The 70,108-nt window shown below is 39.8% G+C and overlaps 5 protein-coding genes across 10 annotated transcripts; all 5 read left to right on the forward strand.

The window, feature by feature from the left end:
* The first annotated feature begins 5,513 nt into the window (after positions 1–5,513).
* vps11 (VPS11, CORVET/HOPS core subunit) lies at positions 5,514–13,710 on the forward strand. Of its 2 annotated transcripts, none has more exons than XM_023342737.1 (16): positions 5,514–5,722; positions 6,576–6,724; positions 6,925–7,060; positions 7,143–7,306; positions 7,409–7,656; positions 8,284–8,485; positions 8,574–8,725; positions 8,846–9,032; positions 9,164–9,307; positions 9,594–9,797; positions 9,902–10,063; positions 10,458–10,591; positions 11,939–12,141; positions 12,394–12,565; positions 12,649–12,871; positions 13,037–13,710. In XM_023342737.1, the coding sequence occupies exons 1-16, from the start codon at positions 5,581–5,583 to the stop codon at positions 13,199–13,201; spliced, it is 2,787 nt and encodes a 928-aa protein (XP_023198505.1). In that variant the 5' UTR covers positions 5,514–5,580; the 3' UTR covers positions 13,202–13,710. The 2 variants fall into 2 exon arrangements, with proteins under 2 accessions (XP_023198505.1, XP_023198506.1); XM_023342738.1 differs by having other exon boundaries at positions 9,594–9,791.
* A 1,267-nt stretch (positions 13,711–14,977) lies between these two features.
* On the forward strand, positions 14,978–27,573 carry hyou1 (hypoxia up-regulated 1). 3 transcript variants are annotated; one of them, XM_014474423.2, is made up of 25 exons: positions 14,978–15,199; positions 15,729–15,784; positions 16,510–16,585; positions 16,752–16,845; positions 16,972–17,050; positions 17,138–17,292; positions 18,504–18,580; positions 18,669–18,850; positions 18,932–19,047; positions 19,130–19,316; positions 19,410–19,544; positions 19,724–19,806; positions 19,895–20,027; positions 20,128–20,315; positions 20,468–20,606; positions 20,814–20,871; positions 21,773–21,849; positions 21,941–22,096; positions 22,202–22,356; positions 22,435–22,522; positions 22,609–22,865; positions 23,398–23,482; positions 23,755–24,010; positions 24,091–24,201; positions 25,787–27,573. In XM_014474423.2, the coding sequence occupies exons 3-25, from the start codon at positions 16,516–16,518 to the stop codon at positions 25,834–25,836; spliced, it is 2,931 nt and encodes a 976-aa protein (XP_014329909.1). In that variant the 5' UTR covers positions 14,978–15,199; positions 15,729–15,784; positions 16,510–16,515; the 3' UTR covers positions 25,837–27,573. The 3 variants fall into 3 exon arrangements, with proteins under 3 accessions (XP_014329909.1, XP_023197863.1, XP_023197862.1); XM_023342095.1 differs by having other exon boundaries at positions 24,094–24,201; XM_023342094.1 differs by lacking the exon at positions 15,729–15,784.
* Positions 27,574–28,868: 1,295 nt separating this feature from the next.
* LOC102234569 (histone H2A-like) lies at positions 28,869–29,642 on the forward strand. The gene has a single exon (XM_005813758.2). The coding sequence runs from the start codon at positions 29,017–29,019 to the stop codon at positions 29,401–29,403; it is 387 nt and encodes a 128-aa protein (XP_005813815.1). The 5' UTR covers positions 28,869–29,016; the 3' UTR covers positions 29,404–29,642.
* Positions 29,643–34,912: 5,270 nt separating this feature from the next.
* LOC102235358 (cytotoxic and regulatory T-cell molecule-like) lies at positions 34,913–41,883 on the forward strand. 3 transcript variants are annotated; one of them, XM_014474421.2, is made up of 11 exons: positions 34,913–34,971; positions 36,728–36,880; positions 36,971–37,123; positions 37,255–37,374; positions 37,677–37,832; positions 38,232–38,501; positions 39,719–39,802; positions 40,100–40,153; positions 40,243–40,380; positions 40,535–40,621; positions 41,060–41,883. In XM_014474421.2, exons 1-11 carry the CDS (start codon positions 34,932–34,934, stop codon positions 41,227–41,229), a joined length of 1,425 nt encoding a protein of 474 aa, XP_014329907.1. In that variant the 5' UTR covers positions 34,913–34,931; the 3' UTR covers positions 41,230–41,883. The 3 variants fall into 3 exon arrangements, with proteins under 3 accessions (XP_014329907.1, XP_023197864.1, XP_023197865.1); XM_023342096.1 differs by having other exon boundaries at positions 36,728–36,871; positions 40,520–40,621; XM_023342097.1 differs by having other exon boundaries at positions 36,728–36,871.
* A 557-nt stretch (positions 41,884–42,440) lies between these two features.
* LOC102234316 (heat shock cognate 70 kDa protein) lies at positions 42,441–45,867 on the forward strand. The gene is made up of 9 exons (XM_005813757.2): positions 42,441–42,545; positions 43,005–43,214; positions 43,414–43,619; positions 43,701–43,853; positions 43,942–44,497; positions 44,582–44,784; positions 44,885–45,083; positions 45,155–45,387; positions 45,463–45,867. Exons 2-9 carry the CDS (start codon positions 43,010–43,012, stop codon positions 45,646–45,648), a joined length of 1,941 nt encoding a protein of 646 aa, XP_005813814.1. The 5' UTR covers positions 42,441–42,545; positions 43,005–43,009; the 3' UTR covers positions 45,649–45,867.
* Positions 45,868–70,108: the final 24,241 nt, after the last annotated feature.

A 70,108-nucleotide genomic window follows, 5' to 3' on the forward strand; every position in this document is an offset into this window, starting at 1 on the left:
GCACTAAGATCCTCCTCCTGGTTCTGATTGGTTGTTTTTGGTCAGAACGTAGCATTACTTTAGCTAGCAATAGTAGTTCAGGGAGGAGGTGGAGGAGATTGATTTTTTTCACAGATTATCTGTCTCCTAACAAACTTATGACTTGGTGACAGCTTTAACAAATATGGAGAAAACATATTTTTTATTAAAGTTCTATACTGCAGCTCAAATAAAATGCAACTACTTAACATTTTTTGAGAAGTCTGGATTGTTTTATGTATATTTTGCATATTGTTTATGTGACTGGTGGATTTCTGCGTTGTGTGTGTTATGTGGTGATCGGACAAACCACAATACAAGTAAAATATGTTCTGATTCAAGTTCATCATTATAGTCATAAAAAAATAATAATTCTATTAGTAGACCAGACCTTTTATTAGAGATTCAGTTATTAATTTATAGAATTCAGGCAATGGGTTTATTAGTTATTTTTACATGGATACCATCACCTGTAGGAATAAAAGGAAATTAGTTGGCAGATAAAAATGCAAAACAAGCTACAAAAAATAGTGATATATTGATATATAGTGATATATAGTAGATATACAGTATATAGTGATATATTTAAATGGATTAAAGACTTTTTCACAAATGGGAAAATACAAGTTAGAATTGGTGAAGTGATCTCAGGAAAATATATAGTAGAAAATTGAACTTCACAAGGGAGTATTATAAGTCTGTTACTGTTCTCAATTATGATAGGTGATGTATTTAAAGATACAGTATTGTATAAGAAATGGGATGTTCACTTTTTGCAGATGATGGAGCTGTTTGGAAAAGAGGGAAAAATGTAGATTTCATTGTAAAGAAATTACAAAAGGTTATTATTGAAATAGAGAAATAGGCATTGCAATGGGGATTTCAGTTTTCAGTTGAAAAAACAAAAGTAATGATATTTAATCAGAAAAAAATAAACAAGGAAATAAAATTAAAATTATATAATCAAGAATTAGGGCAAGTAAAGTGTCTAAAATTTTTAGGGCTATGGTTTGATGAAAAATTAAAATGGAATATACATATGCAAAAAGTTGTTGATAAATGTAATAAAATCTTAAATATTTTGAGATGCTTGGCTGGCAGTGACTGGGGAGCAGGTAGGAAATCACTAAAACAGATTTACACAGGAATGATAAAATCTAACAGACGTTGGTTGTATAGTTTATGGTTCAGCAGCTAAAACACATCTGGTTAACTTAGATATTATCCAACATCAGGTATTAAGATTATGGAGCATTTAAAACCACATCAACAGCAGCAATAGAAGTAGAAATAGGAGAAATGCCATTAGATTTAAGAAGAACAAAACTAGAAATAAATTATTGGTTGAATTTACAGGGCAATAACTTTGATTATTAAGTTCAAAATACAATCAATCAGATAGTAGGATAGACACTTTATTAGAATTATTTCACACATTATTCAAAATACGAAATATGGGTTTGATAGTTATATTTGTGTGGGTTCCAGCACATATTGGGGTAGAAGGAAACGAGAGGGCAGATAAAATGGCAAAGAGGGCAATTCAGAATAATATTAGTTTTACAGTTAAAACAAGTAAATCTGAGAGAAAGAGTATTGTTGAAGAAAAACTGATGGAAAAATGGTTAAAAAAAAAAGGTGGGATGAAGAAAAAACAGGAAGATGCCATCCATCCATCCATCTTCTTCCGCTTATCCGAGGTCGGGTCGCGGGGGTAGCAGCTTCAGAAGGGAGGCCCAGACTTCCCTCTCCCCAGCCACTTCTTCTAGCTCTTCCGGGGGAATCCCGAGGCGTTCCCAGGCCAGCCGAGAGACATAGTCCCTCCAGCGTGTCCTGGGTCTTCCCCGGGGCCTCCTCCCGGTGGGACGTGCCCGGAACACCTCACCAGGGAGGCGTCCAGGAGGCATCCTGACCAGATGCCCGAGCCACCTCAACTGGCTCCTCTCGATGTGAAGGAGCAGCGGCTCTACTCTGAGTCCCTCCCGGATGACTGAGCTTCTCACCCTATCTCTAAGGGAGAGCCCAGCCACCCTACGGAGAAAACCCATTTCGGCCGCTTGTATCCGCGATCTCGTTCTTTCGGTCATGACCCAAAGCTCATGACCATAGATGAGGGTAGGAACGTAGATCGACCGGTAAATCGAGAGCTTCGCTTTTTGGCTCAGCTCTCTCTTCACCACGACGGACCGGTACAGCGCCCGCTTGACAGCAGACTCTGCGCCAATCCGCCTGTCGATCTCCCGCTCCCTTCTTCCCTCATTCGTGAACAAGATCCCGAGATACTTGAACTCCTCCACCTGGGGCAGGACACCCCCCTTGACCCGGAAAAGGCACTCTACCCTTTTCCGGCTCAAGACCATGGCCTCGGATTTGGAGGCACTGATCCCCATCCCGGCCGCTTCACACTCGGCTGCGAACCACTCCAGCGAGAGCTGCAGATCATGACCTGATGAGGCCAGTAGGACCACATCGTCTGCAAAAAGCAGAGACGAGATCTTAAGGCCACCAAATCGGATCCCCTCAACACCTTGGCTGCACCTAGAAATTCTGTCCATGAAAGTAATGAACAGAATCGGTGACAAAGGGCAGCCCTGGCGGAGTCCAACTCTCACCGGAAACGAGCCCGACTTACTGCCGGCAATGCGGACCAGACTCTGACACCGGTCATACAGGGACCTGACAGCCCGTATCAAAGGACCCGGTACCCCATACTCCCGGAGAACCCCCCACAGGGCTCCCCGAGGGACACGGTCGAACGCCATCTCCAAGTCCACAAAACACATGTAGACTGGTTGGGCGAACTCCCATGCACCCTCCAGGACCCTGCCGAGGGTGTAGAGTTGGTCCAGTGTTCCACGACTGGGACGAAAACCACACTGCTCTTCCTGGATCTGAGGTTCGACTATCCGACGGACCCTCCTCTCCAGGACCCCTGAATAGACCTTGCCAGGGAGGCTTAAGAGTGTGACCCCTCTATAATTGGAGCACACCCTCTGGTCCCCCTTTTTGAACAGGGGGACCACCACCCCGGTCTGCCAGTCCAGGGGAACTGCCCCCGATGTCAATGCGATATTGCAGAGTCGCGTCAGCCAACACAACCCTACAACATCCAGAGCCTTAAGGAACTCCGGGCGGATCTCATCCACCCCCGGAGCCTTGCCACCGAGGAGCTTCTCAACCACCTCGGCGACCTCGTCCCCAGAGATTGGAGAGCCCAACCCAGAGTCCCCAGGCTCAGCTTCTTCAATAGAAGGCATGTTGGTGGGATTGAGGAGGTCTTCGAAGTACTCTGCCCACCGGCCCACAACGTCCCGAGTAGAGATCAGCAGCACACTATCCCCACTATAAACAGTGTTGGTGCCGTACTGCTTCCCCCCCCTGAGACGCCGGATGGTGGACCAGAATCGCTTCGAAGCCGTATGGAAGTCTTTCTCCATGGCCTCTCCAAACTCCTCCCACGCCCGAGTTTTTGCCTCAGCAACCACCCGAGCCGCATGCCGCTTCGCCTGCCGGTACCCATCAGCTGCTTCCGGAGTCCCACAGGCCAAAAAGGCCCGGTAGGACTCTTTCTTCAGCCTGACGGCATCCCTCACCGAAGGTGTCCACCAACGGGTACGAGGGTTGCCGCCGCGACAGGCACCGACAACCTTGCGGCCACAGCTCCGACCAGCCGCCTCGACAATGGAGGCACGGAACACAGTCCACTCAGACTCCATGTCCCCCACCTCCCCCGGGACGTGTTCAAAGTTTTGCCGGAGATGGGAGTTAAAGCTCCGTCTCACAGGGGATTCCGCCAGACGTTCCCAGCAGACCCTCACAACACGTTTGGGCCTGCCAGGTCTGACCGGCTTCCTCCCCCACCACCAGAGCCAACTCACCACCACATCCGATGAAACGACGACAAAGTCGATCATCGAACTGCGGCCTAGGGTGTCCTGGTGCCAAGTGCACATATGAACACCCTTATGCCTGAACATGGTGTTCGATATGGACAATCCATGACGAGCACAGAAGTCCAACAACAGAACACCATTCGAGTTCAGATCGGGGGGGCTGTTCTTCCCAACCACGCCCCTCCAGGTCTCACTGTCATTGCCCACAAAGGCGTTGAAGTCCCCCAGTAGCACAAGGGAGTCCCCAGGAGGAGCACTCTCCAGTACCCCTTCTAAGGGCTCCAAAAAGGGTGGGTAATCTGAACTGTCGTTCGGCCTGTCAGCACAAACTACAGTCAGGACACGTCCCCCCACCCGTAGGCAGAGGGAGGCTACCCTCTCGTTCACCGGAGTAAACCCCAACGTACAGGGGCCGAGATGGGGAGCAACAAGTATGCCCACTCCTGCCCGACGCCTCTCACCTTGGGCAACTCCAGAGTGGAAGTATGTCCAGCCCCTCTCAAGGAGGCTGGTTCCAGAACCAGAGCCATGCGTCGAGGTGAGACCGACTATTTCTAGCCGGAACCTCTCGACCTCAAACACTAGCTCCGGCTCCTTCCCCACCAGAGAGGTGACATTCCACGTCCCAAGAGCCAGCTTCTGCAACCGAGGATCAGATCGCCAGGGTCCCCTCCCTCTGCCGCCACCCATCCCACAATGCACCCGACCCCTTTGGCCCCTCTCACAGGTGGTGGGCCCATGGGAGGGGGGACCCATGTTTCCTCTTCGGGCTGAGCCCGGCCGGGCTCCATGGGTTAAAGCCCGGCCACCAGACGCTCGCCATCGTGCCCCCCTTCCAGGCCTGGCTCCAGAGTGGGGCCCCGGTGACCCGCGTCCGGGCGAGGGAACGCCAAGTCCAATGTTTTTATCCATCATTGGGGTCTTCGGAAGAAGACCCCAATGACGGATCTTCCCCAAAACAGGAAGATGGTTTTATAAAATTCAGAAGATTGAAGGAGAAAGAAGAAATGGAAGATGAAATAGAAAGGAGGAAAGAGTGATAACAAGGTTAAGATTTGGGCATACAGAACTTAATTATACACTTTTTAAAATTCGAAAGCATACTACTGGCAAATGTGATTACTGTGAAAAATAGAACATGTTATATTAGAATGTCATAAATATGAAAGAGAGAGAAGATATATGAGGAGAGAGTTTGAATATATTAAGAAAAAGGTTAATTTATTATATATTATGAGGAAGAATTCGGGGAGTAAACATACAAATAGTTATTCTATTTTTAAGAAAACTTCATAAAATTTCATAGAATTTGATGTTAGTAGGTGTGTTTGTGAATGTGTGTTTGATATAGATGGATTGAATACAAAGTTATGTATAAATATGTAGGGGTGTGTGTTGGTGTGTGTGCGTAGATAGTGTTAAAAAAGAGGTAATTTAACGTAATCATATTTCCTTAACAATAGATAGATGGATAGATAGACAGACAGACAGACAGACAGACAGACAGATCACGAACCATACTCCTTACCAGTAAGTGGCGGTAATGCTACTTACAGTTTGTTGCCAACCGCCAGTAAAACCAAGAAGAAGAAGAAGAAGAAAAGTCATGTCACGTGACTGCCATCACATGATGAAGTTCTGCGGTCACTAGCTGGCTAACCTTCCGATAATGGCAGCATTTCTACAATGGAGAAAATTTGTCTTCTTTGATAAGGACACGGTGAAGGATCCTGCAGATAGCGGAAAAACCTTTATTCTTCCTAAAGGAATCTCGGCGAGTGACTCCGGCCGGGGACATGTTGTTCTGGGAGATATCCTTGCTTAGCCAGACGATGTTACTCCAGTGTTAAGTTTGTTGGTTAAAGGCAGACCTTAGAAATACATTAACATCAGTCACAGAAATCGGTTGTAGTTAATTTAACAGGAAGTCGGGGCTATAATTCTCTGTCTGAATGGTGCAGGCTAACAACGGATCAGTCCGGCCGGCCAATAGGAGCCAGTCTGCTGATGTGTATTGTTGCTACAGGGAGAATGAGTGAATTGGTTTGTGAGGCAGTCTTTCTTTCCACACGATGCTCCCCAGCGAGCTGTAAAATTCTTCTTTCGGGTAAAAAATATACTTGGCGTGGTGATGAGTGAACAAAACTTACTTTACTTGGGTTAAATCCCAGAACTGAGTGTCAATTTCAATGAAGGTTTATAATACTTGGCATTGGACAACAATTCTTTAGTTTTTTGAGGTCACAAAAATAGGAAAATACTGCTGGAGACTGGCTACCTTGAATGGAGGGTCCGCACTTTCTCCAGACTTGAATCTTATACAATTGCTCAGGGATCAGCAGTCACAGTGTTAGGGCTCATAACTCTGAACCCCACAGTTTCAATGACCTGAGGGCAGAGGGATGCTACACACCAGCAGACTTTAAGTCGACTTGTGAACAGCATGAGGCATTATTATCTAGTTCAACTGAAAGCTAAATATGCCTAACGTTTTGTGAGTAGTGTAGGAATACGCCAGGAGGATGTAGGTCACCTCTTACTAAAAGGTTTAGAAAGAGTTCTGAAAGACTGGAATGTTAGCCACTATTAAAGATGTCTAAATAAATTAGATCAGCTCTCTCCTAACATATCTTGGCATAAAAATTCTTAACTCTATAATATCACATATGGAAGGACAGATCTGGCTGATGACACGTTCCCTGCAGTTGACGTCGTTCCAGGCATACAAGCTGCGGGTGACTCACTTGTTCCAGCTGAAACAGCACAGTATCCTGGTATCAGTGGGACAGGATGAACATGGCATTAATCCTCTGGTAGGTGTGACCTTTTACAATCATAACAATAACTTGGATGGTTTCTCAGTTACAATATACAGTAATTGACAAACTATATTGTAACTGTTCTACACTTCTTTACCAGTATACAAAAATGAGCTAGTATATAGTGGACCCACAGACGTGTAGTGTAGGTACAGAATGAGAGCCCACCAGACTAATAATGTCTTATTTTTCAGGTGAAGGTCTGGAACCTTGACAAGAGAGACAGTGGGAATCCACTCTGCACCAGAATCTTTCCTGCAGTTCCCGGCAATAAACCAGCTGAAGTGTCTTGTCTCAGTGTACACGAGAACCTGAACTTCATGGCTATAGGTGAGACAGCTCTCCCTCTGCCTTTAACTTGTGGAAGTCACATGTTCCACTCTCTCTGCTGAGTAACAGCGTTTCTTGGCAGGCTTCACAGATGGCAGCGTGGTTTTAACCAAAGGGGACATCACCAGAGACCGTCACAGTAAAACTCTGACTCTGCATGAGGGGAGCTGCCCCGTCACAGGCCTGGCCTTCCGCCAAATGGCAAAAGTTACACATTTGTTTGTTGCCACTCTGGAAAAAGTATTTGTAAGTCGGCATTTCCCTAAAGCATTGCAGACACTATGTATCTGCCAGTTGATCCAACAAGTTCTGAACAAGTCGGTTGTGTTCCTGTTTTCTGTTGCTTAGTGCTACACTCTGTCTAACAAGGAGTATCCGAAAGTAGAGCTGGATACCCATGGCTGCGCCCTGTGCTGCTCGTCCCTGGCAGATCCATCCCAGGATTCCCAGTTTATTGTGGCTGGGGATGAATGTGTTTACCTGTACCAGCCTGATGAACGAGGGCCCTGCTTTGCTTTCGATGGCCACAAGCTGTTGACCCATTGGCACCGGGGATACTTGTTCCTGCTGATCAAAGATATGAAGTCTCCCAACAAGTAAGAACCAAAATCTGACTGATTTGTCCAATGTAATGGTACGCTTGATGCATTCAAAGATTTTTATGATAGAATTTATTCATTTTTAGGTTTCTAAAAGCTCAGAGGGGGTAGTAGGGCGCTCTGGAGCCTAGCTCCAGCAGTCATTTTGAGAGAGGCAGGGCAGGGTCTACCCTGCACAGGTTGCATTCATTTATCAATTTATCAGCAAAGACGTTTGCCAGAAACATATGACAAGCAACCAGACACACACACACTCATATCAGAGGGTTAGAGTTAGATTAGGGTGTGAAGTTTGGATGCAAAAACTCAGTAAGAAATTGCCCAAGTTGGGATTTGAACCCAGGAGATTCTATAAAACAACTGTGCTGTCAAGTTTTTACCAGCTACAAGATTGTTAGGCGGATGTTTCAACTAGTAACACACTCCAAAAGAGATGGTTCAATGTGCTTTGCCAGGATTTATTTTATTGATTTATTTTTACTCAAATGTAAGACTGCATAAATGTCTACAATATTTGGTGTAAGATATTTAAAAGTGTTAGGAGAGATGGTTTAACGTCAGACTTCCATGATTAATAAGCAGTGCACACGAAGGAAGCTGCTGACTGTCTGTTTTTATCCCCAGATCAGGGTTTGGCAGCGGCGAGAACTCGCTGTCAGAAAAGCAAGTTTTAACAATCTATGACCTGGACAACAAATTCATCGCCTACAGCGCCTCATTCGATGATGTCATTGATGTGTTGGCAGAATGGGGATCCTTCTACATTCTGACCCGAAACGGGAAAATGTTTGTTCTGCAAGAGAAGGACACACAGACAAAACTGGAGGTCATTAATTGCTGATCATTAACTTCCTTCGAGAAGTTCAATAAGCTCCTCAAACTTTTTTAACACTAATCATGTCTCGTCTGTCAAGATGCTGTTCAAGAAGAACTTGTTTGTCATGGCCATAAACTTGGCTAAAAGCCAGCATCTGGACAGTGACGGTCTGTCAGAGATCTTTCGACAGTATGGCGATCATCTGTACCTGAAGGGAGATCATGATGGTGCCATCCAGCAGTATATTCGGTAGTTTATCATTGATCTATTTCCAGAGCAAAATCATATATTGCTTTTTGTTGGTGTTTGATGTTTCTTTCAGTCAAGACCTAACTGTCTATCTTCTTGGTTTGCCATGTTTCCAATCAGCACCACTGGGAAGCTGGAGCCTTCGTATGTCATTAGGAAATTCCTGGATGCCCAAAGGATCCACAACCTGACGGCATACCTGCAGGCCCTTCACCGCCAGTCTCTGGCCAATGCGGACCACACTACACTGCTCCTCAACTGCTATACTAAACTCAAAGACAGCTCCAAGCTGGAAGAGTTCATCAAGGTGAGAATGTAATGTCAATAGTGAAAAACAAAGGAAAGAGAGCTCTGACTTGTGTTATTGTTGCTTTATTGTGACTTTTGTGGTAAACAGATTAGTCTTTGAGTAATGTTTGTGTGTCTGCATTTTCACAGAGCAGCGAGAATGAGGTCCACTTTGATGTTGAGATTGCCATCAAGGTTCTTCGCCAAGCTGGATACCACAGTCATGCTGTGTTCCTGGCTGAACGCCACCAGCATCATGAGTGGTACCTGAAGATCCAGCTGGAGGACCTGAAGGTGACGTGTGTGTTTCAGGTTGACCTAATCTTCTGGGGAACATACAGTATGTGTGGTTATGAATTGATTCAAAAGAATCTGCAAAAGTAGCTTCCTAATGTGGGAAAGTTTTTTTCCTCTGATTTTTTATCAGTTGCTGTTTCTTTAGGAGCATGTTAAACATGTATGTCACGGTTGCTTTTATAGCAGCTCAATCTATGCCTATGATTTTCCACTGTTAAAATATAGTCAGTTTCTTGCTCGCTCATAACACTAACTCAATCATCTCTTTCTGTTCCCATTGCAGAACTATCAGGAAGGCTTGCGGTACATTGGCCGTCTGCCTTTTGAACAAACTGAAAGCAACATGAAGCGCTATGGCAAGACGCTCATGCACCATGTTCCTGAAGGCACCACATTGCTCCTGAAGCGCTTATGCACCAACTATCATCCGAATGAAAACTCAATGGAAAAAGTCAGCCTAGACAGTAGTCTGCTTAACAAGGTCTGGGTGTGTTATTTTATTTTTTTTGTTTCCACTGTGAACCAGTCTGGCTAGTCGGCAACATTTATCAGTAATACTCTGATGTGTGACTTTTGTCATTTTAATTCAAGGCAAATTCTGAAGAATTCATCCCAATTTTTGCCAATAACCCTCGTGAGCTGAAAGCCTTCCTGGAGCATATGATTGAGGTGGACCCTCGTTCATCCCAGGGTGTGTACGACACACTGCTGGAGCTCCGACTGCAAGACTGGGCACACGAACAAGATCCTGAGGTTAGTGCCAAACCAACACATGTTCAGGTTTATTTTTTAAAAATAGGACAATATGTATTAATGGACATTTACAATACCTGAGATTATAGCCAAGTTGCTAATTACCATCTCTAGTCCCATTGGCAGGTTGATGTTAAAGCACAATAATATATACAGGGATAAAAATAAAAAAAACCCTGCAGAAACACTTTGGAATAAGAAAAGTATAAAACCACCTTAAAATCTATATATCTTTACTCAATGTTGACATTTTTGACTTTCCTAGAGCCAGTTTTTAAGATGTTCTTAAATGAAAACACATGAGCTGTTCCTTAACATCGATATTTGTATTTTTAAACATTTTGTTAGCTTTGCTATTGCTAATTAGGTTTTCTAATCCACGCATATTTGACAGAAAAAAAAGGTTTGCCAGGGAGAAGCCCTTTCGCTGCTCAGAAGTGACAACACTGTGTTTGATAAGGCCTTGGTCCTTTGCCAGATGCACAACTTTAAAGAAGGTGTCCTCTACCTGTATGAGAAAGGCAAACTGTAAGTAGTTTACTGCAAGTCTTTCTAGAGAGCAGGGCTCATCAATCAGCCATGTGTGCTCAAACCAAAACAGACAGGCAGAATTTTTATTTAAATATTACAAATAACTCAACTTTTTGTTTTAGGAATACATGTGTACAGTATATCTGGTATACAATAAAAATGATAATAATTTGGCCTGCAGTAGAGATCTGCAGTCTACCCACCAACCACGGTAATGCTTGTTGATGACATAATCAGACAGCATCAAAACAGAGAAAGTGCGAAGCAGCATGACTGAAAGTGCAAGGGAAAGAGCCTGTTTAAAAGGAAAATGCAAAAACGGAAATAATCTGGACCTGGTTCGGGTTTTACCTCTTGCGTTCTTAGTGTGACGCTCAAGAGGAGCACGGCAGATGTAACGGCCAGACAGTAGGGAAGGGGTAAAAGTGCTCATTTGGATGAACGTGTGATTTTTAGAATTTTTTATTGTAAAAGTTTGAAGGCCAGATGAAGTATTTTTCACATTTTTGTAAATAAGCCTCCCACACGTCAACCAACCATGACGATATTAAGGTTATGAGGTAAGGCCTATGTAGTGCACAGCTTGGCGAAAATCTGATCAGCAGTTTTTGGGTAACAAATTTTGCAATTTTACAGTGCCACCTACATTGCAGTTATGAAAAAAAAAAAAAATCAAAAATCTGGTTTTATTGGCTCAGAGTTGATTGTTTTGGCTAATGCAATTTTCATGGCTCTCTGGGAAATAATATGCTAGTCCAACAACTTTTGCACAGTGGCTAGCACGATAATATGTTGGAGAATCTTTCTAAGAAACTTTGCCCACATCATTTTTTGCTAATGTGACTTGTAGTTGTGGAGTTATAAGCTGAAGCCATATTTTCTAACATAGCACCACCTAGAGGTGAATGTATCAGAGTAGATGTCCATTGGAACACAATGGACTTCTGCAGCATTACCACTTGGCTGTGGGGTGTGAAAGCAGTAATGCCTGTGTGAAGCCAACATTCCCTAATACTACACACATTAGCTATAGCCTTCCTTTGCTGGGTGGCACCATTTCCTAAATATTTTGTACTTGCCCTGCCTTATCAAATTTTCAAAGGTCTTTCACACCCTGAATATGGCTGCTGATTAGTGTAATGAGTGAAAGTGACCCTTCACTTGTTACTTGCTCTTCATTGTACAGTGGCTGAGGAAGAGAAATGTAATCTTGTCATTTATAAAATCCATTACTGTCTAATAACCTATGGAATGAACAGTGGTCTGAGTGAGCAGGTGTTTATTACAAAGAACATCTTGATTGTGTTTTCATTTCATAACTTAATGATATATGTGTATGTGCAGTTACCAGCAAATCATGCATTACCACATGCAGAATGAGGAGTATGGTAAAGTTGTAGATGCCTGCAAACGATATGGAGACCAGGAGGGCTGCCTTTGGGAGCAAGCTCTCGGATACTTTGCCAGAAAAGAGGAGGACTGTAAGGCCTATATCAGTGAGGTCCTACATCACATTGACCAGAAGAACCTCATGCCTCCATTACTTGGTGAGCTGCTTAAAGTATTGTTTCATAACACAATGTGCTCTGAAATTGTAATGCGTAACTTGTTGTTGGTTTGGTTTGGTTTAATGATACGTTGTGTTTAAGATAGGCTAAAAGATTTTGGACTTTGTTTGTGCTTCAGAACCTTACTGTCTCTGTCTGATTTTGTTGCCATGGTAAATTTATGCGGGACGTGGCTTTATTTTCTCTGAGGGTCGATGCTCAGCAGCGAATAACTAGTTATTGTCTAATCAGTCGTGCAGACACTGGCACACAACTCAACGGCCACTCTGTCGGTTATCAAAGACTACCTCATCAATAAGCTGCAGCGAGAGAGCCAGCAGATAGAAGATGACGAGCGTAAAATTTGCCAGTACCGTGAGGAAACGTCTCATCTCCGCTCTGAAATCCAGGAGCTGAAGGCAAGGTGAGTCAAGTAAAAGTAAAAAACTCATCCCTGCAGCTCTCGTGGGGCCTTTAACAAAAAACTCCTGACACGTTTCCACACAGTGCCAAGATATTCCAGAAGACTAAGTGCAACATGTGTAACAGCCCCTTGGAGCTTCCATCTGTACACTTCCTGTGTAGCCACTCCTTTCACCAACACTGCTTTGAAAGTTATGCAGAGAGCGATGCAGAGTGTCCAACATGCACTCCAGAAAACCGCAAAGTCATGGATCTGCTGCGCGCTCAAGACCAGAAACGGGATCTCCATGACCATTTCAATCGACAGGTAACAAGAAGGAAAACATATTCTAATCACTTATTTCTCTGATGACGTGTTTGACCTTTTTTTTTGCCTTTAACTTTTTTATAAAGGTACCTTCCTCAGACTTTGAATATTTAATATTCTACGTTGTCTTCTGCACATGTTCTAAAAACTTTTTTTTTTTTAAAGCTCCGAAGCTCCAATGATGGTTTCTCGGTGGTGGCTGATTATTTTGGTCGAGGAGTGTTTAATAAACTGACGCTGGTCACTGACCCTCCAGGGAGCAAAACTGTTGGAAGTCTAGAAGTCAACCTGCAGCGAGACCTGCTGATCCACACCAAGAGAAACTGCTAGACATCTCAGTCTTTAATTGTGTTCTCAATGCTCAGACCAACCACTCAGCCTTACGGCCGCATAGGATGGTCACTCATTTATCAGCAAAGACGCATGCCTGCTTATGAAAACTGCTCTATGAATGCATTATCCTTCAATAAATACATTTCCTGAATCACATTTGGAAAATGCTTCATATGTAGTTTGTGCTTGCTTGTAATTCTTTCAAAAGTGATTTAACACTTTCATCAATATGATGCTCTTCATAAACTGTATAGTTAATATTGTGAAAGTCATTAGGTTTTGTGTGTGTGTGTGTTTTTGTCTTTGTCATTTCATACAAATTTGTCTAGTAAAATTATCCATGATACTATGAATCACTAATACGGAATTAGTTGTAAAGGTAATTGATGTGTCTGTTGTAGTTTTATTTATGTCACAATGCTTTATCGCATAGGTTGATCAGAGATTTGTATTTCAATTGGACACGGTTTCTGTTACTTCACAAATAAACCTAACTTGTTTATTTATTTCTTTACATAGCCAATATGGTTTTTCCTTGTTTTTTTTCTTTGGTTTTGGAGGGATTGGAGAGACTTTTTATGAAAACATTGTGTTGCTTTTAAGAATGATGGCAATAGGGCGACACACAGTGTAGAGGAGGCATCACATGTACATGTTCCATGTGTTTAGTTTGCACTGCAGATGGTTTTCTTTCTTGAACTGAGTAATGGGGCAGTTGCTGTGGTTGCTAGATGTTTTCTCCTTCCCCCTCTGCCCATATCATTCTGAAACACTGTAAATGCACTACAAACTGCTAGACCTAAAAATTGACTATTGAACCATAGTTGGTCTACACTACAGGTAAGCCCAACGTTGTTCCTAACCCTGGTTGATTTGATATATACAGTGTATATACAGTATAATTGAATTCCCTTCTCACCCACCACGGGTGGTTCTTACCCTCTGAGCTCGGGTCCTCAACCAGAGGCCTGGGAGCTTGAGGGTCCGGCGCAGTATCTTGGCTGTGCCAAGGACTGCACATTTCTGGACTGAGATGTCATGTATATATATATATATATATATATAGATATATAAAAATATAAAATTTTAAACATGTTTACACTGACAGAAAGTGATATTTGCATTTTGGAGTGGGCCATCTTGAATCCAGACTCCAAACTGACAGAAATTAGGGTGATGGCATATGGACATACTTTTCAACGTTACATGTTTTTGTAATATTTTTTATTAGATGTGATTTTTTTTCAAAAGTGATTTTTCTTTTACATTTTAATTCTTCAAGGGGAGTAATATTAGATTCATCTGTCTCTACTGTATGACATTAATTCATGAGGGAACATTCTGTTTGTCAAATTGTTACCTGGAAATCTCGTCACTTGAACGTGGACCAATAGGGTTTAGCTATATTCTTTTTTTTAATTTTTTATTTAGCTTCGCTCACGTTTCGTGGACCAATCATTCAACAGTGCGTGGAACAAAGTGGGCGGGACTAGACCTGTAGAAACAATGCCGGTTACGGCAAAACTTCAGAATTTACGAACCGGAAATATAGACTTCTCCTTACACAATAAGGGTACAGTATTTATTTTTGTCATTAGAATAAAGCACTGTGGTATTCATTTACAAAGTCACCACGCTTCTCAACAGAGATTACAGTTGCTACCATCTTAAAAACGACTCCAGGTAAATATACCACAGAGTCATCCTACTCTCTCTTGAGTACTTTAGGGCGAGCCGGAAACGGCGCGTCTGAATCTTATTGGCATGACAGCAGTTGTTCACCGGCTACATCTTCGGTGGATCCAATGAGGTAACGCCGCGTTCTGGGCCCGACTGCAACCAGTAAACCGGTGATAAGGGAAACTAAAACTCCCAAGTGGGACAGCAGAGAGACTGCAAATCAAGGCAATACGTAGTGAACTAGTGTTAGAATCTCCCGCTGAAAGTGCACTGTGTGGAAGCTCCTGTACAGCTTCATCTGATCACCCGAAGAACGTAAGTTCCTGCTCAGCTTCGAGTAGCTAGCTGCTCGTGCGCCTTTACTTTGCTCCTTGTTTCCGCTTCATACCGTTACTGTTTTACTTGTGGAGAATGAGTTTATGTTTATACATTTAGTAGGAACCTAAAGGTTACTTGTTCTCTGCTTCAAAGCTAAACCTGACCGGTACGGTTAAACTTAACTCCACCATTAACTTGCCTTTATTTCAGCAGCACATGCCTCTTTGGCTTTTCGAAAGCCAAACAGCCTGCATGATAAAGTCAAGTGACCATTTCTAAGAGGATGGCTTAAAAGCGTCACTCTTTTCCTCATCTGTAACGTCGTCGTCGTGTTTGATCAGAAGTTATGTGTAGGCTGTTAATTCGGATATGAAACTGAATCTCTGTGGTAAAGGGGGCACTGACATTCTCCTACCTCCCTCTCCTGACATTTGACCTCATACTCTTAGTGCGTTTATTGCTGAAATCCGAGGTTCAGCCAGAACACATCCTGGTGGTGTTTGTAATGCCACGTGTTTTTTTGCAGCTGTGCACAGCTGGGTGGATGCAAGTGGACTGAGACAAGTGCCTGATGTGATAAAGGTGATGCCATCTTACTAACGCCATATTAGTAATATTCAAATAACTGGACTAAAGGTGATTCGAGATCTAAAACCAGAACAGCAGTGTCTGTTTCTCTGAAATAAACCCGTGCATCTGTAACGCTGGGTGATAACAGTTTTAATTGAAAAGCTGATCTGAGACTCAGTTGTTGCCATGGTGTTCTTATTTTTTATGTAACAAGAGCTGAGCGTCTCCTCATGTTTACAGAAGCATGGATGCATGCAGTCGGAAAATGAATGTTTTATCATGTTCAGTAGGAGGCCCATTTGTTAGTTGTGGGTCTCTTCCTCATTCTATAATTTATCAAGGAAGTAAAATACTACAGTTTCCATGCCATCAGCATTTTCCATCATACTCTCCCTTCAGTTTGCAGACTTTAAATTGACACATCTGTTTCTGCACACTGCCAGTCAGCTGGATGAAACAAGGCTCCCGTAGTTGCTCTCCCTTACAAATAATTTATTCTGGACTATCAGCAGTCAAACTCTAATTATATATATTTCTCTTAACTTGCTGCCTTAAAGTTAAAATAAAACTAAACATTACATGATTATATGTTATGCTATATTATAATTATAATATATGCAATGTAATTCCAACTAATTCATATATTTTAGCAGAAAAAAATGAGTTTTATGTTCCAAATGCAAACTAATGAAATTGTGTTATGCATTTTTAGCTGGAATCTTTTTGTGTCTCCACAGCTCATCATGGGAGTAAGGATCCAGATGTTGGTTGCTCTCACCTCTCTTCTTCTTGCCCTGTTCCCTTCTCTCACAGGTAAGAATCCCTCAGCATGAAAAGAAAAAGAAAATCACTTCCTGGTAGATTTGATGAGGAGTAATCACAAAATGTTTGATTTGTCATAGACGGAATAATTTGACTAAACTGTTTGACTGATTAAAGCCCTCCCAGCTGAATGTAAGGCTACTCTTTGTGTTTCCAGTGACTGTTGCTGTGATGTCAGTTGACCTTGGGAGTGAGTGGGTGAAGATGGCAATAGTAAAACCTGGTGTGCCAATGGAGATTGTTCTCAACAGGTAAGTAGGAACTAATTGATTGATTTGATTTGATTTCATTATGATCAGATGACCCTGGTGAAACATTTAGAAATGTTTTGCAGTCTTTAAACATGTACTTAGCAATATGAAATCCTTCTCCCTCAGGGAGTCGAGAAGGAAAACGCCCACAGTGGTCTGCCTAAAGGAAAACGAGAGATTGTTTGGAGACAGTGCATTAGCAGTGGTATGATGTTCCTTCGGGTTTCAGACAGATTCAGGCCATCATCTTAATTACATCACTATTGTATGCTGTCCTTTGTTTGTTTTTCAGTCTGTGAAAAATCCCAAAACAGTTTATAGACATCTGCAAAGCCTTCTGGGTAAAAAGCATGACAACCTACAGGTGAAGGTCTATCAGAGATGTTTCCCTGAGCATCAGCTGCAGGGTGACCCAGTGAGAGGAACAGTTTACTTCAACAACTCCCTGTGAGTTTTCACTTCTCTGTTTTTTCAGTATCCACATTTATCTATTCCTGCTTCTATTTAATCTTGAAAATAGCAGCTTTATCAGAAGAGTTGATGGAGACCAGCAAGAGAAATAAATGTTGAGTTCCCATTCCAAGGTTTGCATGCATGCTTCAAACCTTGAAATAAAGTGTTGTAAAAGACTTAAAAGTGGTTTAATTTTGAATAAAACTAAACATTACATGATTATATGTTATGTATAATCATTTCAAGAAGTTTTGTTTCATCTGGACCTGCTTATATGTACTTACTTTAATAAGCAGACTCATAGTTTGACATTGGTACATTAGGTTCTCTGAAGTACAAAGATTGACATGGAATGTTCTGAGTCGGTGCAATTTGAACTTTGTAACTTACGTTTTATTTGGGGCACATTTCTGTGTTAAGTCTTTTTATTGTTGGTGTGATGTAATATTCTAATCTTAAATGTTGTATTTTGGTCAGCTTTAAGGAGAAAATGATCATAAGTAATCAAAATGCTGTATAGTTATAAAATTGCCACAGAGCTCGTTTCCTTAAACTACTGAAATATATTCACTTTTTAAAACATTAATATAAAACAGTCTTGGTTCATTTGATAAACATGACTGAGGCATCATGTCAGGACATTATCAACAACTTTACTCTCTTACTATATTTGAAGCACTGGCCTGATTGATTTTTTTTTTTTTCATAAATGTTTGGCCTGTCTCCATACTCATTCTAAACTTGAACCTGAATTAATTTATAGTAAAATAATTATCTCATAACCTTTGTCTTATTACACTTACACTTATAACTATGAGACTGTTGATGAGGAGAAAAATGTAGCCATGGCAAATTTCTGTCATTGTTCAAATGTTCTTTTTGTGGGTCAGAAGGACTCCCTCTGGTGGTTCTGTTGAAGAACTGAAAATGATAGTTTGTGATTGATTAAATTGTCTTTTTTCACTAAGATAAATTAAAAACACATTATTTGCATGTCTAAAAAATATGTCCTTATGTGTTAAGATGCAGCAGGGTGTATGTTTCACAGGGCCCGCCTGAGTTATTACTTTGATTCTCTTGTCAGCTTAATGTCATAAAAACAGACTCAGGATGCTGTTGTAGTTGCCAAGGAGATATCAGATATGATTTTTGTTTTTTAGTAGGGTGTTACTAATTTCTGTCTGTCCTGTCTCTTTCACTGGCAGAGAAACTCATTACTCACCTGAGGAGCTGCTGGGGATGATGTTGAATTATTCACGTGGGTTGGCTCAGGACTTTGCAGGTCAGTTTGCTTGAGAAAGTTGATTGGTTGTTGTCTAACACATGAGAGTAGGTCAAGGACACTCTTCCTCTTTCTGTGAAATTCACAGAACAGCCAATCAAAGATGCAGTCATCACCGTACCAGCTTTTTTTAACCAGGCAGAGCGAAGGGCAGTCTTGCATGCTGCACAGATGGCAGGTTTAAAGGTTCTTCAACTCATCAATGACAATACAGCCGTGGCCTTGAATTATGGTGTTTTCAGAAGGAAAGACATAGACGGCACAGCCCAGGTGACCCCAGCAGTATCTGTTGGTTTATGCCATCTGTATGGCTCAGAGTGGAGTAGTAATGCTTTACCTGTTTCATTACAGAACGTCATGTTTTATGATATGGGCTCAGGCAGCACGACGGCCACCATAGTCTCATACCAGACGGTGAAAACCAAAGAGTCTGGTACCCAGCCACAGCTACAGATCCAGGGAGTTGGGTGAGTGCAGTGATCCCCGATGAATGTGGCTGCTGATGGCTTCACTACTAGACCAAGCTATGCTTCATGTCATTGACTGTAGGTTTGATCGAAGTCTGGGGGGCTTTGAGATGGACCTGCGGCTGCAGGACCACCTGGCCAAGCTGTTCAATGACCAGAAGAAGAGTCTGAAGGACGTGAGACAGAACCACCGAGCCATGGCCAAGCTCCTTAAAGAGGCACAGAGGCTGAAGACGGTGCTGAGTGCAAATGTTGACTTCATGGCCCAGGTGAGTCCTGATGGCTGGGTGAACCCGTATTGCAAATGTTGTAACTCTGCTGACCCAAGTTTAACTGGTTGCCATGGTCCCCTCATCCTACAGGTAGAAGGCTTGATGGATGATATCGATTTCAAAGCAAAGGTGACCAGAGTGGAGTTTGAAGAACTGTGTTCTGATCTGTTTGAAAGGGTCCCTGGGCCGGTGCAGGAGGCCCTCACAGCAGCAGACATGAAGCTGGTCAGTATGTCCTTTGCTGCTTTCTTTATTTACATCACACTCAACTGCTGCTACAGGCACCTTGTTCTGTCCTGTCAGCACCAGTAGACAGGACAGTTGTTTTCTAAATTGTAAATGGTAGATACACAGTGGTTACCTTTTGTTACAGCTGTGACTGTAAGGTGTCTTTCTGTCAACAGGAAGATATTGAGCAAGTGATTTTAGTAGGGGGTGCCACTCGTGTCCCCAAGGTTCAGGAAGTGCTGCTCAAAGCTGTGGGGAAGTAAGTATAACAAAGTCTCCATGATTTCCTGAAGTTCACTGCTTCCGTGGAGGTTTCATTAGAAGGACTGAGTATGTCTGTGTTACAGAATGGAGCTGGGGAAAAACATCAATGCAGACGAGGCGGCGGCAATGGGAGCTGTATACCAGGCAGCTGCTCTCAGTAAAGCCTTCAAGGTCAAACCCTTCTTGGTCCGAGACGCAGCCATCTTCCCCATTCAGGTCAGAGCTGCTCTGGCAGGGGTTTGACCTCCGCTTAGAGACTGGATATTCAGACAGCAGACTTTATCAAAATAGTTCCTGTATACTTTTACTGCTTCAGGTGGAGTTCAACCGGGAGGTGGAGGAAGAGGAGGGAATCAAAACCCTGAAACACAACAAGCGCATCCTGTTCCAGAGGATGGCGCCCTACCCCCAGCGGAAAGTCATCACCTTCAATCGCTACACTGATGACTTCGCCTTCAATATCAACTATGGAGACCTCAGCTTTCTAAGTCAGGAGGACCTCAGGTTTGTTTCAACACCTTCTGCGCTTGGAACCTCCAAAACTTCCAAATATTTTTGTTTTTCTCATCATGAACATGTTTGACATATGTTGACTCTTCTGCTTTATTCCTTTGGGGGTAATATTAGCTATTTCCCGTCATGGTTGTGTTTGGCAGTGTGTTCGGCTCTCTGAACCTGACAACGGTCAAGCTGTCTGGAGTGGGTCACAGCTTCCAGAAGCACGCTGATGCTGAGTCCAAGGGGATCAAAGCTCATTTCAACATGGATGAAAGTGGAGTTCTGCTGCTGGACCGGGTGAGGTCCTCCACAGTCACCAGTCTAAGTTCCAATTGGAAGCATCCTTTAAGTCAACTTTGTGTTTTTACAGGCAAAAATTCTGTAGGGCTTTTCAACTTCCTGGTTGGAAGCAGTGTGTTTTCTTCTCATTGATCTTCATTTGTGAAAGGTGAAGAAAAGGTCTCATTCAATTCATTAAAATAAATTTTAATATTCCTTCTGCAGGTGGAGTCGGTCTTTGAGACAATTGTGGAAGAAAAGGAAGAGGAATCTACTTTAACTAGTAAGCAGTGCAGCTGCAGCAGTAATAGACATGAAGCACTGGAACGGCATCAGAAACACACAACGCTGTAAAGTCACAAACATGCAAATGTTGGACGTTTACTGATTGACGTTATCTGTTCCTCTCAACAGAAACGCATGATGATTATAAAAGTTACTTTAACCAATAATCTGTCGGTTTAGCCAATAATCTGTCCTCCACCCACGTTTTTTTGACAGAGAAAACATCAAGACAATCCAGCCTTGCACTAGATGTCAGTCTTTGAACTAGGGCTGAACGATATGACTGAAAAATGTATCATGATATAAGCGTTTCATATCAGTGTACATCAGTAATTGTCGATATCAATAACTATCGATGTTTTCTTCTTTAAATATCTGAAATACTGCCAAACTGGTGGCGTGACCTGCCTGTTTTATCCACAGTTTCCTCTTGTGCTGGTTTTTTAAAAAATTATTATTTAAGCTGTTATGAGGCACGGTGGCAAAACCTGAAACTGCTGCTGCTGCTCGAGTTACTAGTAGGTTGTTGTTAGGATAACCAAAAGTGAGTGAGCTAGTTGATGCCACCTGCCTTAGCTGGGGCCGTGAGAGCAGCTAAAGCCTTTCCTCTGTCTACATTCCCCAGAATCCTGTATTATTCTGGATTGGAGTTCAGTGAATAATCTATTTATTGAATATTCTACCAGATGTATTAAGATTGATCCCATGTCTATCACGATATATATGATCAATAACAATATCCAGCCCTACTGTGAACGTTATAAGAATTGTTCCAGTGAGCTAAAGGCCTACTGTTAGGTTCATTTATCAACTAAATCACATGTACAAACTGAACTGCGTTTAAACTATCGTGATGACAAATGACTTCTAATTAAAACTAAAGTTTTCCTTTTTGTCAGAACTGGGCAATACCATTTCCACGCTGTTTGGAGGAGGGTCCTCTGAGCCAACTCCAAATGTAACCGAACCCGTCCAGGTAAGTGTCCCTCAGTGATTTGGTCCACCCAAGGCGACAAACGTCATAATGTGAGGCCTGGGGGTGAACATGAGTATCTGTCTCTAACCAGGAGGAAGAGGAAGTTCCTCCTGAGTCTGGGAAGGAAAGCAACGAGGCCCAGAAAAATGAGAAGGACAATGAGACTAAAAACGATTCAGGGAAAAGTTCAACAGAAGAGAAAAACAAGGAGAAACCAGAGGACACAGCCAGTAAAACAGAGACTCCGGTAAAATGAGTCACTCTCCACAGTTTTAACCAATTATCTGTAACTCTCATATTGTTGTTTGGATGTCTGCAGCAGCTGTTATAAAAACTTTCTGTCGTCATTCAGCAGGAAAAAGGTGACCAGAAATCAGAAAATGCTGAGATGGAAAAAAAGACAAAAACTCAGAAAAGAACCAAGATATCCGAAGATGTCCCCATGGAACTTCTCATCAATGACATTATGAACCCCACCGCTGAGGACCTCATTTCCTCAAAAAAGAAGTAAATGTTAAACTTCTTATTCCTACATTGCAATATTGTTGGTGCAATCAGAAAAAGCAACGTTTTGGCTCTCTCCAGGCTGCAGGACTTGACAGACAGAGATCTAGCAAAGCAGGAAAGGGAGAAGATCCTGAACAGTCTGGAAGCATTTATCTTTGAGACTCAGGTTAGTGACTGCAGCTCGATGCCGGCCGTTGCTGAAGCTTTTCTCCTGTTTGAATCAGAGCTGCATGTGCCGCCTGATGTTTGCAGGACAAGCTGTACCAGGAGGACCACCAGCAGGTGGCAACGGAGGAAGAGCAGGAGCAGATCTTGAGCAAGCTGAAGGAGGCTTCTGACTGGTTGGACGAGGAGGGCTATGGTGCCACCACCAGGCAGCTGAAGGAGAAGCTGTCTCAGCTCAAAGGGTTGTGTAAGGACGTGTTCTTCAGGGTGGCGGAGCGAAGGAAGTGGCCGGAGCTGCTGACTGACCTCGACAACACACTCAACACATCCAACTTCTTCCTCAGGTCAGTCCAACACCACTAACCTTGCCAGTCACTGTGGGTGCAATGTAACCCATAGCAACTGTAGAAGATAGAAAAGCTATTTGAAGCCGGTTTAGCAGAGACCCAAAACGCTTGAGTTCAGTTCAATGTGACTATCCACTTTATGATGTTGATGTCACAGACAAACATAAACCTCATGGAGTGGAATCCCCAGACCTCAAACTAGTAGAGAACTTATCTCTGAAGGCAAAGCCCAGAAGTGTTGAGAAATTGTAGAAAGTACTTTGATCATCCTTTGCTGGAATACTTGTTAGTGGTGGCGGTGCTTATACACTTGAACAATCACAGGAAACTAAATATTCAAGCATTTTTCACTTCTCTCAGTAAAGACTAGAGCTTGTCAATTTTGACATGACTGTTTTCCTCACATGTGCCTTGTTCTCAATGCATCCGTCTCCACAGAAATAAGAGCTGTACTTAAAGCACTATTTTGAACTCAGCTGTGTGAAAACATTTCTGTGCGGTTTTTGATTGAGCTCTCTTTGTTTCACAGGGGTGCCAAACTGATTCCAGGCGATGACCAAATATTTACAGAAGTTGAGCTAAATATGTTGGAAAAAGTTATCAATGAAACTATGGTAGGTGGTTTATGTCAATCTGTGTTGTTATTGTGACAGATTGAAGGCGTTGTGCTTCAGATCATCAGGAATTCTCATTCCTGCAATTTTCTCTGCTGGTTTATTTCTGGAAAAGGCTGCATCAATTTGAACTGTCTTGCCCCACTGTGGGTTTTGTCTCTTTTTTTGTTCAATGTATTCTATTATCGTCTTAGTTGCAAAGCTAAAACATGTGTATTCCTCTATTTAGTTCTGGTAAACTGGCCTTCATGTTTGGTATTTTTGTGCTGCAGGTTTGGAAAAACGAAACGGTGGCAGAGCAGGAGAAGCGATCTCCGCATGAGCGGCCAGTCCTGCTGTCCAGAGACATCGAGTCTAAGCTGCTCCTGCTGCAGCGGGAAATGAATTACCTGCTGAACAAAGCCAAGTTTGCAAAGCCTAAACCTAAAGCCAAGAATGAGACGAGCACCGATGCAGGCAACAAAGTCAATGCCACAACAGAAGAAAAGGTTATTCCTCCCACAGAGGAAAGCAAGAACCTAAAGACTGGTGGGTTATTAGCAGAGCAGGTCCCACTATTAGTTGTACTTGTTGTGTGTTAGACTTTATAGAATGATTTTGTCTCACAGCAGAAAGCTTAGAAGAACAGGGGCCAGGTGAATCCCCGCCCACTGAAGAGAGCACTCCACATACAGCTACTGACAGCCAATCACAACCCACAGAAGAGACCCTGAGCAAAGGTTAGTCTGTCACAATACTGGAGAGAAATCCACAATAACCGAGGTAACATGGAAAGCAAAGTAAAATTCACAGGATGACAAAATAACAGAAACTTTTTGTGTATTGAATGTTTTTCTGAGCATGTGGCTGTATGTACTGTTTAGGTGTTACTCAACGTCTAAGGAAACGCATAAAGAATTCTGAAACATGACATTTCCAACACTAGGACATGGGTCTGCAACTTTTAGAAAGAGACACTTTTGTCCAGTTTAAAACAGTTTAGAGGCACAAATGCTATGACTTTTTGAAAAACAGACGACTTAATTTCCAAAAATATCAGAATATAGAAAATGTATTTTTGAACAGCTACAAATGTTTTATTATTGTTGTCATTATTTTGAGGTTTTAAAATAAAGATTAGGGATTAGGGAAAAAAGATTTTTAAAAATTGCAAAAAGAGAATGGAAACATTTTTCCTATGGGATGCTGATATTTGAGGAAAATTATATAATCAAAGCACATAGTTTCCAAACTGGCAAGAAAAATATTACTTTAACACCATTCTTTTGTGAAAACCCATTGTTGTAATTCTGTGGAAAGAAACTGCTAACACCTGCATTTGATATTATCTATATATTTAATAACATTTGTTGATTCTTGATTATTTTTAGCTGAAGCTATTAGGAGCCATTGTGGAAGGTCCAAAGAGTCACTTAAGGCTCCGGAGCTACAGGTTGCAGACCCTTGTACTAGGACATCGATGAAGGGTAGAATGTAGATGTTGTAGTAAAATGTTGCATATTATCAAATGGATTAGTTCCAAAAACAGAAAAAATTGCAAACAAAAGTAAATTGATAAGAGTCTATTAAAAGACTTATGAAGCAAAGAGTTCAAACTTTATAGCAAATGAACCACTAACTATAACAGGGGTGGGCAATCCTGGTTCTGGAGGGCTGGTGTCCTGCAGCTCTTAGACGTCTCCCTGGTCCAACACACTTGAATCCAACAGCTGAATCTCCTCCTAAGTGCAGTCAAGTTCTCCAGAGCTCATTATTTGACTCGGGTGTGTTGAAGTAGAGACACATCTAAAGGTTGCAGGAGACCGGCCCTCCAGGCCTGGAGTTGCCCCCCCTGAACTATAATAAATTTTACAAAATCAGATCTGAGAAATTGTAAAACCAGATTTTTATGTCACAGTGATCACTGAAACAGAAAGGAGGCATCTGCAATGTAGAATACATTTAACAACATAGCTAAACCTTTAGGATTGCATGAAAAAAACCACTCATCCCCCTGGACTTAATATTTTGTAGAAAACTAAAACAGTTGTGATACAACTTGTGACAGCAGTGGGCACATTTGAGTAGGTTCTTGATTAAAGCCAAGCATTTGCCACTGGATTGTGTGCAGCAGTACTTTCTCCAGTCAGCAACAGCAGTAAGTAGTTGGTCTTGAGGGGCCTCTAAAACCAGAATTGGCATCTGACCAGCTGAGATAACTGACTGCTCTGAGTGAAAATAAGTAAATAAATATACAACAGCAGAGTTCCTCTAAAGCTTAGTAAATCCAGGCCTAACTCTCTCCTCCTGTTTGTTCCTGTTTAGAGTCTGCAGAGAGTGCTGCACATGGAAACCATGTAGAAGATGAATTATAACAACTGGACCTGAGGCGGGAAACGAAAATCACTATTTATTATCACATTTTCAACTTTGTTAGCCTTTTTTTAATTTTTCTTTTTTTATTGCCCTGTTCAGTTCCTGGGCTGATTCTGGTTAAAGACTGGAGGATATTCCTTCCACCTCTTCTCTCCCTACCACTTTGTCCCTTCATATCTTCTGATCTCTTTGGACTTTGTGAGCATTGGACATTTTGAAGAAGCAGGTTATGAATAACTACAGCCTGAGAGACCATTGGTGCCCTGAAATACAATACAAAATATGTCAAGTTTAAAATCTAAGTCTCTGTTTTTCAAAACGGTTAGATATGTAAATCATTTTGAAATGTTTGAATGATTTAACCTTGGCTGACCAGTTGGTCTGGAATGGTTTGAAATTCCTCTGGCATCACCCACAGCAGCTACGGTTCCAATGGAGACACTGGCACTTAATAAAATAACCTTTTAATTTTGTTTTATTTGGCACAAAATTGAAAATTTTAAATCTCTAGAGTAATATTTGCAAAACAAAAAACAATGAACAGAGATGAAGCAAACTTTATATTTTAGTATATCAGCAGTAATTACCATGTTTGTTCTAAATCTGACATTTGCCGAGACCAGCTTGAATGAACAGGCCAAGTTTAAATGCATCAACAAACTGGAATAGTTGAAGCAGCGTCTCCAGACGTCTGGCAGCATTTTCACTGAATCATATGAATATTGGAGACATCAATGCCTAGTGGACTCCACATTAGCGGAGCTCAATCGGTATGCTAGCATCCGTTTTTTTGGTTCAAATTACCAGCGTAGATACGATTGAGCTTTATTAAAAGAAAAAATACTTGACCAGGTGTGGTCTGTCATGTAGCTATGAAGCTGTAAGTATTGCAAATGATTGGTCCAGTCATTTAGGTCTGCTCATCAGTCAGTGTTTCTCTTACTTAAATGTGTGAATGGTAAATATATCTGTGAAGAAGTGTCATTGGTTTTCACTGTTAAACACCCAGAGTGGATTTTTGGTTGTTTTTATTTCTCTTTAAACTGGTTCTTGTGCTAAATCTGAGCTGTTACCAGTTGTTGTCTCATGAAATGAAAAGGCCAATCTCGGCACTGTAAAACTGGTTCTGTCTCAGTCTGGTCAGAGACAGGAGAGATGCTCATATAAAACCCACTAGAAAATAAAATTTGAGTTCTACGTTTAAAACTCCGGAGTTAGTTTCAGTTATAGACTAATCAAAACACTGACGTAACATCAGGCCCCTCCTGTAATGTTGGGAATTTAGACCGATGTGTCACATTGAGCTTCTACAGTCCCATTTTTCACTTCATGTCTGTAGTGTGTGGGTGTGTGGGTGTTCACATGGACTCACTGTTGGTGCATAATAGAAATAATGGGATCTGTTAAGATAAAGTGTCTCTCTATGAGAAGTGAAAAATGATGATCTAAAGTAGGTTGAAACAGATGTTAGAAATGATGATGTGGCAAACTAAGTAATTCAACTTAGTGGTTTTATAGAACCAGTTCAGAACCTGGTTGGTGTCGGTCCTTCTTTACCACTTTAGTTCAAGAAACGCATATGTGATGCACATTACCACATTGGCTTCACCAGAACAGCCTTGCAGGAGAGGGGCCTTTAGGTTTAATTTGTGGTTCTTTGAAGGGAATAAATAAAGGCAGTAAAAAGAGATGAAATGTTTGTTTCTAAACCATAAATAAAGTTTTTTCTTTTTAAATTATTATATTTTTTTGAGTATGAACCCATGTTTGATTTTACTTTGGAGTGACTGAAAAAGTTGACAATGTCCCTGAGTCCATAGCAACATCTGATTGGATTCAATTCTAAGATATTTTTAAAAGCCTAGCAACTTTCTAATGCCATCTGTGGTGCAGGTGGTCAACACAGCTGTATCTGTGCTAGATTTTGGGTGGAAACATATCAGACTTATTGCATATTGAATTACTTCCTTAGACCAACTCATAACTTGGTTGGGAATCCCTTTGGATATTTTTTAAGTGTACCTTTTAAACATCAGAACATTTTTGATCAGGGCAACCATATGGAAGAGTGTTCTGTTTATTGGCACATACACACCCACCTCCATCACTGTTGTTTTTTTTCCCAACTGGAATAAATCTGTCATTTATTCATGAAAAAATAAATGACAGATTTAAAGGGAAAGTGGTATGAATTGCTTGAAAGTTTTCCTGAAGCTAAATGTTTTTAAACATGTAGTTCTGCTAATGGTATTTTATAGAAGAGTAGGTTAACATCCAAATCACTCAGCAAAAGGCTTGAGATCAGGAGCAGAACTCAGCACAGCCACGTGGGAACCTACCCGCCATCATGATCTCATGAGACATTTCAACTTTTAAGCAAGTGGTCTACCTAGTTCCAAAATAAGTGACATAAATTCCATTCACAAGCAAATAAATGGAATTCAGACATTCTGATGGTAAAATAGTATTTTGCAGGTTGAAAGGTTTTTTGGATATTTCTAATTCTTGGATGATCAGCAAAGACTGTGGAGCTGGGAGTTTAGTAATAGTGCTGAAAATCCAGATAAAGTTATTCATGTAATGAACAACAGATGGGACCTTCCAGTTCACATCTGTCTGCAAGTCACTAAAAAATATTTACACTTCATGGTTGCCATGGCACAGTAAGACCAGATTCAGTGCAGTCTGCTATTAGCACAGATGGAGCTGTCTGAGAATCCAGCTAAAATCGTTTGATCATTCAATTCTAGGTTCCTGGAGCTGGGCTCCAGCAGAGGACACTTTTAAATATTTTAATTCAAATGTAGAACTGAAGAAAAAAGCTGTTTTAGTCTTGGTAGCTACTGTGATCTACTGGTTATAACTGTAGAGTGAATCGATACTGTAGACTCGATCAGATTTATCTTTAAAACATCTTGGTAAGACTCACTTCATTTTTAGGGTTAGTTTAGAAGAAGTAAACCATGTGAAAACTGCAGCTCCTCGCTCACAAGACCGCCCTGTGTTCCTCTCCCAATATGGCGGAGGGGTTAACGTATTGCTGCAACGAATTTACAGTCGTGCGTCGCACTGATACGTAAGGACACCGGGACAGGAGCCATCATCAGTCACCAAGCTACGCCACATAAAGGTTGAGGCGTTGCCCCGCACCGCTCTGGGATAAACCGCCATCTGTAGCCATGTCTGGCAGAGGGAAGACCGGAGGCAAAGCCAGGGCCAAGGCCAAGTCTCGGTCCTCTCGAGCCGGGCTCCAGTTCCCGGTTGGTCGAGTCCACAGGCTGCTCCGCAAAGGGAACTACGCGGAGCGCGTCGGCGCCGGTGCCCCGGTGTATCTGGCGGCGGTGCTGGAGTATTTGACCGCCGAGATCCTGGAGCTGGCAGGCAACGCGGCGAGGGACAACAAGAAGACCCGGATCATCCCCCGCCATCTGCAACTTGCCGTGCGCAACGACGAGGAGCTTAACAAGCTGCTGGGAGGCGTGACCATCGCTCAAGGGGGGGTCCTGCCCAACATCCAGGCTGTCCTCCTCCCGAAGAAAACCGAGAAACCGGCCAAGAGCAAGTGAAGAAAGCCGCTGTAGTGGAGCTACCGCTTTTATATCACTGTCTTTCTAACTCGAGGCGGCGCTTCGGTTTCTGCTGTTTTCTATAATAAACTGCTTCATGCTTGAGATGCTGGAAACAAACCTTTCTTTCTTTAGAAGCAGTCCTGAACGGTGATTTTTGAACAGCTCTGATGTAAGCTCATTTTTTGTGCATTGTTTTTTTTGTGGTGCTTTCATTAAAGGGTGTTTGAACTGCTTTATTTTTTGGCTGTTTTTATCTTACGGGTATTTACAGAATGAGGCAGCGGGCTCCCATAAATCCATAGCCGGTGCTCTCTTCCTTTTTTCCACCTTGACACATTTCCAGAAGCCTTGTCAGTTCTGCCATTTCATCTGTATGCCTCTCAGGTTGTGTTTCAATATAAAAAACATAAGTGTCAACTGTATCATACTGACCAGTTATGTTTATATACATTTCAATTGTTCTTTCAAAACAATTATAAGGTATCTGATTGTTCTAAAGTAGCAGACCAATATAAATGCACAGAGCTTGGAGTATGGCACTCTGCAAATATACTTGTCTAAACTTTTCATATTTAGCATAGCTGTTTTATGAAGATCACACATCACCATAATTTACAATAATAAACAGTAAAATCTGACTACTTCATGGTGTGTAGTGCCATTAAACACATTTACATTTACATGAAGGTTTTACCCTTTTGTCTCCAAATCCATCCAGCCAGGATATTTATCACTGCAGAGGCTGCTGGTACATCTCCATCAGAAACTGAGACAACCAGCTGACATCCCAGCAAGGGACAATGTTGAATTTTGATGTTTCTGATTTAGCATTATTATAGTAACTGTATATTACTGTAAATTGAATTACAGTAAATTAATGGTAAAATAACAGTAACTGTTAGACAAGACATTTTATTGTTATTTTACAGTTCATGTTATTAACCTGATGTTATGATTCTGCTCTGCGCTGTTTCCCTCCTCAGCTCTCACCGCTGCAATCAGGTTCATACCATCCACCTGCTCACCAGCAGTTACATTCAGCCTCAGACAGGCAGACAGTGTCAGATACACTGCCTGGCCAAAAAAAAGTCGCCACCTGGATTTAACTAAGCAAATAGGTACAAGCCTCCTATTGGATAAGTACTGCATAGGCGATTATCTTGCAGCTGGCAACAAATTATTTAACCCCAGCTGATGCAATGAGTAACTCCTCATTTCTTAAACAACCATGGCAAAAGACACATCCTGTGGTCGTGGAAAAGACATTAGTCTGTTTAAGAAAGGACAAATCATTGGCATGCATCAAGCAGAGAAACATCTAAGGAGATTGCAGAAACTACTAGAATTGGGTTAAGAACTGTCCAACGCATCATTAAAAACTGGAAGGATGGTGGGGAACCATCGTCTTCCAGGAAGAAATGTGGTCGGAAAAAAATCCTGAATGATCGTGATCGGTGATTACTTAAACGTTTGGTCAAATCAAATCGAAGAAAAACAACAGCAGAACTCAGGAGTATGTTTAATTGTGAACGCTAAAGCATTTAGCAAAGCTGTTAATAAATCATCACTGAATCAAAAATCCTCTGGCTTTATGTGTGAACCTACATGTGGGTAAAGAAACTCAAATCCAACATGACAAAGTCTTTTGCAAATGCAATGACAAGGAAAAGGAAATAGAGAAAGTGAGAGATAACACACAAATTGCTTGACTGCAGTATTTGATTGGCATCCTCTACACAAATGTAAAGCAAAAAAAAGAGAAGCTGCACAACATCACTAGCAAAGAATAAAAATGGAGCTGAATCAGCAATTGAGTTATTTGAATTTGTAGGTACAGCACAAGAATTAGTACTTTCAGTACTGTAACCACCTTTTGCGCTTAACCCTTTGGAGTCTTGGGTCTAAATGGCCGTTTTGGTCTAATTTTGAATTTACCCTTATATTGTCACCATAAAAACTATTTACCTTAATTTGTTTGGTATCATTATTTTCAGAACATCCTAAACTTTGTGATTTTACAGTGTTTGTTTCATTTTGACAAAATTTATTATCACATTGGAGCAAAAAACACACACAGAAACATGACGTCATGCCCGCCACAGGGCGGGCGTCGACCTCAATTGTACCAATAGTACAGCCTACTTTTAACCAAAAGTAAAATGATTCTGTGTCTTCTTTCTAGTGTTTGCTCACATGCACACGGTTGCATGCTTACATAACTATAACATATAAAACTGGTAAGTCACACAAACAAAACTGATTAAGACAGGTCAACTCCCATTAGAGAAGGACTGTGCAGAATGAGAAGCTAAAAGCAGAGATCATGCTATTATCTTTGCTTCACTTGGTGAAGCAAAGATAATTGCCACTGGACCCCATCCAGCACTGGGGTCCAGTGGACCCCAGTGCTGGATGGAGAATGTCACTCTGTATCTGTTCCATTTGTATGACTCTTCTGACTTCCAACATTTGATCACTTTCAGCATTAAACCCTGTTTTATACTTAAAATCTCATTATTTCTCAAGGTAATGACACGGAGGGGTTTTGGTCGGGTCCTGAAATTGGTAAACGGACCTGGGTGGTGCACAGAGGGGGAAATGGGTGAACTACAACACCAATGAACTGAAAAAAGTAAGACCGTAATACCATAATAGTCATATAAATATAAAAGCAGCAGTGTTTTCCATTTTTTGGTTGCTCCTTTGAAGGGTCAACGCTGCAGATCATCTGCTTCCATCTCAACCTGTCCCATCATTAAACTACATTGTTACACCAACCAGTTGGTTGATGTAGTGAAGAAAAACATGTCGTTACATGTCTTTCTTCACTACATCAATGCATCTTCTCCAAGGTCTTTCTCTTTTACCTGTCAGCTCTATCTTCAATATTCTTTGTCCACTATCACTCTTGTCCAAACCATCTCAACCTGGCCTCTCTGTAGCTTAATCTCTAAACTGCCCCACCTTCACAGTTCCTATTTATTTTTTTATTCCAATTTCTAACCTTGTCCATCTTATCGCTTCCCACAAAAATAATTATTTTTGACAGTCTATTTAGACTTTCCTTTGTGTTTGTAAAAGAAAACTGATTTAGACTCTAAAGAACATCATCTATATGGTATCAATAATAAATAGCTGTCTATTAAAAGCAGACATGTTTACAACTTGCAAAATTTGAGGTGAAAAAGCAACATGGTTTCCACGTAACTTTAAGATAATCTGTTTCATATTTACTGTCCTCTGTATCTCAGAAAAACTCAGCAGAGGGCAGACATTTCATTTCTTTTACTTCACACACTGATATTGTTGTTCATGGTGTTGCTACCTTGTTGCATGTTGCATAAGGACCATGCAGCATAGGCCCCTTGAAACAGAAGCTAATTAATCCAGGTAGTGGAATTAGCCACATTACTGACATTACTCCAAGCTGACAGTGATGTGCCATTCTGAATGCAAGTGTGTGTGAATGGAATCATTTGGCCTGTTGTGCCGTATGTGATAAATAATACTAAACAAATTAAACTTAAAGGTAATTCATCAAACTGGAAGACGGTTGTCCCTGGAGATGGGGGAAAATCAGTCCACTTCAGTTTGATTATTTAGCATCAATTAACAATAGATGTCGTCTCAAGACAAGTTACAGGAAAACTCTCTTTTAATGTCCAATGTTGTCTTACTGACCAAGAAATCATTTACAGCCAGATTCCAGAGATTTTATTTTTAATAGAATAAACTCTATTTATAAAGAATTCTATGAAGTCATTACTGATGAGAGCTGCGGAATTGGATGGCTCAACCATGACTCTGTTTAAGTTTGGTAGCTGTACTGAAGAGTAACCTAGGATTGTTCTTATTTTCCTCTTTCAATGATGATAAATTTGCTGTTCTAGCTCAGCAAAGGGTCTTTTTTTATAGCAGCAGACTTTATTTCCAGGTCAAGGAGAACTCTTCTAGATGTGTAAAGCTCTTTTTCCTTCCGATTTTCTAGTATTGTGCTTTGATATACATAGTTTTTAATTAAAGCAGGGAGTCCAATGCCTAGTTACTTTCTTTTTCAAGGGGGCTACATTGTCTAATGCAACATGCAATGAGGAAGTAGCATTATGTAGTTTGTGAAAGACCAGAAATGAGATAGCTGCCCTCTACTGTGGTTTTCTATGATATAGAGGAAAGTAAAAATGGAAAAGATTCATTTAAAGTTGTAACAGCATTGTCGGAAAATGTCATTTTGCCTCAGAACCAGAGTAGATTAAACTCAAAGGTCATTTTAAAAATAGTCAAACAGGAAAAGGTTCCATTATTCACACTTTATATGATATGTCAGCACAAAGTCCAGACTATGAAAAGAGGAGTGAATGGGTCTGTGGACATTTTGAGCAAAGCCAAATAAACCTTAGCTAGCATTAAAGACTAGGTACATTTAGGTTATCTCTTTAAGTGTTAATGTGGATGACAAAATCCCCCATTACAATAATTTTATCAGTATTTAACACTAAGTCAGCAAAGAAATCTGATAATTGGTCTACAATTTAAAAGTAAGGGCCTGGTGTATGACTACAAACAGAAATGGTTTTAGTGGTCATGTAGCTATTAAATGGCCCAATAAATATGACTGAAAGATGGTGGTTGCTCTTCATCCTCATCCAGTATTTCGAGGAATGTGAACATTAAAATAATAAGGTCCCAGCAAGTCAATCTGACTATCACTAATTAGGTCATTCACTTGAAAAGAGAGATTGTCTATTAAAGAAATCACACATAATTGTTTTTTTTGTTTGTTCATTTGGAGTGGTATTTAATTGTATAAGATTTACATGATTTGCTGTTTTTAGATTATTTTTGTATCTATTTGAGGTAAAATCTCTGCCTTGCAGGGATAATAATAGAAAATGTAACTACATTAACTTAATGTCCAGGGTATACCCTGCCTCTCTCCCCATGGAGACCCCATGGAGACAGGCACCAGTCTCCCTGCAGTCCTGCAAGGATAAGCGAGTATAAGCAATGGATGGATGTCCATTGGATGAATGTCTATAATCTTTACTTAGCAAAGTGTTCGGCACACATTCCCACCTAATGAAGTTTTTTTTTTTTTTTTATTGCTACCAAACTGAAGGCAGTTATTGTCTGAATCGATCTTCTACCATCTTATTATTACAGTGCAAATTGGGTTCTCCCTCAATAGGTTTACCCCAGATTTAAGAATAATAAGTTAAATAAGGTAATAGTTTGCTAGTTGACTGACAAAAGACAAGGTTGTCAAAGTAAGTAAAATAAACGACAATGTATTTCTGTCACGGATCTATACAACAAAATCTAGATATTATCTAGCTACAAAATAAAAACTATGTATGATTCCTGAACTATTGACCTGGACTTTTCATCTTAGAATCACATGAAAATGTCTTGAAATAAAAAGTCAGGGGAAACCACAGTTGTGTGATGTCATGGAAGGTCCCTGTGTGAAGTACATATAGAGCGAGTGCAGAGGAAGCGCAGTAAAGTGGAAGAACGAAAGAGTGAAGATGAAGCTCCAGCTTATTGTCTTCTTGGTGCTTGTACAAGGTGAGTTTACTTTCAATACTTTTTCACCGCTAAGGTTAGTCCTGAAAATTATTTGTTCAATCTATTTCTTTTTGGTACTTGTGAGAAAAATCTTCAGTAAACTTATATATCTGGATTTGTGACTAAATGGTTTTTGGTTTCACTTTTGCTTATTTTAAGGCAATCAGTATGGTCACTTATGTGACACTATTTTCTTATAAAATGTCCTTATTAGAGAACATACAGAAGCTGCTTTGACTATACAGAACCGACCTGTGCTTGCAGAACAGGAACACATCTGTACTTCTCCAAAACAAATACTCTCCTGTAGAGAAACTGAGTGCACAAACAGTTTAGGTACAGCTTAAAAAATATTAGGACAAGTTTAAACTATACAATTGTGCATATACAAATATTGTGTTGGCATTAACAAATTGTTTTAATTAGTTACATTGTATTTAAGTTTATTAAAAAAGTTGTCAGTTGATTCACAGGCAAGATGAAGCACAAAACGATCATTAAGACGTAATCAAACATTAGATGTTTATCAAATTTAAACTCCGTATAAGAACTCAGTTCAAGTTTCCTGGAAAAAGGTCAGTAGATATCTGAAGTCGTGACATACTAATTTAAAGAATTAGACTCTAAAAATAAAATGAATCATTCCTTGATGCTGTTTAGGTTGAAGAAATTTTCTATGAAGATTTGTTAATGTTTCAAATGATTCAGTAGATCAGTAGAGTTGTGACTGCTGGCTTGAGTAGGGAGATAAATCGCAAGATTGCTAACAAAGCAACAATCTGTCTAAAAAATGAACCACAAGGCAAGCCTACAAAGCAAGAATACAATTAGCCCAAATACAGTGCCTTGAGGTATCTCACTAGTAAGATATGTTTTGGAAAATGGAAAGAAAATAATACATTTGTCATGTATGACTGGATTCATTCAAGAGCTGTACCTTTAGTTGACTCCAATCAAATTAACACTCCTTAGCAACAAATAAAACTGAAAATTAACCACAGGTAATAAATTAAAAACTGCTTATGTCAACAATCTAAAGATCTTGTCTTAAAGCTCAAATGTTTCAAACACATTAACAAGTTGATTTATTGTTAGATTGTGTCTTTCTTTTATTAGCAGTTGTATAATTGTATGATCTATGTATTTCTATTCGACTAAAAACATGAACTGCTTTTTTTTTTTGACTTGCATGAGAATTGATAATGAACCTGAAATATTACAAAGAGAAACAAGGTCTTGATAGCCTTTGAAGCCCACTGTCCTGAGTAACGGTGTCAGTATGCCCCCACAAACTTATTTTCCAGATGTGTGTTTCAGCCTGTAAGAAAGAAAAAAACACTCAAGGCCCCCTTCAGCAGCCTACATCTAATCTATATTTTCTCTCACACCCGCCCCACTTTCTCTCTCAGCTAAGAGAATTGACCACATTACTTCCTGTCACAGCAGAAAAGCAACAGGGGGGCTGCTTGTTTGTAATGTTTCTTTTAAGGTCACACCACCTCCACACACACATAAGCAGAGGCAGAGCAATGACAAACAGGGGAACAGATGAGTCAAGGTGTGAGAAGTAGATTTAGCTATGGACAGCTGTGAGAAGGAAAGATTATTTTGTTGTTCCACACTTTTATTGAAATTGTTCCAGTGGATAGGTGTATGTTGTTTCTGCTGGTTCAAACTTCTCTGTCAGAAGTGCTGTAGCCACAGTTACAAGTTTAGACTTTCAAGGAACTCATACTTCTCCTTTATTTTGTCACAGTTTCACTTGCAGAAAAGATGCAAAATGTGACTGCACTTAAGGGCTCCACTGTGGATCTACGCTGTCCTATTAGCAAATCTGATAAAGGCATCGTTGAATGGAGGGACCCAGACAACAATATTATGTTCTTCAACGATATTTCAGGTGAATATTGTACGTAGTATGTGTTAGTGAAACATTTTAGAAAATGACAATATGTCACAATGATGACTAAGAGGCATGGAACTGTTGTTTTCTTTCTAGCAATAAAGGACAAACGATACAGCATCACCAAGCTGACCAACTCACAGTTCTCCATCAGTATCACCAATGTCACCTTTACAGATGGGGGTGTTTACACATGCACACAATATAAACCCAAACTGTCAGTGAAGACAGTGAGGGTGACAGTATTGGGTGAGTAAAATAAAGTAATCAAATAACAAAATATTTCTTGCAGCCACCTTTTAATCCACATTTGTACAATAGCGTCTGAATTAATGGTTTTTTTGTTGTTGTTTTGTTGTTGTTTTTCCATTTATTTAAAGATCTTCCAAGAATGTCAGTGACGAGGGAAGGAGAGAAGTCTGCTGTAAAATGCACCGCTAAGGGAAACAACCAACCTCCCAAGATCACTTGGAAACTTAAAAATGAACCTGAATTTCAATGTATGTTGAAAAAGAAAAATGCAAACTTCAATATGAAAAAGTATCTTTGAATTGAGATTTAAAAAGGAACAAAGATAGAAGGAAAAGCACATGACAAAGTATAGTAAACAAGAGGAGTTGATGGAGTTTTTGTAATCTGCCAGGAAAATGTCTCTAAGGGGACAATGATAAAGTGATACTGATACTGATCTTTACCCACAATATTGGGAACAGATGACTGGAGTTAAATAAATATTTTCTGTTGTAAGGTATTTCCTCTGCTCAGTGGCTGTTGTTAATGAACACTGTTTTTTTCCTCACAGTTCAAGGAACTACATATGAAGAACCCAAAACTTTTGTCACAGCAGCAATCTTATATGTTTATCCTGAGAATAGCAGAGTCACTGTGAAGTGCCTTGTTCACCACCCAGATCTGCATGCAGGGCCTTTGATGCAGTTTGTGAAAGTTGGAAAACAGAGTGAGTTCCTGACATCTCTTGCTATCTTTGTCAATTATCTCCAGGCAGAGAAAATATTCCCCCTGACAGGAGGTTTTATTGAAACCTGTTTACAGGAAAGTACTTCTCCAATAAATTGGAATATTTGTGGAACAGTGAAAGTGTGGTTGTATCGTCATAAAACAAAAAACCCAACAGGTTTTTTCCCATCAGTTGCTCCGTCTCACTGGCTTAAGCTCTGAACTTCTGACCAAAATAACAGACCAAAATCATTTCCTCTTTCTGTGCACCCTAAATAGTTTGGTTTCCTCTATTAAGTTGGACAACATACGTCATTTGAAAATTGTCCAGATGACAATGCACATCTTCCTCTTACTTGTTTCTGATCTTTGTGATGTAAATGTTTTTTTTCTCTCACAGAAACAAAACTTGTCCTTGCATCCACCTCCAGTCCTTCCACAGCACAGCCTCAGAGTTCTGTGAGGGCGCTGAGGACAACTTCAAGATCCTTTATAAGCAATAACCCAGCAGTCCGCTTTTCAACCACAAACACAAATGGTCCCTCAGTAGAGTGGTCATCTGCGCCCAATGAGATGCTTACTGCCAGTGACCCCAAGACTTTCACCGTGACCCCTGCAGGACCTTCTGTGGAGCCAGCTACATCTGTTCACTTACATTTCAACACCACTGGTAGGTGAAATTGCTGTCATTATAGAGCTTTCATACTGCAAGTGCTCTGAATAATATTTCCACTACTTATGAGTATGTAGAGCAGAGAGACAAAGAGGAAATAGTAACAGCAGAAAAAGAAACCGGACCTCAGAAGCTACTGCAGATAAAGTGTTAATATATTAACACAAGTTTCATATCAGTAGAGGTGAATTTCCACTCATGCAATGAGAGTGTGTTTTTATGCTCTTTAATAGTGAAGTTGAGTTGTTCAAGTTTTACCCAGAAAAACTCCTCAAAACCAACAGAAGACCCATAAACTCAGACGTTTATAGTGTTTTGTGATAAGTCAGTGCTCTTTTGTGCTACCAGTAGCCACTGGCTTTCTAGCCAGCAAAGATGGGTTTAGTGTTCTTTGACAGCCCTCACCCAATTGGGTACCAGTGCTTACTCCTGTGAGTTCGCTGCTGATGGATAGAATCCAACTATTTGTCTCCATTCACTGTGAAAAAAGAAAGAAAGACAATGTCATTAAGGAAATACTTTAAATAATGGATAGAGCGAAGCCTGCTAGTAGCTACCATTTATTGACTCAGCCAAACAGAGCATTGGTTTCCAGACCAGAACCAGTGAAAGCAGGTTGAGATACCACTAACCCTAAGCAAACGATATCATGGGAGCTGGTGTAGTATGTTTTTTAACCTGTTTCTGATCGTACATGAAATTTAACGACCCACATCCTGAGTGTTTTTCTGTCTGTCTGAATTTACGTAAATACTGTCTGGTGTGCTTTGCTAAGCTCAATTAATCTAAATTTTATCAAATGGTTCTTAAAAAGAAACTTTGTACATGAAGGTCAATAGAGGAAAAGAGGGCTAAATGGTGCATGTACAACACGTGGTGGGTTTTTGAGATGGAAAGGACAGATATCTCTCTTTTCTAATGCAGACTGTCATCTAACCTCAGCTGTGGGTTGTGATATCACACAATCTGTTTCCGATGAGGAGAGCTCAGAGTGTGTGGTTAGCACTGTTAGTGCAGATCTTCTCAGTGTAATGGTGGAACACTGAGTTTCAGCATAGGGTTTGTGTGCTAATTTGATACCTGCACATGTTCATCCTTTTTTTTCTAATATCTTTAATATAACCCCATATACCAAACAAAGTCTGTTTGAATTCTATAACTGCAATAAGTTAATTTGAACGTCAATGTTGAACCATTTATATGCTTGCTTACAGTACTATCTACAGAGGACTCGCTCAACTCTACAACACCAGACCTAATTTGGAATGACACCACCTCTGAAACAACGAACACTACAGGTACCTGCGTCATCTTAGTACTTAGCGTAAAAGATGAGTTGAGGAAAATGCGTTTGCTGACATCTAGTGGTGAAACCAGATATTCTCATTTAACACACTGTGGCTGCATTAGCTAAATTATTCATTCTCACTTTACATTATTTAGTCTTTCAGTATGCCACACAGAAACATACAACCATACACATGCTCTACATAAGATATGCCATCTATGGAAAGTGGAAGATGTATTAACTACCAATAATTGAAAGGAGGAAACACTAATCTGCCACTAACTAAATGTGTCTTATGTCTTTAAAGGTGATTTACAAGAGGACATAAACCTGTATAATACTACAAAGACAAACATGACAGGTAAACACTAGATGCTGTTAAATGTAGGGTCTTGACATGGCTGAATCATTGGTGGGCCTTTAGTGAGCTGTGCTATATCTTTTTCCTAGACCCTGATAAGAGAACAGAAAGGAAACAAAGCTCTTCCTTATTAGTACTTTTGGTGACATGCCTCATATTTGCCCTTCTGGTTGTGGTTATTTTCTTTGCTATCAAGCTGAGGAGAGCACACATTGCCTGGAAGAAAGGTGAGCAGGCTAAGTTCTTATTTTCTGTGCAGAAACACACCAACATCAGATTTCTGCTGGAGTTGCTTTAAATGCTGTGAACATAGTATATAATAGTGCTTTCATTTGAATGTGCTTATCATTCACAAACATCTTACAGTTTTCATTGTTACAGAGAATGAAGACTGCGACCCATCAGAAACTAGCAGTAAGTCAAAATCAAGCCAAGAAGAAAAGAACTCCCAAGGGCAAAGGCGAAGAGGTATGGCAGTGAATTGTGATTCCTTTCATTTTGTAGTCAAACTTAGACAGCAGAGATCATAATCTCATTCGTCAAATAGAGTTGGAACCCAAACACTGAATATTTTATTATTTTAGAAATGAGGGCTGATTTTTTTTCTGAAAATGACACTGAATCCCATTTGAAGAAGATGACTGCCGTGGGGATGATGTGCAGCAGAAACAATCTGTTTACTTGCCAGCCAGGAAATATTTTAAACATAATTCATGCCCACATTTAGCTATATGGAGAGAAAATGAGTCAGACATTTAGATTATACTGTTCTTGTAAGTTTATATTATATTTCTTATTCCTTACAGTTACTGTTTCCACTCTCTCTTATAAGCCTGGTTTTGAGTTTGTCTTTGCTTTTAATTTTAAAAAAGTCCCTCATTGTAAAATTCTCTGTTTATTTCACAGGACTCTTCAACACGGTATTTGCACAGTATGTTGTTGAGGATCCAGTAGCAATAACTTCAGTAACGAACCCAAATACAATGACTCGAAAAGAAAGCGCCACCATAGAGCAGACCTCTCAAAGTCAGACGCAAGCCGCAGTCAGAAGCAACATAAAGGAGACTTCACTTTAATAACTTCAGACGATGGAACCTCGTGGTCAAGTTTGTCATCAAATGATGAACCTGACCAGTAAAGTCAGATTCCCTGACTTTACTAAACCTGTAATTGTGTTTCCAGAGTCAACAAGAGTCTACAAGGAGCAGCACAATAAAAGGAGGCATTACCTACCTTTGCACTCAGAAACTTTACTATTATAGTTATGAACCATCCTGGGATAGTCATTAAAAGATTATAAACTACTGATATGCATGTGTGTTAACCTCAAATACTCAAATGCAAACAGTTTTGGTGTGTTGTTTGTGAATGCAATATATAAAAATGCCAAAATATGAAAATTACAACAAATCATGATAAAGTACGAAGACAGTTTGTTGTTAAAAATCATGTATTTATTAGGAAATTGTCCTTTCTTAGATTTGAAATGTTTTTTAGATTTTTAACTAAAGACCAACTGTCATACCATGGAAAATGGATATTTTTCTTTCCTATGCAATATGTGAAAATGAAGTGAAGCGGAGGAGTCTGCTGGTGTTTATGTCTAATAACTACACAACTGCACGTGTTCTTGATAAAATGCTTGTTTACACTGTTTACATGGAAAAGAATGTATTTTTTTTTACACAGAAATGTAAATATATGTATGCATTTTGTACCAATAAATATTATTTTGCTACAAAATATTGTATGAGAGAGGATGAGTATCAATATGGATAAATTATATTGATCAGTTTTTATCATCCTTATTAATTAGGTGAATAACTAACTACAGACGGTTCCCTATGAAACTGACTTTCTGAGTCTCATCAAGGCAATAATGAACAACTGGAAGGTTACAAACACTTGAACCAAACAATAAGCATGGCACGTTGTGAATAAGTAGAAAAATTAACAATATAAAAGGAAAGACATGTTTTCACTCAGCTGTTTTCATCTAAATATTAGATTAAAACAAAAAGATGTACTTTAATAATGTGGTTAAACTCGTTATCAGCATCAGCACAATCCTTGTAAAAGTATGCGCTTCAGCCAATGACCTTTTATTTCAATAAAGGATGCCATGTTCACGCACGTGTTCTCTCAAAGTGATTATGAAAGACTTCAGTCGAAAGAACAGGAAGTGATGAGCATCGTCATTAGCGTCATCAGATATCACCAATGTCATTGGTGCTGTAACAACGACTGGACACTGATTGGCCGGCATGCCGGTGATATATAACGTTCCGAGAAGCAGAACGTTCCTTATCCTTCACATCCCAGAGAGGTCTCACGTCTGTCACTGGTTCCATTCCATTCTAGCACATTCTGTCAACCCCGGCCGAACGATTTGGTAAGATTCTTTTTGTTACTCGTTTTGTTAGCAAGTCGATCTTCTTGTTTGGGGGTGTGATTACTGCTTTTGTTAACGTTTTATTTTATACCTACAGCTCTAAAATAAGACGTAATTGAGCTCCTATCAAATTTAATATAGTTAATTATTTAAGCCTGGGTGAAAGATAACTCTAAAATTAAACGGTTTATATGCCAGGATTATGAATATACGTTTGTGTTAGTCAGCAGCGTGTTCTCACTGCGGTAGGGGGAGGGGCTTCTGGAACATTCTCGAATGTTCTCTAATGGCGGTTAAGCTTCCTGCAGTCTTTCCGGGTATTTGTTCCTGGGGTGAAGAGATACATTATATAATTGTCTGTATTCCTACATCTGTATATTTTAAATATGTACTTGTTGCTCATTATTATGTAGACTTTCAGTGTTTATTTATTTATTTTTTTGTTATTCCTTCTCTCAGTAAACATGTCTAAGGGACCAGCAGTTGGAATCGATCTTGGAACCACCTATTCCTGTGTTGGTGTGTTCCAGCATGGCAAAGTTGAAATCATTGCCAATGACCAAGGCAACAGGACCACACCCAGCTATGTGGCTTTCACAGATACAGAGAGGCTGATTGGAGATGCAGCCAAGAATCAGGTTGCCATGAACCCTACCAATACAGTTTTTGGTATGAAAGTCTATTTCAATTCTACATTTCCCATTTTGCCAGTTTTCATGACTGATTATGCTGAAAGTACATTTGAACAAATTTCACTCAAGTGGTTCATCTTTAAGGTGCAGATTCCTGCTATTTACATTTTCTACTTCCCAGGAAGGCGAGGCTGATCCCTTACTCTGGTTACATTCTTGGCTCTTTTTCTTTACAGATGCCAAACGATTGATTGGCCGGAGGTTTGACGATGCCGTTGTACAGTCAGACATGAAGCACTGGCCATTTACTGTAATCAATGACAGCAGCCGCCCCAAGGTTCAGGTTGAATACAAGGGTGAAACTAAATCCTTCTACCCAGAGGAAATCTCCTCCATGGTGTTGACAAAGATGAAGGAAATTGCTGAGGCCTACCTTGGAAAAGTAAGGCTTAATTTTTATTTTTTATATATATTTTTCCTGATTTTATAAATTAAATGTTAACGACTGTCTTTATTCTTTCAGACTGTCAACAATGCTGTGATCACAGTACCTGCTTACTTCAATGACTCCCAGCGTCAGGCCACGAAGGATGCTGGCACCATCTCTGGCCTCAATGTTTTGCGTATAATCAATGAACCGACTGCAGCTGCTATCGCCTATGGGCTGGACAAGAAGGTAGGCAGAAATCAGTTTCACACTTTAACTTGAGACTGAATCACTGCAGTTCACTAATAATTAGCCTTGTTGCCTGCTGAACTTTTAGGTTGGGTCAGAGAGGAACGTGCTCATCTTTGATCTCGGTGGTGGCACTTTTGATGTTTCCATCTTGACCATCGAGGATGGGATCTTTGAAGTGAAATCCACTGCTGGAGATACTCATCTTGGTGGGGAAGACTTTGACAACCGTATGGTTAACCACTTCATTGCTGAGTTCAAACGCAAGTACAAGAAGGACATCAGCGACAACAAGAGGGCAGTCCGCCGTTTGCGTACTGCTTGTGAGCGGGCAAAGCGCACCCTGTCTTCCAGCACCCAGGCCAGCATTGAGATCGACTCTCTGTATGAGGGAGTTGACTTCTACACCTCTATCACCAGAGCTCGTTTTGAGGAGCTCAATGCTGATCTCTTCCGTGGAACCCTCGACCCCGTGGAGAAGTCTCTCCGTGATGCCAAGATGGATAAAGGCCAGATCCATGACATTGTCTTGGTAGGCGGCTCCACCCGTATCCCCAAGATCCAGAAGCTGCTTCAGGATTTCTTCAACGGAAAAGAGCTAAACAAGAGCATCAACCCAGATGAAGCTGTGGCTTACGGAGCTGGTAAGAATACAATCAGGTCATTTACCATGGTGATCCTCAGTCCAGTGTGCTAACAGATTTGGGATGTTCCTTTCGTCTCTACAGCTGTCCAGGCTGCCATTCTGTCTGGAGACAAGTCCGAGAACGTACAGGACCTGCTCCTTCTGGATGTTACTCCTCTGTCCCTGGGTATCGAGACGGCTGGAGGTGTCATGACTGTCCTGATTAAACGCAACACCACTATTCCAACAAAGCAGACGCAGACCTTCACCACATACTCTGACAACCAGCCTGGTGTGCTTATCCAGGTCGGGATGCTCTGGTCATCTTCTCCTAAGGAGCTTGGCCTGACCTTTGCCATGTTAAGGTGAACATGTCAATCTTATTCTCTTAAATGGGTCTCAACAGGTCTATGAGGGAGAGCGTGCTATGACAAAGGACAACAACCTTCTGGGGAAGTTTGAATTGACAGGAATTCCTCCTGCTCCTCGTGGTGTTCCACAGATTGAGGTGACTTTCGATATTGATGCTAATGGTATCATGAATGTCTCTGCTGTCGACAAAAGCACTGGCAAGGAGAACAAGATCACCATCACAAACGACAAAGGTAAATTTTGGGCTGTTCTTGGTCAGTTTCCAAACGTTTCTTGGCAGTTTCTTAATGCCCTCTGCTTTCAGGTCGCCTCAGTAAGGAGGACATCGAGCGCATGGTTCAGGAAGCAGAGAAATACAAGGCAGAGGATGATGTGCAGCGCGACAAGGTGTCTGCAAAGAACGGCCTGGAGTCTTATGCTTTCAACATGAAGTCAACTGTGGAGGACGAGAAGCTTGCTGGAAAGATCAGCGACGATGACAAGCAGAAGATCTTGGATAAGTGCAACGAAGTTATCAGCTGGCTAGATAAGAACCAGGTAAATGAGGGGGAGGGAAACCTTATGTTGAGCACTCCTAAACTACCCTAATTCCTAATTTCATTTTTATTTCAGACTGCCGAAAAGGATGAGTATGAACACCAACAGAAGGAGCTGGAGAAGGTGTGCAACCCTATCATCACAAAGCTGTACCAGAGTGCTGGTGGGATGCCAGAAGGCATGCCTGGTGGCTTCCCAGGAGCAGGCGGTGCTGCTCCCGGTGGCGGATCCTCTGGCCCAACCATCGAGGAGGTCGACTAAACATTCCATCCCCTCAAACCTACCTCCTGGGATGTAAAGATCGAAGCCCTCTTACAGCAGAAGTTGCCACAAGCTTAAGAGTGTATTGAATAGGTCCATAACTGCATTGACACATGGGGGGGGGGGAATAAAAAAACTTGTCTGCATAGCAAACACTGATTTGGCATGTCTTGTTTTATAGACTGTCACTTCCTTAAAAATAAAATTTGCAACTGTTGACTCTTGTTTGGTTTAATTAATTCTCTGCAAATAATTTAGCACTCTGCTACTTTGGGGAAAAATGAAATAAAACAGGAAGAGCTTATAAATATGTGAAATTATGATTCTACATGGTGCTTAAATTCAATTCAATGCTAGCTACCTTTTTACTGCACATTAAAAATGCTATAGGGTTGGGATTAAAAATGGCTTATTAAAATTTTTCTTTTTGTTACTAAAGCTGTTTGGTATAAACACGTAATATTGTGTACATTTGGCTTCATCTGTACTGATGAGGATTCTTGACTGGATTCAAGTTTCATGTGATCCAACTGCCTTTAGGGGGCGCTCTTGCCTTTTCATACTCAGGTTCTCAACTGTACATCAAACTCAGGAAAATGTGAGTTAAATATTCAAATGTTTTAAAAAGTTTGTTCTAAGATTTGGTGTCCTGTTTACAGCAAAATCCTTGTCCCACTGTGGGGAAATGTGTGTATCAGCAGTGGTACTGATCAGGTATGCAGGTCCATACAGTGTTCAAATTTAAACTGGCCTAATTTTTAAATATGTCCTATAATTGCAGCACTGGCACCTAACAGGACAAGTGTACATTTTCAGGAATGTACAGAATTCTTCAGTACCTTGGGTTCTGGTGTTTGGCACCTTAAGTGTCACTAATAGATGGAAAGCCCAAAATACTGAACAGCTAAAACTTGGCCAGAGCAATGAACACCAGCTAGTTTGAACTGAATTCATTCAATCTTTGTAAAGGGGTTTGTTTCCAGATGAACAGTATCTAAGTTAATATTAAATTATGTGGTAAAGACAAAACTGATTACATCAGATTTGGATTAGCACCTTTCTTTAAGAAGTGACTTGTTGATGACTTTAGCCATATTTAGAGGCTACTGAGGCGATTGGTTCAACAAAAGCTCGTCCATGACCTGACACTCCTACCGCTGATCAAAATGTCTGCCACTTCAAACTAGCTCACAAATATGAGTCGAGTGAAAATATTTGGGGTAAAGCCAACTAACAGCATCAAAGCTATCAATTCAGTTTCGTTTAATTCAAATCAGGTTATTTATTTGGTACCAAATGACAACAAATGGCCATTTATAAATGATCCACCCATACTCCAAATTATTAGACAGTACAATTGGTTGGTAACAAAACTTTGTATAAAGCTAAGGGATTTAAACTGTAACTACCAATATTAACATTAATTCAAATATTTGTTTTACAGGACACATGATCAGAATGAAGATTGTGTTTGTGTTTTTCAGCCATTGCATTTGTTTTTAAAGTCACAAGTCCAGAATATCAAGGCTGCTTACTGCTATTTTGAATATCGTAAATGTTCTCTGTACCATGGAGTTAGAAAGAGCACATTTGCAAGTTAGATTTTAGATGAATGAAAACAGAATATCCTACAGCTGTTGCCTGAGTCAGTTGGCAAATCTTTTACTCGACGGTTACACCATATGGCCAGTAGGTGGGAGTATTTTTATTATGATTGAGAGTGAGAATATTACTAAAGCAAATGTAGCAACAATAAAATTCATGAAAGCCAAAGAGGCGTGTCCGGTAATTTGGACTCCAGTATCGATGCCTTTTTTTTAGTTTAGTTTATTAGTTATTTAATGAACCAGTTAAAGCTGAAATACAAGCAGAATGACAAGATTAGTTAATGTTCTGGTTTTGAAAGAATATGTAATGTCTACTTCATTCAATTTAATGAGAACAGATGTGCAACAAGAAGAAAAAATTACTGGTAAAACCAAACCTTTACATTAAAGTTACAAATGTCTTCTATCTGCATTGATGTGTTACTATTCCTTTGTTTTTTGTAGCACACAAAGATATTATTACTTTTGCTGTTATTGTTATTAACATATATTTAGTGAGAATGACCTTTGAGATGTAAGATATTTAGGTTCAACGTAATGCATCTCATTCTGGTTTGTTGTTGACTCATTTTTCTTCAGACCCTAATGGTCTTTCATCCCTGAATTAAGAAGGTTATTCTCAACTTTTTTGTTATTAACTCAAAAGTAATTACTTAGTGTAAGTGAAAGTTAACTTATAAAGTATATTGTTTTAGATGAATATTGCCTTCATTCTTTCCATCAAAAAATTCATTTGCTTCAGTGAGACAGCAGACACGATTCTCTTCCCATCAGAGTTCTCTGTATGGCCTATTCAAGACAAGTACGCCTTCTCAAACAATGGCACTACATAGTTTTTCAATCTATTGGGGATCCCTCACCCCTGCCAGAAAAAAAAAATCTGTTTAAGCAACTGTATTCTGTTGCTACACTATCATTCAAACCTATCTCACTAGAAATGTTGCAGTAGGACCGTAGAGTATGAACACTTTTTCGTTTCCCATTCATTGTTGGTCTTGATATTTTCCTAGCTTTGTATTTAGGCACGTTCATCTTTGTAAGAAATAATAGGCTGTGGTGCTTTGCCAGTGTTGGGGGTATCACACCTAGCTGCATGTTGTCCATAATGCATTCTCCTACTTGTTTGAGGCTGAGTCATTAGAGAAACATCCCTTACCCTTTTAGCCTCATTGGAGTGAAGGGCCCTACACCACAGCAACTCTACCCCTAACGCACAACAACATGGCAGGAGAATTAGGCTCCCCTCGTCAGCACAGTAAGCACAACAAAGAGGCTCTCTGCTATTTATTTTAATGAGATCTTTTCATCGCCATCAGAAAGAGCATTTTAGTCTGCAATTTTCAAGCCATTTCATAAGCTGAAAATTGCCATTTGTGAACCATTCCCTCGCTAGTAGCTCTCAAATACTCTCTCATTAGTGAGCCTGAGGTGAAAATAGAAAAAAATTATCTGTAAATACAGGCTCATAATCCCCTTCATGTGTTTCAATTTCAGAAGTCTTTGCTCTTTGTTCGAGCACATCATTATTTTAATAATGGTTTAATGCCCCTTGTTCCTTTGACCTTCCCCTCTAGACCTATGTGGCATTCAGCTCTATGGAAAAGTTCATTTGGACTTAAAATGTCGTTAAAATGTCAATTACCAACAACAAACTATGCTTAGTGTAGTCATGGACAAACTGAAATGTCCTCTTGAATACAACTCAGACTGCTGGACCAGTGGCAGAAAACAGAGGTAGGAGGGAAGACAAAAAGAATCTTATTACATTCAAATATCTAAGTAGCAGCAAGGCTCTACTTTCAAAATTCACTGATTGTCAAGCAAGTGTATGCAGATCTACAAAGTTAGATAGCTATGGCAATATGCTGGTCTGTAGCATCTAGGTATGCAATAACTCAATGTCATGGTGGAAAAACATCAGCAATAACTTTAGAGTACGGTACTAATTGTTGCTGGACAACAGTCTGGGAAAGAGTTAAGGGACCATTTCTAAACTTTATAGTTTTACTGACAAAAATATAATAATGTGGGAATCTCACAAGTCCTCTCTAGGATTGTAATTAAGTCTAAAATCCAAAGACAAGATGACCAGTTTATTATTCTCATGATTATTTATGTCAAACACGAAAAACAAGACCAAAGAAGATAGATGTACTTTTTTCACTTCCATAGACCTTTATAATTGTCATAACATAATAATATTGCAATGGCTCAATGATAGCAACAGTTTTACAGTAGTAAGCACACTTTCTTTATCATATGCACGTTCTGAAATTATTTACAGAGTTTATTGGTTTCTGAAACTGCTTCCTTTGATTTCAACTACAAAAACAAAAGACAAACTTGTAGTATGCTGACTGCTTCAGTGAAATCCAAAGATTTCAGAACCTTACTAATTCTTCAAAAGCCATTTAGTCAGTAGTACAGCTGGAAGTAAAATGGTGGCTGGGGCACAAAGTCGGTGCAGGGTTAAGACATGTGACCCATGTACAGAGGCCTCAGTCCTTGAAGAGACTGTCACAGGTTCAAGTCCCAGCCCCTTCATCTTCACCCTTTTCTCACAATCTGCTTTATTAGCTAACAAATTAAGGTCTCTAAAGCCAAAAAATCATTTAAAATAAAAATAAAAAATAAAAGTAGACTGCAGATACAAGTCACAAACTGGCATCAATTTCAATTCAGCTTGCCAGGCAAGAAGACAAACTCTTTAATGTGTCCATGCAGTGCCTGTTTTTTATGTTGCTGAAATCACCTAGGATGTTTAAGTGTAATTTACTAATTTAACTACAGTTACAATTCAGTTTGTGGACTTGGTTTACTTTGAAAAGGGAAGCAGTGATGGTGAAAAGGTAACAAAGAATATCTAAGCTGTGCATATCCAAAACTGTAGCCCCAGAAGCAAATGAAAAACAAGAGGGAGACTCATTTAAAGCATCAATATTATATAAAATTCATAGAGTAATATATGGGTGGAAAAGGGAAAATGAGAGATATAAAAACAAGATTGAGTAAAAAAACCAAAAACACTATGATGTAACAATACACTAGCATGGTCTCCATGTGGAAACACTTGCACTTATACAACGTCACCTTCCTAAAATATAGGACGATGTAATGTTTTTTTTTGGTTGTTGACAAAAGCGATTTTGGCAACAAAGAAAGGAAACTACTTCCTTTTTGCAAAAAAGATAGATGAAACAAAAAAAAAATACACTTTTGACAAAAAATAATTTAGGCCAATATTTTAAGGTTTTTTTTCCACAATTGGAAAAAGATGTGTATCTTTCTTAAAAGCTCTGTGAGAACTATAGTTAGATTATATTTCTGTTTCCACATTCCCATAAACAGCAGTATTACACTGTTGCCATTTTTAGACAAGTTGCAGTTATATAAAACAGACACCAGGAGCTGCACTATCAATGTCAATCCAGCTTGCAAAAACAAGCTATTGTTACTATAAGATTTGTTACAGATTAGATATTCAACAGGCTTCTAAATTTTGAAAAATAAAATAACCATGACAAAATATCAATTATCAATTAAATACTAAATCTTAAACACAGTATAAAAGCATAGCCTCTTATGTAGTGAATTTGTATAATTGGCTACATTGTTTCCAGATGCATTACAGGTCAATCTATAAAATATTCAGAGTGAAGGACTAAATACAACCCAGACTAAATTTCAATTTGAACTTTTTAACTATCTGTATTCACTTATGAGTAAGAGCTGAAGGGTCTATATTTACATTAAAATCTGGTTCTAAATTGAAGGAACCATTAAAGTGCAGCCATTCGTCAGGCAGAGTGCAAGTCTTAATTGCTTCCTGCTGACTTTCTTTCCCCCTTTGCATCCACAGTCAGTCTGCTCATTTAGTCATATTTCTTGTGTTCCTACAGTTTATAGATTTTGTTGTTGTCTCAGACGATTGCCTCTAAAATATTTCTATGTATGACCGACTTAGACTGGAAAATTAGCCTGGCCAAAGAGCCTAGCTGTTCTTCTCTGCATTCTCTTCCACTATATAAAAAGAGCCATGTCTGGTTATGCAGTGCCTATTAGGAGTTGATGTGTACAACAAGAACATCAGAGACGCGTGGTTACCAATGGGCTCTTAGCTGTCCCTGCACCTGGCACAGTGGCATAATTGGTCAGGATGGGCTACATGGCCCATTTGTGGGGCCACAGTATTGTTTGTTGGATATAATACCCCCAGCCTTGTTCACCCATCTGAGCCCCAGCACTCTACAATGTCTCATATCATCACCATTTACATAGTCAAGAGCCGTTAGCCGTCTGCAGTGGTAAACAGAGCCAGAGCCTTTTTCTCTCTTTAACTCATGTTTTTTTTCATCTTCCCTCTGAATTTGCCCGTCAGCTCACAATTGCCTTATCTACCCAAAGGCATGTCTTATTTAGTGGAGCACCTAGGGAATAAAAATAGGAGCAGTCATTTGGGTGTAGCCTATTCTAGTCTGTTCTAAGCATATTCTTTCATTGGAATAGTCTTTTAATTGGCTGTGTTATAAGTAGCCGTGAATGGATCAAAATTAATCTGAATTAGTCATATTGAGTTTGTTGCTGTAGTGTAATTAGTTCATGCAATACTGTAAGTTTATTCAGAACAAATGAGATTTTTCTTGAGGTTTTTTCTTTTATGATTTGCTAATCAGTAGTATCTATATATTTCCAACAGTAAGTGCTTTGTACTAAATATAGCGTATTAATACAATAGTAGAGCATCTAGCTATTTAGGTGATATGTAAATACAGAATATCAATGTTTTAGGGTCAAATCTGAGCTCATCCTGTGGATTAAGAGTTGTAATACACATTGGTGTAAAAAAATAAAGATATAACGGGATCTAAAAATGATCCATCTTACTTGAACCCATGTTTTTCCTCTTTTTTCCCCCAGTGTGCATCAGAATCTTTCTGAATAAGACCACAGTGTTAAATGTACAAATAGCACCAGTTTTCTAAATCAGTAGGGGTCTAGAGAAGCTTACTGTTGTTAGACCTTTGTAAGGCACCCCATTTAGTCTTTGACGAGAGTTTCAATTCGAAGGCAACTTGTGACAATTAGACGTGTCATTAAATGTACACAATTTTCTAATGCTACAAATGTTTAGCCCAGCTAAGTGGGAGAGTAGCAGTAGAAATGATTGGCTTCCGGAGCCTGGGCCTCCTTTGATATAAGACAGAAGTAGCAGATCAATCTTCTGCTATTGCACTCGGCCCTCAGAGTCCCTTCTTCTCTTGCAGGCCCTTACTTCAAAGCCAGGGGAACATAATGTACAATCTTTTAATAGCTTTAGACCAAAGCTCTTGGAAGCTCTCCGACACTGTATACCCTGCCTCAGTCTAAACACCTAATCAAGATTACCTGAGCTGGCCACAATAGCAGCTAAATGCAATTCAAGATCCACAGTTCCTTTGAAGTCTTCATTGCAAAAAGCAGATGTTTTCTGGGTACAGGAGGTAATACAGCTAGCTGCAATTGGCAGACTTTGTTGTGATATCCTCCTGCAGAAAAGCAATTATTGGCCTATTTTACTAGAGAAGATATTACACAACTTACAGTGTTCATAATGCTTTCCGTACTGGACAACTTCTTCCAGCTGATTGAGATTTTTGTAATGGCTGTTAAACAACAGTGGTCTGGATAATAGTTCAAGTGAGACGAATGTTTGTGTATTTGTTGTGTGAGGACGTTTGTATTCAGCTAACTTGTATTCTAGTCAGATCTACGTGGCTCTGATCTACTTTGCACTGAAGAAGTTACACTAATGTTTTTGCTTTTTTCTCCCATTTAATATTTCAGATGATAACCAAATTTTAATATTAGACAAAGACAACCTGAATAACCCCCACCACCATTGTTGATTTAAGAATTTATGAATTGTGGAGAACAACATTTTTCAACAGATTTTGCAGTCAAATTCAGATCTGATTACTAACACACTTGTAGTGCCAATTAATTCCTTTAGCAGAACTTGTCTGACAACATATGTATGTCAAAAAGCAATATATTTTGGTCTTATCTAAAGAAAATTTAGGAACCAATGACAGTGTAATGGCAAATGATGTCTATTAATCTTTAAAACGTTACATTATTCACGAAGGGCCAATAAACTGCAATGAGAGTCATTATCCACATAGAGAGAGAAAACAGGAAACTATCTTGAACCTCCCTAGGTGTGACAGGCCTTCCAGAATGACTTCAGGAGTTCATAAACAACTCATCCAGGAGGTAACAACAAAACCTAGATTGACATCTAAAGCAGGTCTCTTTTACCTAAGTCAAGATCAGGGTCCATAAACTTTTCATGAAAGGTGTCTACCATGACATATGGTGTAAAATTAACACATGATTTCAGAAAAAGTCTTGTAACAATAGTCCAGCACGATGGTGATAATGTAAGGCTCCTTTGATGCTTCAGGATTAGCTGAAATTGATTTCAGGATTTTCTCTCTCCTTGAAAATCCAGAAGGAGAATACTTTGTCATAAGTTTGTGACCTTAAACTCAAATGCACACCAGCTAAAAATTAAAATAGAGGTTTTGGGGTTAAATGGTCAAAGTCCAGACTTGAATTCAATTGTGATGCTGTGAATCACTCCTTTTTTGTACAAGATGTAGCATTACAGTATTTCCAACACTTAAGATGCTTTTGTATTCATAGATGTTAAGAATGTAATATGTAATGGTGTCATTTTATTGTTTCAGTAGAAGTAAAAATAAATCTTTAAAAAAAAAATTTCATTAGACTAGAAATTACGTAAATATGAAAAACAAATTTCATGTCTGACATTTTTAGTGTGAGTAACATCTTAACTTTGGCTTCTTGCCAAACAGAGCATTCACATTGACCTTCACCTTTTCAGTCTCAGAGAATTAGTGACATTGAGTGAAAAAGTCTTCAGTCTGTCAATGCCATCGATCTACTCAGATGGTCCTTTGCCACTGAGGGGAGCCTTAAAGTTGACTAAATGATTTTCATTACACTGTTAACAGACCATTTTCATTTCTCTGCTGTAAACGGAAACATCAGCAACAACTGAAAGGGTAAATTGATGTAATCTGATGTAGTGGAAAAAGGCAGACATGGGTGGAAGTGCTTCAGTATTGATACTTCTCAAGTGGTGCTGGTTTTAATGCGTTGCAGAGTTTCGATGATAAAAAACATAAAATATGTTTGTATTTGTTCTTTTCTTCATCTGGAAGTTGATTTTTCTCTGTATATGTTTTAAGTTGTGTGTTCAGCTTTAAGAGGATTATAACCTTACATAGCCTTGAGTCCAGGAACAGCTGCTTTGAACACACACTGACTGTTTTTTCTTTGTTGTGTTTTGCTTAGTTGCTGAAAGTGTCCAAATGATGCAAATCCAGTTTCTATCGAAGGGTTGTGCATATGGAAGCCTAATCTCAGCTGTATCAGTGCTACCAGACTGTTGCCAAAATAGAGATGCTATCCCCTTGCATTCAATTACCTTCTTGGAATGTGGAGGTAATCACTGATAGAATTGTAGTAGTGGTGCTTGCCAGATGCTATTTAAATAAATAAAAGGTGGTGTTGGGAATGAAAATGGAATGACTGGAAAAAACATTATTACCTTGAGCTCTTGAGCAGCTCCCTTAATGTTGCCAACAGGAGCGGAATAAATATTTTCTCTCTGAAATGGGCAAAGCTGGTTCTTTCTAAATCAGTCACATTAGATGCATGAGAAACACACTCACAGTCCCCCAGCTAAATAATTTGGTCAGATCATGCAAAGAAGCACCTCAGCCCTTCTTACCCTTGGGAAAGAATTGTGCCTCTTAGTACAGAGATTATCTTGGTTTATTTATTTTATTGTGGTCTAAATGGCTGATTAAGAGCAGAAGCTCTATCCTCTACATCCCCATTTTTGTAGGACTCCAACCAACTACTCCTTAACAATCTCGCATGTCTTTCTGATAAATTGAGGCACAGAACTACTCTACATGTTTCTGAAAATATGTTTAATATGTTTAACAATTTATCTGTATCAGCTGTTATAAAAAACAGCAGATGAACCCAAATGTTCTAATTCTGCATTTATTTTTGGCTATGCTGGGTTTTGGTTTTGGACTGTGTGTGCGTGTGTGTTTGGGTGTGCATGCTCCACATATCCTGTTGTTTCAGACACTTTATGGGCAGCTGGTTGTCTTTATGTGCCAGGGCAGTTTTGGATTAGAAGGATTTGTTGACCATATATAGCCGTTTCTGTCTAGAAGTTTATGTTATTGTCCTACTTACTGAAACTGTGAGGGACCAGGCTCAAACGAGGACAAAAAAGTGTTCAAAGTAGAAAAAGTTTCAATTTAATTGTTCCACAAAAAGTTAACAAAGCATAAAGATTTAATGCAAGAATAAGTCAAAGGATAAATAACAAATTTGGGCCCAATTTAACTGAGGTCAACTCAACACTTACTGAACACAAGCCAATCTGACCTGCAAACAAAGAACAAAAGGATTAAATAGGGGTGGGGTAACCTAAATCTACCACAAGAGGGAGACACAACTTAGCAAAAGAACCAATAAATGCAAAATTAACTAAAACGTCCTATGAAGCAAATAAAGCAAAACTAACTTTAGCTGGTTTGTATCAGCAGCACCTCAAACAAAAGAATAAGTGTAAGTAAACCATTCAGACAGATATTAACTAAAGTGTGCACCCATCAGAAAATATATGTCTAAATGAAATAACTAAATTAAATAACTTAACAGACTATAAGCTATAACTAATATAAAAACAAAATAATACCAACAAGATGTGGTGGTGGTATGAGCATGCACCACAGAAACCCATTTTGTTTTGATTTTCATGTTGTTGGCTTGTCCTGCATATCGCATCAATTTGTGTGCATGTTTTATTTGTTAAGCATTAAGAAATTTTAAGGATTTTAGATATGGTTAGATCTTCTTTAGCAGGAAAGCTTAAGCATTGTGGAATTTGTTTGTGAACAAAGTTAAAATAGGGAAAGCTGGACCTTTGTCTTTGGGAGGAAAGTCGAAACAGTGAGAACCTGATCTTGATCTGATTGATCTTATTTCCTAAATAAGATTAATCAGGATTTGTTTTGTCTGTATGCCTTTGTTCAATATGAAGCTTTTCTTTGCCTCATTCTGTTGGCTCTTGAGGAGTGTCGGCATTAGTTGGAAGACGCAGAACATTCAGTGCTGGTATGGGTTGACCATAAAAACCTGTCTTCCCTCCAGTTAGACTTAGACTTAGACTTAGACTGACTTTATTATCATTTTGCATGCACAGGGTGAATACAGAACGAAATTTCGTTGCATACGGCTCAGGACAGTGTTTTGAGGTTCCAAGGTTGTGAGGTTACTCCAGAATAAAATAAAATACAGTATAAAATATGAATATAAATATGAATATAAAATATAAAGTGCAGGACTGACAGTAAAATAAAAGTTATTTAGCTCTGTACATGTGCAAGGTATAAAGTGGAGACCAGATTTTAAGTGCAGTCCAGTTAAGAGTTCAGCAGTCTGATGGCAAGTGGGAAAAAGCTGTTTCAGAACCTGGTGGACCTGCACCGGATGCTGCGGAACCTCTTTCCAGAGGGCAGCAGGGAGAACAGTCCATGGTGGGGGTGTGAGGGGTCACTGACGATGTTTCGGCCTCGGGACACGCAGCGCTGGGATGAAATGTCCTGAATGGAGGGAAGGGGGGCCCCAATGATCCTCTCTGCTGTCCGCACCACTCTCCTCGCGTTCTTCCAGTCGGAGGCGCTGCAGCCTCCACACTACACAGAGAGGCAGCTGGTCAGAATGCTCTCTATGGTGCTTCTGTAGAACGTCTTGAGGATGGGCGGGGGCAGGTGTGCTCTTCTCATCCTCCGCAGGAAGTACAAGCGTTTCTGTGCCCTCTTGACCAGAGACGTGGTGTTCACAGTCCAGGTGAGGTCATTAGTGATGTGCAACCCCAGGAATTTGGTGCTGTTGACCACCTCCACAGCCGAGCTGTTGATGAGCAGTGGAGCGTGGCTGGACCGGTTCTTCCTGAAGTCGACGATCATCTCCTTCTTCTTGTCAACGTTCAGGATCAGGCTGTTGTCTCTGCACCAGTCCACCAGCTGCTCCACCTCCTCTCTGTAGTCCAGGTCGTTGTCGTCTCTGATGAGGCCCACCACCGTTGTGTCGTCCGCGAACTTCACGATGTGATTGGTGGCGAACCTGGGGGCGCAGTCGTGTGTCATCAGAGTGAACAGCAGAGGGCTCAGGACGCAGCCCTGAGGGGAGCCTGTGCTGAGGGTGATGACATCGGAGGTGTGTTGTCCGATCCGGACTGACTGAGGTCTGTCGGTGAGGAAGTCTAGCAGCCAGTTGTGCAGGGGGGTGCTGAAGCCCAGGTGTCCCAGTTTTTCTGCCAGATGCTGTGGGATGATTGTGTTGAACGCTGAGCTGAAGTCCAGGAACAACATCCGCACATGAGTGTTCTTCTCCTCCAGGTGAGCCAGGCTCAGGTGTAGGGTGGAGGAGATGGCGTCATCAGTGGAGCGGTTTCGGCGGTAGGCAAACTGGAACGGGTCGAATGTGGGGGGGAGTCTGGAGATGATGTGCTCTTTTACCAGCCTTTCAAAGCACTTCATCATGATGGGAGTCAGTGCCACAGGCCAGTTCATCAAATGCCTCCATTTTCGCCACTCCAGTTGGTCCCTGTTTTTTCTCCTGTTTTAACCTCTCTATTTCTTACAATCTTAGCTCTAAGAATGTCAAATCAGATGTCCTGTCCTGTCAGTTTTCCCTTGACCACACTGACAAATCCCCTTCAACCATTCTTCCTAACCCTATCATCAGATCTCTGACTTAGGATATGGAAGACATTGTCAAACAAACTCAAAAGTCAGAGCCAGAACCTCACACCAGCCCTAACAACCACAACTATGTCCCCACTTCAGTCAGGTTTTGTCTCATCTATTGGTTTTGCATGGCAAAGTTCTCATGTCATCCTGAGTCAGTCACACTATTTCCCTCATCACAAGCATGTTTTAGTGGTCCAGCATTCATGAAGACATTAGACAGTACATCCAAATCTGTTCCACCTGTGGGAGAAACAAGACCGATAAACCTCCCGCCGGTTTGCTTCAGTCACCTTTGAGTCTCTCCAGATCTTGGCCTTACATTGCTATAGACTTTAGGTTATACCTTTGGAGACCCCATCTCCAAAGATTTCCACCATCATTGATCATGCTTTAAAAATTTCCTCTCAGATGAATGCGCCCATATCCTTTCAGTCCACCCAACTCCTCATCAAACACGTTTTCCGTCTGCTTGGCATACCTCATGAGATCCTCTCAGACTGTAGTCCACAATTTTCTTCTCGGGTTTGGGAATCTTTTTGCTCTGCTTTAGATGCCAAACTGTGACTCATTTCTGGCTTTCACCCACAGCCCAATGGCCAAACTGAACGTTGTGTGAGCGACAACCACACATCTTTGCCAAATGGTGTCCAACCCACACTTGGAGAAACTTTGACTGTGTTCTGAGAAGGTAGACATTGTTTTGGTTCTGTCTGCTCTACAAAGGACATGGTGAGTCAATTAAAGGAATACACAAAAAGCTACTTCTACCACCCAATGGAAGACCACCCCCACCCAGAATCTGACACAGCTTGTTGTGATCCCTCTTTGACTATTCTGAGATACTGAACTATGAGGCAGATGAGCTAGTTTTGCATTTTGATCATTTCAGCAGACATGTTGAATGAAGAGGTCAGCAAGGGTATTAACTCAATATTCTAGAGTAAAAATGGTTTTGCAAAAGATTTTTTTCTTTTGCTCTTAGAAAATTTTTTTTTCTAAGAGCAAAATGTGTAGACAGAAGTTTTGGATTCTTTCTACACATTTTGTTTCTGTCCAGAGAAGAGTAAATATCCCGAAGGAAACAGAGCACTCAGAAAATTGGTTATTATTAATTGGTGAAGCAGTTGAGTAATGTCTACAAAAAAAAAGGACATGTCCGTAAAGATATAAGAGAGGTTACACAAATAACTGGTCCTTTGAAATCCTAAATCCTCTTTTCAGCTGTCTCCGTATGGGGACTTCTTAATCCAGTCAGAGTTCTGGTCACTGAGGGCACAAAGCATCAAGTTAATTGTCTAGCTCCCAAAAATGCCTAATCACTATAAGATAATCAGTATATAAATCTACAAGTTGCAGAGTTTGAAAAGCCACTTGAAGTTGTGTTAGAAGATGAAGTGATTAGGAAAGATGGAGCAGCGAAGCCTGGGGCCACAAAAGATTACAGATTTGCATTTAATGGTTCAGAATTACTTGTTGCCCTGGTTTAGCTGAGCTGTTCAGGTGGGTCCTCACAAGAAAGTGACTCAGCAATGTTGCTATTAGTTAGCGTTAACAACGTTCTTAATTCAAAGTGATTTTATGTCAGTACTGAAACAACCTTTAATCTCCTACAACAGACACAACACAAGTAAATAGGGTGTGTTCTATGTTTAAACCTTTAGGCTAATTTTCTGGTGAAAGCTTCTGGTAGAAAAAGAGAAAATAATTGATCTAGAAAAACAATTCTAAAAGTATGGCTCTCTTCTTGGTGTTAGAGGCCTTCCATAGCCTCTCATTCATCAACCTTAACCTCTCATGTTTCCCACCCTGCTAGCATCGTGTCTGACAAGATTATGGGCTCAGTTTGAAAAGCAATCTGCTTGCGGTGCCTAAGAATAAAAGCAGATGAGGATGACTTGATGGAGAGGGGAAAGCTTTGAAAGAAAGGCATCCCATTGTGCCAATTTCCAATGCCTGATGGAAACTACAATCCTCCCTCTGAAGAGCGTCCAGTTCAGTCTAGAGTGATTAGCTCCCCTTTGTCTGGGACAACTTGGTTAATTCGTGCACCCATCTATCTAGAATCTTACACACAGACAAAAGCACATACACACTGTGGTGCTCATATTATTCACTCAGTGTGTTCCAATGTAGCTATTTGCTCAGATGTTGTGTCATAAAATTGTGAATTTTGTAACTAGGTACAAAGCACTGGACCTAGTTTGAACACACGCTAAAGCCACATCAACAGAACATTAGCTGGATAACAGAAGAAATGTTGCACCACTTTGTGGTTTGTGAGAGCAGAGAGGTCCTGCTTAGAGAGTCAGGCAGCTGCTGGGAGGAATGACTTGGACTCTGGGGCTTTTTACTCAGGGTATAGCTGACTGAAACTGGGAGACAAGGCCTACAGGTCCAGCATGTGAACCTGCCTGTGTGTGAGCGAGGGCACAGAATGAGTGGAAGCAGCATGACATGAGCAAAGCAAAAGAGGCAAGGGATATTTCTGTAGTGACATTTTACACATGAAATGTTGCTAAACAAAAAACAATAGACTAATGAAGTCTTTTCCCAAATTTTCATTTTCATTTAGGTTTGCACTTTGACTGGGCCCTTCAAGCACATGAATATACTTTAATCCATCCATCCATCCATCCATCCATTTTCTGTTCACCCTTGTCCCTAATGGGGTCGGGAGGGTTGCTGGTGCCTATCCCCAGCTACGTTCCAGGCGAGAGGTGGGGTACACCCTGGACAGGTCGCCAGTCTGTCGCAGGGCAACACAGAGACATACAGGACAAACAACCATGCACACACACACTCACACCTAGGGAGAATTTAGAGAAACCAATTTACCTGACAGTCATGTTTTTGGACTGTGGGAGGAAGCCGGAGTACCCGGAGAGAACCCACGCATGCACAGGGAGAACATGCAAACTCCATGCAGAAAGACCCTGGCCGGGAATTGAACCCAGGACCTTCTTGCTGCAAGGCAACAGTGCTACCAACTGCGCCACTGTGCAGCCCAATATATATATATATATACTTTAATATAAACCATTATATTATTGTTGTATGTTGAGTGTTGGTGTCCTGATGGAAGGTGAACATCTGCCTTAGTCTCGAGTTATTCATCCTTTATTTAGCTGTGTTCATCTTCCCATCAGCTCTGATCAGCTGCCCTGCCCTCTACTGAAGGGAAGCATGCCCTCAGTCATGTTTCACACAGCATGGTGGTTTTCTGTCCCACATAATGTTTTTGCACATTCTTCAACCTGAATGTTGTAATCCTTTCTTCAAATAATTCCTTTTTTTTCTTTCAACCTTCCATACAAGTCAGATTTGTGGATTTTCATTACTAATACATGATAATCATCAGATTCCTTCACCTCAGCTGTGGACTCAAGCTACTACTTGATTTTTAAATTCCATAAGTTTACAGTATTTTTCTACAGTGAGTGTCTAACGATGGCAATTATGTGCTGAGTGGAGAAAAACAGAAAAACTGCTGAGTAAGGGACTGTAGATTCTGTTTTTCTGACAGATGAAACCAGATTTGAACAAAACTTCCAGCCAAAAAATAGAGGAGCTTAAAATAGCAGCATTGCTTTTTCCTTGCATCCATAATAATGTATAATGTTGTGTGGTACTAAACACAACCTTATTGGTGTGGTTAGTACACATCTGTTTAGTGAGTCCCCAAAGGGCATCCCAATGCTGAGCTGGTCTCTCTGTTTTGGCTCTTGATGCACTGCTAACCTCAGCTGTTTATTGTGTAGAAAATGACTGATGCCACATCAGAGTCAAAGAAAATCTTCAGGATGTTAAAGACCTCACTCTCCTCTGCAGGTAGAGTTTACTTCAATGCTAAAACACAAGTTACAGCAAAAGTGTAGGTTTTTAAAAAAAATCTTTAAGTCCATGGACTGGAGTATGTACAAGAGCAGACAAGTTTGAAGAGAAGCAGATCAAATTTGCAATCACCAATTTCTAAGTACAGTACCAGCGCTTTAGCTTCCAGCAGTATAATATCTCAGTAATAAATGAGAGAAAGTTTGTTACAGACCCTTATAATCATTATCCCAGACTTAGCTTTTATAAAACAGCTTTTCAAAACTTTGTAGCTCAAATTTGTAACATGTTGTATCTTTGAATCAGTAATAACATTTCACTTATTACTGTATTCAATTTCCTCCCTCTTTCTTAGCCTCAGATCACCAATCAAAACACTCAATTCCTCAGTGACTTCTTATGTCTGCTTTGGAGTGTTCCACTGCATTTGACATGACTGTTTAATACCATAACTAATATGCATAAAAATAACTTTTAATAATTAACTAATGTCATCACAGCAACCAATATAATCTCCAGTTTTATAAATACGACATCTACAGCTTTATTCTACAATTCTTAAATCTTCTCAAACATAAAATATCCTTAAAATACACTAGGATTTGTTGGACATAATGTACCTGTTCTTCCTGAAGAAGCAGAAAATAAAGAACATTAGTGCTCATTTCAGCACAGTAACAAACATATGTTGCTGGGATCAGGCATAGATGACGTCCAGAGTTGTCTTTGCGAAGAAAAAAAGGTTTTATATTTGTATTTTATTTACCTTAACACAAAAACTCAGCTTGTCATTCTCGGTGCCTAACACTCCTCAGCAGAACGAAACAGTGTACTGCCTCGCAAAAAGGCATGTTCCAGGAACAATTCAATGAAATATAGGAAATGTCAGTACCAAGGATCAAGACAGGAGACAGACAAAACCAAGTTCTGAAGGAAGGAACAAACTACAATGAAGAATGAACTTATTATAATAAACAAAACAAATGGGGACGGTACCTGTGAACTATAATACACATAAACAGTAAAAGCATGTTCAAGTGTATTCTGACTAATAAATGTTGTGCCTCTCACACATGGACTTATTGAACTGCAGATGTTTGTTCACAAAAGCATTAAGAACACATTGATTTCTATGGTTAACTAGTTCAGTCACAGTGCTGTAATTAAATATCCTGACCAACTAGTTTGGTTTTCACAGACTATAGAATGATGCATGTGATAAGTGGTGGTAACAGCACACACTGTAGCATACACTGGATTATGGTGTCACAATCCAAGCGATTGTCTACTGTTGCTACATCATCCAGAAGGAGTGAATGCTGCAAGTCCATGACTCCATGCAATCTGACAGGTTTATTAGATAGAGATCTTTTTGACTTATTGAGATAAAAAATGTAACTTGACTGCATTGTTTGACAACTGGGATTAATTGGAATGTATGCATGATTGGCTTGAATTGACTTTTTTTGTGAATTGTCTTAAGATGACAAGTGTTGTAAATTGGTCCTATATGAGTAAACTAATTTGAACTGAATGTTTGAAAAGAAAAAATAAGACTACAGACTTGGGCTGCAAGAAAACTAGCTCAGAAGAAAAATGCAGTGCAATTAGTTGTCAACCAAAGTGATATTTTTTTACATTTTCTCCAGAAACCTGGTGGTGATGACTGAGCTCTGGTTGATTTGTGGGACAGAGATGACAGAACTGAACAAACACGCATATAGGGCTTGTCCTTTGTATTTTTAAATAAGTACAGTCAGTTTTAAAAAGCATTAGTCACTGGTGGGAGGTGGAGTAAGAGCTACTGAGGAAACGTTGTTCAGTTTGATTGTTTTACATCTAAAAACAGAGAAATGAAGATATGTTGAGGAACAGTTATCAGAATGGTTTTCTTTCATCTAAATCCAAATTTGTATTCATCTAATAATATCCAGGCTCCACACCGGCTAAGCATAAAGAAACAGACTATTATGTTGGCAATGAAAATTTAAGGTGCCATGTTAAAGATTACATTTTTCATCAAGACACATTCCCATAGCCATGTCTAGTCTTGGTTTTATCTATTTCTTGAAGAATAAAAAGGATTTAACCAAAGATAAAAACCAAAATGCCTTACTTTTTTTTCTTACAAAAATATATATTGTGCATGTAGTGGCCACTATTATTCCCTTTTACTTCTTCATCATCTGTTAGCATTAGAAGTCAGTCTGAGCTGCTTCTCCTTTGAGATGTTTGAGGGCTGTTGGATGCTTTGCCCAATACACTTGCATGCAAATGACTGATTTCAAATTCTTTCCATTCAACATAAAACTTATTACACCCAGCTTTAAACAGTGAGCATGTTTGACCAATTTAGTCTAGACTGAACTGGGAATCATGCTGATGGGCTAACTGACTGCAGGCATCGGTTTTGTTGAGCTTGGTGTAGAAGCTCTGCTGAACAGAATAACAAGAGAAGACTCAAGTCTAATTAAAGCCTCTTTTATAATCGGCTCACATCGCTCTTTCATCTGCATCATACTGAGAAAATGAAACCACAAAGAGTGCATTCAAAGGTGATCAGTGAGAAGGACAATAAGATAAGTGTGTTTTCCTTTCCTCCAGCCAAACAACCAGAAGGCAGAGACAGTAACGTTCCCAGCATGAAGATGTGTGTTTGTGTTTCTATATAAGCAATGTGTTTGTGTGTGCACTTAAGTATACAATCATATTCATTAAATTAGAATATTACTGAAAAGTCCATTTACTTCAGGAACTTTATCACTAAGCAAAACACAGATTGTTTATAGACAGCAGTGAGGTGCAGTCAGGGGACGCTGGTGAGGCAGAGCCTCAGCTGTCATCATGGAAAAATAATGTAAGATAATATATATTGCTATTTTCACCCTGTGGTTTGTACTATAAAGTATTTAGTTTTCATTTATATTAAACAATTTTTATTATTTTTTCTTCAAAATCGCTGAATTTTCAATTTCTCATTCAAATGCTTGGAAGCAAAGCCGGTGAGGCAGCAGCAAGCTGAACCTCACCTGGGATTCACCAACCTCTCGCTAACTTCAATGGCTGTAGTAATTTATAGTAATTAATAAATTACTAAAATGTATTAACTACTTGTGTGTATTAATAGTGTGGTACACTATTGTCTGAAAAACTCTAAATAGGACTTTATCTTCAGTCGCATTGATCACTGCAGCAGAGTCTTCACAGGTCTGCCCAACAAATCAATCCTCCAGCTGCAGCTGATCCAGAATGCTGCAGCTGAAGTTCTGACTAAAACCAGATAGAGTCCATAACACCAGTTTTAAACTCCTTCCATGGCTCCCTGCAGCTCAAAGAATAGACTTTAAAATACTGTTGTTAGTTTATAAATCACTGAACGGCTTAGCACCACAATACATTATAGATCTGCTGTTATTGTATCAACCTTCGAGGTCTTCTGGTTCTGGTTCTGCTCTGCATCCCCAGAACCAGAACCAAACGAGGAGAAGCAGCATTCAGCTTCTATGCACCACAAATTTGGACAAACTTCCAGAAACTGTAAAACAGCTGAAACACTGACTTCCTTTAAATCTCGACTAAAAACCCACCTGTTTAGAATTGGATTTGAAACTTAGTCAATTATGAATTTAATGATGGCACTTGACTTAATTTAATGTTTTGATTGTTGATTCTATATTGCATGACTTTGTATTTTTGTGTTTGTTTTCGTGCAAGGTGTTTGCTGCTGAAATGTGCTATACAAATAAAATTTGATTGATTGATGGAGCCCCACTCGGTGCCCCAACGTCCAAGTTCTTTGTTACGGCCCTGCTTGCTGTCAAAGCCCAGTGCACAGCACTCCTCCTGCGGCTCCAAGGGCCCGCTGCACAGATTTGTGACACTAAATTTTAATGACTTTAATACCGTTTAGTTGTGAAACTTTATGGACACGTTCATTCGTGGCTGTTTTCACATTTATTGTGTTCATATTAGTCTTGATGTTTGCAGTTTTCTGGTGTTGCAACACGAAGCTCGACATCAGTCACAGCAAATATATTAACTTGACATTAACAAAGACACAGCGAGACAGATCATCCAGGAAATGACGAACAGGGAGAGTCTGACTAAAACTAACTGCAGGTCAGACAAATTCTGGGGCTTATTATGTGTTTTTGCTTATATCCAAGCCCAAATAAGCAACTTCATGTTCATAAACGAGCCGAAAATATGCAACCCGTGACTCATTAACTTTGGAAGTGAATTCAGAAATACAATAAATAAATAAATAAATAAATAAATAAATAAAAAGACCAAACCCTCTTATAATAATTGAACTTGGTGACAAAAACTCAAAATAGATCCTGTTTTTTCCAGCAAGAAAATACGCATCTCTCACTTTCCTCCATCGTTTACATTTCTGTTGCTGCTAACTGTCGCATAGAAACGGCGGTCACTCCCCAAGATGTACAATACAATTAATAATTACAAAAGAAAATAGTAACAGCCAGTGATTTGGATAAGTAGCTTTAATCTGATTCCTAGATGTGAAATAGCAATGCATTAGATTACTTGTTACTGAAAAAAGTGGCCCACGTTACAAAGTTACTGACATCACTGTCCCCAACTATTACCAAAAGACTAGAAGGTGGAGTTTAACATACATTTTTTTATTGAACCTTTGTATTGAATTGAGTTGACCTTAATTAAATTGAGTCAGCAATTTCACGCTATATTCTTTGTTTGATGAGACAAAGAACATGGCAGTGATCTCAAACAAAACATATTGGGGTTCATAGAACTACACAGAAAAACGGTTGTGATTCTGAAATACCAAATGTAGTATGTCAGAACAAGCAAAAACAAACATTACTGTGGTGATTGTTGCCACAGTAACTATTTTAACAAAGAAAACATAGAGTGGATGACCAATTGCATTTTTAAGGTCTTTTGATCAACCTTCCCTGCTTCACACAAGCCTAAATCATTTAGGCTGAAATGTAAAGGTATAGCTTAATGTAAAGATTCAGAGGTATAATAGAATTTTCAAACTACCACATGTCCTGCGGGTCAGCAGTCACCTGTTCATCAGTCTGAGTCTGATTGGATCCTATAGGACACCCGGTTGGACCCCAGGCATTGGCACTGCGTGCTCCTTTGACTCTTTACTTGTTCTCTATTTATTTGTTTTCATTTCTTTATCAGATGAAAACTCAAACACTGATGATCACTGGATTAAGTCCCTAGATTTTGCAGCCGTATAATAAGCAATAATTCCTCTCACACACAAAACACCCATTTTACTAATTGAACCCTCAGATCATTATCAAAGCACTATTTACCTGTGTGCAATATTTTAATTAGATTATAGTCTCTATTTAACCCATCACGGACTCTTTGAAGTTCTGTGTTTTTAGTGTTAAGTCCTTAGATGCACAGTTGAAAACAAATGGTCTCGGCCTTTTTAATTTAATGAGGATTGCTGCCTATCCCAGCTGTGTCTCTTTGCATCTTTTTCCACCCACCTACTCATTTTTGGCCATTGAAATCCAGTTAATTGAAGGAGTCTTTCACCACTAAACATGAAGGAGACCAAATTAGCATCTCTCTCTGTTCATCAGGAAGCTAAGGCAGACATGGATGCTTTGATGTGAGAAGTATGCTTTCAGTTGGCGGCAGGACCCCTGAAAATGAGCTGATGGCCCTGCTATTAGGCCCAAATGCAGATGCGTCCATGTGTTGCAAAACACTTAATCCTTTAATTGATCACCTTCTGCCTGGCCTATTCTGTATGTGTGCGTGTGTGTATGTGTGTGGAGAGTTTGTTTCCCCCTCACCGCCTGCTTATCAGAATCCCATTTTGTAGATGAGATGAATTGCTTTTCAAAAAGTAGAAAAATATGGTGAATGTTGCACAAAGACCAATGAGGACTTACATGTTATCCTGCAGCCCCACATATGAAGCCTTTTAAAAATCAGGTTTCCAGACTTAAGATCTGGTGGAGTTAGTGGCTTATACACACATTACACTCACATTAATAAATCATAGAAAGTTCCTCTCACAGAAATGTGGAACTAATTTCCCAGGCTTCATTTTACTGGTTAATTTTTTGGAAATGCAAAAATGAAAATATACTACAGTAAAACTAATACATTCAACATAGTGTACATAACAAACGTTTGTGTGTCATAAACTCTGAAATCAAATTAAAATAATGAACAGCAATATTTGAAGCACTAGTTTGAGGGTTAAAATGAAAACCATAAATCAAGAGAAAATTATCTTTGGATTTTTTGACTGTTTGAACTTTTCTAATGGAAACTAAAGTTTGTCATGAACTAAGTTAAACATTGGTGCTTTTTGTGGGACTTTTTTTCCTTTCCTTTTTTAAATTTTCACCATGAATTCTGGTCAAATAAGCATCTAGATTTTCTGCAACTCTCTGGTAAGATCTTGTAAGAAAATGGCTTCATCATCGAGAAACATTCTGCGAACTGTAATAAGGACTGTATGCGAAATCCTTGTGTTCCATTGGACTGGAACCAAACTAATGATTCTCTAATAATTACTAATGGGGATTCCTGATTTATCAGTAAACAACTTTTTTCAGACACAAGAAGTGTTTTTTTCTTTTTCTTTCTTTTATTGTCCATTTCATACTTTCAGGACATTATGTTTTCAGTTCACTCTTCTCAGCCTTGGCCCGCCTGACGGTTCTTTGCCACAAGCCTGCTAAATGTTAGACCCAACTGTCTGGGAATAAATGTTGTCAAACCCTGTGTTGACTGTGCTTCTTGACAGACTTAATTTTTTTTTATTTTCACCTGACAGGATGTTTCCTACTTTTTGTTGCTTTTATTTTTGAACTACTGGTCATTAGCACACTTGGGATTGTGCATGTAATTGTTCTACACATGCATTTGATAAATCTCATTGGGTGATCTCATCACTTTTTAATTTACTTGGTCTAAAGATGATTTGTACATTTTGGAGGGCAGATTTTTAAGTGAAATAATCTGTGAAAGACACACATTTTTTTAAATGTGCAATTCTTTGTTTTTAACAGCTGAATCAATCTTTAATTAAAATGCATTGTGGAGGTGAAGAAGCAACTAGCTTAGAATCAAGTAGCTAGAAAAAAATCTGTGTTGGGAATACATGAAAAACATGGTTTGTTAATGGACATTTAAGCTGTATTAATGAATTATCTATCCTGCAAAATTGAAGATTTAATTGATACTTATGTTAATTATAGTTAAATAGCACTACAAGTATGATCATAAATTTCTCAGTCTTTATTTAAATATATATATTTTTTTATTCCCATCCCATAAAATGCCTTCATTAGTCAACAATAAAATACAGAGCTTTGTAAGAAATTTGATTTAGGACTATGAATTAGTTCTACTATTTGCAAAAGTGAACAGGAGTCAGCTGTTTCAGAATAATGTAAGGGCTAGACCTGAATTTACTATATGAGATCAGAATCTTTCTGGTCCTGTTGGAATCATGACAAGTAAATGGTTTCCAGTGTGTTTGATTGTACTAGTGGATTCATAAAAATTAAACGTTTCTCTCATTTGACTACCTTTTTCTCAAAGAACTATTATATTTATCAGGCAAAAAAAATAAATGTATTTATTATTGCTTCTTTGTGTATTTTCTATAGAGGTAATCTGCAATGATTCCAGAGTGGAAAAAAACTAGCTTAAAAATTTCAACAATGGTGTTCTGTTTTTAGAATCCCAAAAATGGATTTAAATTAACAAGTATCCCAAGGTACTTTACAAAACAAGTGATCCACTGTATATACGGAATGATATAATCAATCCACTCATAAGGAAAGATTCAAACTCCGTTGTATTCAATTCAGTCCAGAGCGTCAAGTTCAGTTTAATATCCTAATTGGTTAAATGGTACGTGTTTAAGGAAACCCAGCGGATTACACTGGGTCTCTGATGTTGCAGCAATCCCTCACAATGAACATGCAATGTAGACAACACGCTGTCAACAAACAAACAGAAAACAATGAAGCCGTTCCAGCAGCCCTCTGCTGGTGATCACTGAACTGAATTTTACCTCTGAACTATGAGCACCGCTAGTAAAAAATCGTTGTGTTGTTTGTTGAAAAACGCACAAATGACTTAGAAAAAAACAAATCGAATATCATTTCATTCATTTGTTGCTGTGGTTCTTTA

The sequence above is a fragment of the Xiphophorus maculatus genome, chromosome 11 (genome assembly GCF_002775205.1).
Source record: "Xiphophorus maculatus strain JP 163 A chromosome 11, X_maculatus-5.0-male, whole genome shotgun sequence".
Taxonomy (NCBI): Eukaryota; Metazoa; Chordata; class Actinopteri; order Cyprinodontiformes; family Poeciliidae; genus Xiphophorus; species Xiphophorus maculatus.

Excerpts from the sequence above, each read along its gene's own strand:
- vps11 (XM_023342737.1), top strand. The coding sequence starts at position 5,581 with ATGGCAGCATTTCTACAATGGAGAAAATTTGTCTTCTTTGATAAGGAC. Across the intron at positions 7,657-8,283 it reads GATATGAAGTCTCCCAACAA|ATCAGGGTTTGGCAGCGGCG; the intron begins GTAAGAACCAAA and ends TTTTATCCCCAG. Across the intron at positions 10,592-11,938 it reads CTGTATGAGAAAGGCAAACT|TTACCAGCAAATCATGCATT; the intron begins GTAAGTAGTTTA and ends GTGTATGTGCAG.
- hyou1 (XM_014474423.2), top strand. The coding sequence starts at position 16,516 with ATGGGAGTAAGGATCCAGATGTTGGTTGCTCTCACCTCTCTTCTTCTT. Across the intron at positions 17,293-18,503 it reads GTTTACTTCAACAACTCCCT|AGAAACTCATTACTCACCTG; the intron begins GTGAGTTTTCAC and ends TTTCACTGGCAG. Across the intron at positions 19,317-19,409 it reads ATGTTGACTTCATGGCCCAG|GTAGAAGGCTTGATGGATGA; the intron begins GTGAGTCCTGAT and ends CTCATCCTACAG.
- LOC102234569 (XM_005813758.2), top strand. The coding sequence starts at position 29,017 with ATGTCTGGCAGAGGGAAGACCGGAGGCAAAGCCAGGGCCAAGGCCAAG.
- LOC102235358 (XM_023342096.1), top strand. The coding sequence starts at position 34,932 with ATGAAGCTCCAGCTTATTGTCTTCTTGGTGCTTGTACAAG. Across the intron at positions 34,972-36,727 it reads CTTCTTGGTGCTTGTACAAG|TTTCACTTGCAGAAAAGATG; the intron begins GTGAGTTTACTT and ends ATTTTGTCACAG. Across the intron at positions 36,872-36,970 it reads GTTCTTCAACGATATTTCAG|CAATAAAGGACAAACGATAC; the intron begins GTGAATATTGTA and ends TTTTCTTTCTAG.
- LOC102234316 (XM_005813757.2), top strand. The coding sequence starts at position 43,010 with ATGTCTAAGGGACCAGCAGTTGGAATCGATCTTGGAACCACCTATTCC. Across the intron at positions 43,854-43,941 it reads CCTATGGGCTGGACAAGAAG|GTTGGGTCAGAGAGGAACGT; the intron begins GTAGGCAGAAAT and ends CTGAACTTTTAG. Across the intron at positions 45,388-45,462 it reads GCTGGCTAGATAAGAACCAG|ACTGCCGAAAAGGATGAGTA; the intron begins GTAAATGAGGGG and ends TTTTTATTTCAG.